Source organism: Furipterus horrens, unplaced genomic scaffold (assembly GCF_987537825.1).
Source record: "Furipterus horrens unplaced genomic scaffold, mFurHor1.1.pri manual_scaffold_12, whole genome shotgun sequence".
NCBI lineage: Eukaryota > Metazoa > Chordata > Mammalia > Chiroptera > Furipteridae > Furipterus > Furipterus horrens.
In genome coordinates this window covers 85187466-85259295 of record NW_028327182.1, presented here as the reverse complement: position 1 = coordinate 85259295, position 71830 = coordinate 85187466, and the positions used below count along the sequence as shown (strand labels likewise).

The window sequence follows — 71830 nt, the reverse complement described above, 5'->3', positions numbered from 1 at the left end:
CTTGGGGCAATATTTTAACAACAGGAATGTATCTACATGGATGGAAGGTGGAAATCAAGAGAAAGCCAGAGAGGGTGAGAGAGAGAGATAATGTGAGAAGAGAAAAGAAAGAAGAATCAATGTTTAGTGTAGAGAGACTCATTGTCAGGAAAAACTAATGTTAAAGTTCAGAAAGTCTGCTACAGTGAGCCATTCAGCTGTCTTGAGAAAGCCTTCATTTCTTGGAGAAATGCTTCAGCTGAACACAAAGACTAAGAGAGATGTTCCAGAGGGATGGTGGTGAGAAAGAGACCTGAATTGAGACCTGAATTGCTAATAGTGGCTGCAGAGGATCTTAATCATTCATATGTTTAAAGCACTCTAATCATAAGTTAAAAGACTGGTTGCATCTAGTCATTAAGAGCTTATCTGGGGACCTCCAGCCAAGATGGAGGCATAAGTAGACATGCTTTGTATCTTTCCACAACCACAAGAAAGATTACATCTACCTCAAAACAAAAAACAACCAGAGCTACCAGAAAATCAAACTGCATGGAAGTCCAACAAACAAAGACATACAAAAGTAATACTTACCCAGACAAGTAGGAGGGGTGGAGACAGGAAGCAAGTGCAGAGAGGATGCAGTGTGGTGGTGGTGGCAGTGGCAAGGCAGTGGTGGTGGCTGGCTGGTGGGAAGAGCAGTCACACATAATAAAACCTGGGAGGGACACCTAGGGAGCCATCCCAGCCTCAGGCCAGACCATGCAGCTCAGAATGTTGGGAAAATAAAGCCTCATTGCTTCTGGCTGTGAAATCCATTGGGGGTTGGGGCAATGGAGAAAACTGCTGGTCTCTAAGGAAAGTTTGTTTAGAGGGTCCCCACAGTCCTAGAACATATGCAAACCTACCCACTCTGGGAACCATCACCAGGACAACAACTAGAGGGGCGCCAGTCGCATATGGGAAGCAAGTGAAGTAACTAGAAAAGGGGCGAGTGCTGAGCAAGTGGCATTGTTCCTTCTCAGACCCCTCCCCCATGCACAGAGCCACAAGGTGTTGAAACGGATCACCCAGCACTGAGGAATACTTAAGGATCTGCCCCTTATGACATAATAAGAGTAACAACTCTACTTAAGACACAGAGGCAAATGCAGAAGGCTGTCAACTTGAAAAGAGAGAGAAGTATGGCCCAAAAGAGGGAGTATATCAAGGCTCCAGAGGGAGAACTAAGTGACAAGGAAATAGCCAACCTAACAGACACAGAGTTCAAAAACACTAGTGATAATGATGTTCACAGAAATGACTGAATACAGCAAATACATAAGGAAAGAAGTGAAGGCTATACTAAGTGAAATGAAAAAAAATCCACATGAAGCCAATGGTGAAGGGAAGGAAGTTGGTGTCCAAATCAATGAATTGGAACATAAGGAAGAAAAAAACAGTCAATCAGTACAGAATGAAGAAACAAGAATTGAAAAAAATGAGTAGAGGCTTAGGAACCTCTGGGACAAATTTAAATGAACCAACATCTGAATCGCAGTGGTGCAGAAGAAGAAGAGGAAGAGCAAGAAATTGAAAACTTATTTGAAAAAATAATGAAGGAAAACTTCCCTAATTTGGCAAAGGAAATAGACATACAAGTCCAGGAAGCACAGAGAGCCCTAAACAAGCTAGATTCAAAGAGGACCACACCAAGACACATCATAATTAAAATGCAAAAGGTTAAAGATAAAGAGAGCATCTTAAAAGCAGCAAGAGTAAAGAAGAGTTAACAACAAAGGAGTTCCCATAACACTGTCAGCTGATTTCTCAAAAAAAAATTTTTCATGCAAGAAGAGACTGGCAAGAAATATTCAAAGTGATGAAGAGCAAGGAACTACAACCAAGATTACTCAATCCAGCAAAGCTATCACTTAGAATGGAAGGGCAGATAAAGTGCTTCCCAGACAAGGTGAAGCTAAAAGAGTTCATCATCACCAAGCTCTTACTATATGAAATATTAAAGGGACACATTTAAGAAAGAGAAGAATATCAAAGCTATGAACAGTAAAATAACAACAAACTCACCAACTATCAACAAACAAATCTAAAAAAACAAAAACAAACTAAGCAAACAACTAGAACAGGAACAGAACCATGGATATGGAGACCATATGGAAGGTTATCGGTGAGGAGAGGGAAAGGGGAGAATGAGGGAAAAGGTGCAGGGATCAAGACGTATAACTGGTAGGTACAAAATAGACAGGGAGACATTAAGAATAGTAAAGTAAATGGAGAAGCCAAAGAACCTATATGCATGACCCATGGACATGAACTGAGGGAGGGAAGGAATTGTTAGAGGGGAGGTACCAGGCAGAGGAGGGCAAAGGGGAAAAAAATTGGGATAACTGTAATAGCATAATCAATAAAATATACTTTAAAAAAAGAGTTTATCTGGTGCCTCCAATTTGCCCCAGAGAAGGCCCTCAGAATACCCACAAAGTACAAAAAAGAGCCAACGTCGGATATACCCCAGGACCACCAACCACATGGAAAGCTCCGGTCAAAGCAAAGGGGCGGAAACCAAGTCTAACTCTAATCAGTTTCCCTCTGCTTAGAGTCCTCTCTGAGCCAGGAAGCCTGTCCTTTGTACAGAGTTTTCAGCTCTGTCTGGCCAGTGTTTAAAAAGAATTGTCCTATTCGGTCCCTTTTTAGGTTGGCGTGAGTCAGTTGCCTAAGGAGACAAATCCCAATATGCCTCCAGACTGTCCATATGAAGAATCGCAGTGGACTGAAACTTCACAGGAAAAATAAATGCCTGAATTGCCAAGTGAAAGGTCAAGGTAAGATGCTGGGGTTGCGTGAATGATAAAGTTCTCTAACATCTGTGAAAGGGCGGAAATCTTTGCTGCTAAAAAAGACAGAAGCAGTAGTGATTTGTTTTTCTAAAAGGAAATAGCCTCCGGAGAACCACAAAACTGGAAAAGGCATTACAGATTATCCTCTAATGTAACCCCTGTACTAAATTTTTCCAAAAACGATTTTCGATGGATGGATGATAAAAAATAAACATATTTATAAGTGATATAAATAGTGAAGTGGTATTGAGAGACAGAAAAATAAAGTTGTAGTTGTTTTCTTTTAAACATTTTACTTATTTTTAGAGAGAAGGTAAGGGAGGGAGAAAGAGAGGGAAAGAAACATAATGTGCAGTTACCTCTTATGTGCCACCAATGAGAGACCTGGCCTACAACCCAGGCATGTGCCCCAACTGGGAATCAAACCGGCGACCTTTTGGTTTGTAGGCTGGCATTCAATCCACCGAACCACACCAGCCAGTGCAAAAGTTGTAGTTAAAATCTAGTTCAAAGAAACTCCAAGTAAGTCCTTATATTTGAGCCAAAACAGGGTTCATGCTCTTGACACTCATAATAAGACCTTCCATACCTGCTCCAGTTTGCGCATCCTGGCTCTCTACTTCCCCAACACCTTCCTCCTTGTGCACTGGAGTCCTTACCTGAAAATGCAGGGGCCAAGGAAGGCCAACGATTAGAAAGCATACAAACAAACAAACAAACAAACAAACAAAAAACCCAAAGACCCTTCTCCACCCGTACTGCCCCACCAGAAGGGTGGTCCAGGGGGCCTTTCTGTGCAGAAATTCCAGGGGAAACGAATGAGAATTTTGAGAGATAAAGGTCAATAAGATAAAAATCTTTATTAAGAGGGTATATCAATAAATAATTTTATGGAAAACAGTTGGCAATATAAAACAAGAGATTTAAATGTTTATATCGCCTCAATGATTTTCTTCCAAGGAACCCAGAAGAAATGTGCCCTCCCACACATAAAATATGTATAATTAAAATGAAAAAAACAACACACAAACAAAAAACAGCCAGGCCAACTCATGTGGAGGGACTAGAACTCATACACTGCAGGTGACTACATATAATGATACAAAAAATATGGAAAACTATTTGGCAGGTCCTAAAAAGTTAACCTAGTATCTACCTTATGACTCAGTCCTAGGTACTTAGCCATGCCTAGGTATTTACCCAAGAGAAGAGAAGGTGGAAGTCCATACAAAGACATGGCCATGAATGGTCTTAGCAGCAATTTTGTAAAACTAGAAACAACTCAAATATATATAAAAGGTGATGCCTACCATGGGGTATATCCACACAGTGAAAATTGCTTAACAATAAAAAGGACTAAACTACTGGTATACATAACAACATAGATTAATCTCAAAATAATTAATGCTGAGTGAAAAAGATACATGTTCTACGATTCCATTTATATACAATTCTAGGAAAAGGCAAATTCATGTGGTAAGAAATCATTGCAGTGGTTACTTGGGTATGGGATGAGCATGCAATGGGGGAGGCAAGGTGGGTGGGGGAGGAATTACAGTGGGCCACAGGGAAACCTTAGGGGGTGATGCATATACACATTCATTATCCTGATTGCGGCATAATTTCAAGGGTGCATGCATATGTCAAAACTTACCAAACCTGAAATTTAAATGTGTGCAGCTTATTATATATCAATTATACCTCAAAATAGTTGTTAAAAATAAACTGTTCTTTCCACTCTAGTTTATCTTACATACTTCTAATTATTCTTTAAGACTTTCCTCTATACCACTTTCTCTGTGGTCTTTCCTGGTTTCTCTCTTCCTCTATTTCATAAGGAAAAAAGTCAGCTATTTCTTCCTCTGTACTCTCCTTGTACCTTAGCTCATATCTGCATTGAAGTTCACATATATGTTTATAGTTCATATTTTTGTCACACTAATAATTTCTTTGTTGCCTTTCTTCTTTACTTACACTGGAAACCATTCCTACTGATAATTTAGTCAATGTTCAGATGCTTAGAAATGTATAAAAATAATACCCTAAGGATTACATGACCAGTACTGTGAGCTCTTATGTGGAAAGGTACTATAGAAACGTAATAAATAAATCATAAAGAAATGCATAAATCTCTTGTTTAAAGGCAAGCAACTCACCATGACAAATTGTCAACGCCCGGCAAAAGCAGAGGGCACCACGCATTTTAATTAGCATTGCAAGTTTTAATAAGAAGTCTGCTGGAAAGAGAGAGCTTGTTTTGCACTTGGCTTTTGTGTAATTATCTTTAAAAATGTCTCCCTTTCACACTGCCTTGTATGAGGAAAACTTTGATTAGAAGGAAAGTTATAAAACACTCCATTTTAAAATTTGAGTCCAGTCTAAATGGTAGAGACACTGACTTAGGCCCTCAGTTACTATTAGGCCTTGGAGAAGGAATATTGTCGATCCAAGTTCACAACCTTCCTTCATTAAACTAAATCTTTTGGGTGAACTTGGAAAAACCAATTGACCTATTCTCTGTTAAATATACCATTTACCAATCTAAGCAACTTAAAGTCAAAAGACATTACTAAACAACTCTATGGGTCCACAGGAAGTCAATCTCTTGGACTTCAGTTTCCTCCTCTTTTAAATGGGGGTAGCAAACTCACTTTCTATGAAACTCATGAAAACACTTTAAAAGCGTAAAGTATAACCCAGCAATTCTACTCCTAGTCATATAACTCAAAGAGATGAAAACTTATGTCCACACAAACACTTGCACATGAATGTTCACAGAAGCTTTGTTCATGATAGCCAAAGACTAGAAATAACCCAAATGTCCATCAACCGATGAATGGACAAATAAAATGCATTGTTCACACGATGAAATATTATTTGGAAATAAAAAAAAAAATTGAAGTACTGATACATGCTATAGCATGAATAAACCTTGAAAATATTATGGGAAGAAGACAGTCACAAACAGCATATGATGTATGGTTTTGTTTATATGAAGTGTCCACAATAGGGAAAACTATAAAGACACAAAGTAAATTAGGATTTGTCGGGGTCTAGGGGAAATGGAGCGTTGGGAGGTGATGAATGCAAAATTCTGTGTCTATGCTAAAAGCCATTGGCTTATACATTGTAAGTGATTCGGTTGTACAGTGTGCAAACTATATCTCAATGGATTTAAAAATAAAGCATTTATATCATAATTGAGTATTCTATAATGGTGTACAAGATCCCCTGAGGATCTTGTTAAGGTGCAGACTCTGATTCATTCAGCAGGTCCTGGGCGAGGCCTGACATTCTGCATTTTCTGCAAGCGTCCAGTGTATGCAGATGCTGCTGGCTTGTGGATCGCCTTCTGAAGGATGTAAATAAAATATATTGGAATAAAGTCTTTTTCTTTAAAAAATGATACATGAATTGGTGAGACAAACCACCCGTAAAATACGATTAAAGAAGATACATTTGAGAAAGGTGTGTGTGCAAATATTAAATGTTACACAATTGTAGGAGGACTATGCCAGTTCCAGCACTTAGAACTCTCTAAGGAAATGACCATAATTTTTTGCAAGAACTGACTCAATACTCATTTATTCTGGCCACTGTTTCCTGACTATATCTTTAGCCAATAATCGCTGCTTCTATCACTGCCATGTATAAAAATTACAGGACATGCCTGTGACTTTGTTCTCTCATTTTTTTTCCCACCTGGCGAGTCCATTCTTTATTAAGGACACTGGACCAGTGGTTGACAACTTAGAGGGAGAGTCTTACCTGAATGTAAAAGCGACTTAGGGAAGCTTTCTCAGATTGTCACAGCTCTTAGTAGCTGAATGATGCTATGAATTTCACTCAATTAAAAAAGCAATGACTGGCGAAATGGTGTAGGGCTCAGGACACCAAACAGTGATCACATCACCACTCAGTGATTGACAGAGAGAAAACGTGGTTTCTCACCCCAGGATGCTGGTATGTCACTTGTTTCATTGATTTTTGAATGCAGACAACTTTCCTAAGATGTATGGATGCTAGAATAAGTTAAATAGGAAGATTTACATGTTTCTATCTATGTTAGTGATTTTACCAAGGCCTGGACATTATCAACTCAGAAGCTCAAGAAGAGCTTATACAACCTCGATGGTTTACGTAGCAGCCTCAACTGCAGACCTTCCGTTTTTGTACTGTTTAACCTTCCTCTGACCTTTCTGGATGATGGGAGCTGGGGAAGGCCTGGCACCCGCCAATCCGCCCTGCTACAGCCAGAAAGTGTCCATAGCAGTCAGCCCCTGGCTCCGGATGCAGAGAATACACTCGTGCTCAGCCAAAGCAAACACATCCCCATCTGGGAGGCCCACTGAGTGACAAGCAGCTTTTGATGTAGACATCACTCCCCCAGAGAGCCATTTGTTTGGAGGTGGAGGGGGAGTGAGAAGGAGCTTGTCTGCCAAGATGCCATGCTATCATATTTTTGCTTCCTGCAATGCGATCCTCAGGGGTTTGAGTAGAAGTGATTACCCTGGCCCTTTCAAAGGAAACTTGCTTCTGAAACCAGATTCTCCCTGGCAGAGCCCTGACATGCCTTTATTAGGGCTGATGAAATAATCTGCTGAAGATTTAGCTCACTCTCACAGACCTTTCTACTGGAAATGGAGAGAAACCATGCAAAGGTCTAATCTCTACCAACTGTTACTGTCAGGGACACTGGGAAGGTTCTTGAGGTTATGGATCCTATATCTCAGAAAGACAGAGAAGTTATTTTGAAAAACTGAATTACTGCTGTAAAAACATAACACTGAGAAGCAGCTCATAAGCAAGACACCCATGGGCTACTACCAAGACATAGAAATGTATCTTCAAGCCAACCCAAATTTGGGGAACCGCAGAAAGCAGAACCCTACAATATAAGGAAATTTTTTAATCAACTGTATTTCTTTGAAATCATGGACAAATATTTCAATGATTTATAAACTTAGTTATGTACACTTCTGGATTCAGGTGGTTCTCACTAAATTGCATCCTACATTTCACCTAAGCATTGAAGAAAAAACGTGCCTCCGGTGTGAGGAGTCACATGAGAGTCTTGTGTAAATGCACTGCCCATGGACCTGCTGAGTTAGCAGTGTGTCCAGGATGTCTTTCAGCACTGGCCCCGCTATGTGGAGCCCTGTTTCAAAGGTTCAGTTGCTGGGAATATTGGGACAGCGTCCTTATACACCTGAGGTGCCTCACCAAGCTGGCATCTTAAGCTCACAACACAGAGTGAAAAGCTTGGGAAGTTGAGGGTTCTTGCTCCCTTTCTGCCCTGGTAGCCGCGGTTGGGTGCAGAGAATGGAATTTGGTGTTTTACAGCACTCTGCCAGAGAAACTACACTCCTCTCTCTGTCCACCTAATGTGCTTGGGGCTGAGCACCAGGCTGACAAGTCTGAGGAGGGCGACACCTCAGGGAGGTGACCATGGACTCATGGCAGCTTTAATGCAGGTATGCTGCCTGGAGGGCCAGACGTAGAGCCTGGTACAGGGCCTGGCAGGGGCTGAACTGAGCAGACACCTTGGACATCTCCCACATGCCCATGTGATAGGTCTCTCGAGACCTCAGCATAGTGGGGGCCGACAGCTTGGAAGAGTGCTGGCCTGGGTTGACCAGATGATCCAAGAAAGAATGTTGTTTTTCTGGAGTACCCCGGGGTGCTCTGTCATTGTGGGAGTGTATTTAAGGTCGTTAAATTGAAAATGGTTCTAATAAAATTTCTGTGCATCTGTTACTACCCACCTCATCACTACGCATTTCAGAGAAACAGAGTATTTGCTTGACATGCCTAAGAAAAAATAAAATTTTCCTTCAATGTTAACTTTTGATATTCATAATGGAGCTCTATGTGGCCACTGTTCTAGTGGGAGCCGCTGAGTAGTATAGAAAATACACAGAGCAGCTCTGATATACAAAGCAGAGGCCTTGGGGGTCTCCGTGTGAAGACAAGGGCAGCATTCTTCAGAAACAAGCATGGTGGTTGTGCTGTGCGTTTGAATAGAGGCGACTTGTCTCCGGTCTGAGTCCTGTCACTACTCACCAGTCATAAGGACTGTCTGGCGAGGGTGAGTCTCTGACCCCCATTGTCATGCTCTGTACTTGGGGATGTTGTACGACCCTAGAGGGTTGGTGTGCGATAAGGCCTGTGACAGTGCTTTGCCAACTGAAAAACCCTGTATGGTTTGTATGGCATCATTTTTCCTAAGCAGTGGCCATTGTCACCAACTGTAAACCATGTGTCATCGTAAATGGCATCTACACTTTTGTTAAGCACTGACTGTATACAACACAAGGGGCTAGGGAATGGGGACAGAGGTGGATTTAACGGTGGGTGCACTGGACACGCACCCTGGGACCCAAATTCTGAAGAGCCCCGCAAAACCATGTATTTTTATTTTCCCTGTCTCTCTCTCTTTTTTTAAAGGGGCCCAATATTTTCTTCTGTGCCCGGGGCCTCAACCGACCTTAATCCACCTCTGAATGGGGAAACAATGTGGTTTCACACATGATCACTGACCTCAAGGGGCTCACTGTCTACTTAGTGAGAAAGAACATTCTACACCATCACTCCTAGTACACTAAAATAAAAACCAGTCCTTGCATTCTTAGCAGAGACCCAATAGTGAGTCAAGAGTACTGGGTCAAGAATGACCCAGGAGTGAGTGAGTGCATAGGAGAAAGGGACTCTAGCTTTTATGGGCAGGGTAGAACCTGAGCTGAATGTCGAAGGACAGCCAGGATGTTGCTGGGTCCCCGGTAAATCCTTGATCACACGTGGTACAAGAGCGCTTAGTGGAGATCAGAAGGCAGACTGCCCAGACACAAGTCTTGAGTTTACAGTTCACCTATCTATTCACCTCTCCCGACCTTATTTTCTCTTAAAATGTAGGTCACCCATTCTGGTTACTACATATGCCAGAAAAATATTGTAGAAAGGTAAAATGATATTTTAAATACTGGGACTTGAAGTCTTTTGGAACAGAGAAGTCAGGTAAACAAAGAGACTATTAATATGTCATTCATAGTTTTTCAATGTTTTCATTAGACACCAAACTAAAAACTTCTGTTAATGCAATCCAGGGAGCAGGGAGCATGAAAGGTTTGCTCATATTAAGGAATTCCTTTCATGGTGCTCAGCACACAGGGGTATGTGAGTGAAAACGAGACAAAGGACTTGGAGTATATGGCCAGTTTCTGTTTGCTCAGTGTCACACAGACAACCAAGGAGAGCCCAGCTGTAGCCATTCCCAGGGCTTGCGCCGTATGTTCTAACAACATCACTCCAGGAATACTGTATCTCTCTTACATCCTTTCTTTCCCTTCACGGAGATGTTAGAGGTGCCACAAAGGAGGAATTCCAGGCCTTCCAGGGCCTACACCCTGGAAAGTGATAAGCCCACCACCCCAGCCCACAGTTCTGAGAGCCACTCCCAGAGGCCTGTGTGCACCCTAACGAGAGCCCTTTTGTAGCAGCACTTGTGAGCTGGGTGCTGTTTAGCAATGGTTATCCTAGCCAAAGGACAGCAGATCCACAAGCCCCCTGTAACAATTCTCTTGGTTTTCTTCCTCCCGAAGCTTTCTCCAATGGGCTGTTGCCTTTTCAGAGTTGGAACAACGAGGATTGTCCAGTGATAAGCAAAGGCTGAGGAGCTGGAGCAGGCCTGGCCTGTCTGCAGGACGGGGGCTGCCATCAAGTGTGTGACTCATAGTTGGGAGGAGGCTGCCAACTCCAGCTGCCCCGCGCTTCATGTGCTTTCTGTGCTGGGAGCATAACTTCCACCGCCTCCTCTCTCCTTGACCCTTGTGTCTGCATGGAACTGTTCAACTGGGCACGACACCCAGCGAGACCCTTCGTTCCGTCCATATTCAGTCAGATACTTGAAACAGCAGATGACTCATGTTGGGCTCAGCCAAGACCAACAGCACCAGGCTTCTTTTGTTGAAGAGTTAACTGTAAGTTCCATAAACGACTCCAATAAGTGGAGTCCTTGTTACTTACAAGGCAGCTCTTTAAAGACCAGGAAAGAAATGACCATACTAGAACCACAGAGAAGCCAAGCCACAGAGTAGCACGATCTCTTTTTCCTTAAGCATGCTTTCTAGAAGATCATCCAGAAGTAGTTTCCTCAGAGGCCTGGCCGAAGTCACCAGGCTGAGTTTGCTGCAAGGGATCAATGCACAGTTTATTAAAGAAGTGCTGGAGTTCAAGTTCAAGAACTAGCAACATCACTCCAGAAATGAATAAGGGCATGAGGACGAATTTCCTTGTTTAACTCAGGGGTCTGCTTCCAATGCTAAGTACAATTTAGGGTCCAGTCTCACGGTTTCCATATGGGAGGAAAAACAGTCCATATCTCCCAATGGAAATAAAATACATTGTCCAAAGAAGCAAGGAACAATACCAGTGAGAGATCATTAAAAGCTGGATGAATTAATGAATTAATGGGTGGGAACATGGTGGAAAGGATGGAGGAATGGGTAGAGGGAATAGGGGAGTGATCCTTCTTCGAGTATTTTTTAATAGTTTTGGTATTTAGTGTCATGTTACATTTCACATACTCAATATAAAACCTATAAGACTGAAGGGTAAGGGAGAAGAAATCTCTGTTACTCCTTTGGGAAAACTGAAAATTGTCCTTATCATCATGATGATGGGGATGGTCAGTAAATAAAGGACATAAACAAAGAGCACAATTTTTAAAGACTTTCTGACTTTTAGGGAATCTGATATAAGCTCTGAAATTGAAATTTACCCTGTCTACAGTTCTATAGCTTCCTCATCTCTGGCAATCTTTGAGAATAGAATAGACATACAAGTATTTGTATGATTCCATTGAAGGGCCAACAAGTGTGACTATTGACTTAATGTTTGGGTCCCCTCCCCCCAAATTTTCATGTTGAAACATAATCCCCATTGTGATGGTATTAGGTGGTGGGGTCTTTGAGAGGTAACTAGGTCAGGAAGATGAAGCCCTCATGAATGGAATTAGTGCACCTATAAAAGAGACACTTGAGACATCTCTTGCTCCTTCTGCCAAGTGAGGAAACAGCAGGAATATGGCTGTCCATGAACAAGGAGGTGGTCTCTCACCAGAGCTGAATTGTTGGCACCTTGAACTTAGACTTCCCAGCTTCTAGAACTGCGAGAAATAAATTTCTGTTGTTTATAAGCCATCCAGTCTACAGTATTTTGTTATAGCAGCATCACTGGACTAAGACCTGTGAATAACCTTTTGGAGCTTGTGGGAAGTCATCAGGGCTGGATCTAGGCAAGTGGTCGTAAAGGGGGTTTGTCTCTGAATCTTCTTCCCTTCTCATTTCCTATCTTCTCTTCTCTCCCTAAACCTCCATGCTTAGTTCTCTTAACCTATCTCCATGCTTGATTATCCCCAATAATGCATTGTCTAGAGTCTGAAGAGTAAGCTTGAAGTCCTAATAACATACATAAAAGTTTTGGTAGTCCAAGCATACTTACTGTTCAGTACAGTGTTTTTGTAGAAAATAGATATTATCATAGCTGGTAAAAGATCCAGAAATATTTGAATCTAGAATTCAGAATATGTATTAAGTGTATATGTTCAAGTCCCCACTGAGATAGTCCAATACTGAGTTGGCTTGTTGCCATGCAGAAAAATTCTGAGTACACTTGGCTTTTCTTCCTCCACTTTAGAAACTGGGAATATAGTCAAGTCCTAGGAGAAAAGATGAAGATCAGAGATGACTGAGTATCAGGATCCAGTAAGAATCCAAATTGGTTACGGAAGTTCTGGTACAACCTTGGTTTTCCCTAAATCAATGAAACATGTTTGGGTTAATTTGGACTCCTTTCCTTGAACCTGTCAGGCCACCTCATAACCCTCTTCCCAGGCCACAGGTCCTTCTTAGACATCTCCTGCCAGGAACAGTTCCTCGACTGTCCTTGACCCTCACTAATTAGCATTAGAATAGAGAAGCAAAGAGTACCATATTTTTCACTCCATAAGATGCACTTTTTCCCCCCAAAAAGTGTAGGGGGAGGATGTCTGTGCATCTTATGGAGAGAATATTGAGCCACAGACCATGATGTGTATTACCTGACCTGTCAGCAATGGTGACAGCTGTTAGAAGAGGAAGCGGTGGGCCCACATGAAACCCCTGGGGATGCCTAAATGCTTCACTTTACTGCTGAATCTCAGGGCATCTGGTCAGTATGAAGATAGCAAAGAAAGTGATATCAGTGATTGTGAGCAACTAAGCTTCATAAATTCTGACACTAGTGATGATGAGTTCTTGGGGTTCCCAGAAAACTAGAAGAGTACTTGAACTTAAAGTCTCTCCTCATTTGTTAATGACAGTGATGATGGTTCTTAATAACACTGTTGACTGGTGTTCACTTTACATGGTTGAAATATTACTCTATTTTATTAAATATTCTAGTACACCATTTGGTTCAGAATATTTTTTTTCTTGTTTTCCTCCTCTACACCTAGGTTCGTCTTATGGTCAGGTGCGTCTTATAGTGCAAAAAATACGGTAATTTGTCAAGATATTCATCCCATGGAACTTCCCCCCAAACATTTTATTCTTGTCTTTTATTTTTAGCAATGACATCAGTTGGCCTTGATTTGGGTTTCTAATGAGTTGATTCCATTCACATCACCCTCTATTAAATATGCCAAGCAGATTTTACATTACAAAGCTACTTTTTAAATAAGATTTAATAAGCTTATCCTTAGATCTTCAAGGATTTATAGATATTCAACAGAGTGGGAAAGGGCTGCCTCATTTACTGGCTATATATTTAAAGAACAAACTTTGGAGAAGTCATTCGAGTAACATGTGTTTTCCCTCTTCAAAACCCTCCTGTTTGGCGTACGTGTGGACATCACAAAAGAGCTTTCTCCAGCCCCAAGTTCTTGAAAACCAGGAAGTGTTACACAGGGCAGTAACTACAGCTCCCCAGAGCCCTGTCTTTTTAGATCTGAGCCATGTGTTATGATAAATAAATAATCTGTGAAGTGCTTATCTTGCTTCTGGCAAGGACATAACAATTCAGATGTACAGCTTCATAACACCCACAGGAAAGAATTTAAAAGAAAAAAGAATCCATATCTTGGCATAAAAAGGAAAAGGCACGTTAGCAACAGAAATCACAAATGTGGAGAGAGTATGGGGGCAACTTGACTCAGAGAGGGAGAGGGGCAAAAAACTGGAGATTTCAATACCAGTAGTTGGGTCTAAAGCCAGGAAAAAGGGAGATGAACTCACAGATACCAGGAGTATTAAATAACCAGATGTTATGAGACCATCATCATCCAAAAGTCCCTGCTTATTTCTGAACCTCAATCCTGAGGAAGAAGCTGTGGTGTCTGGAGTTAATCTGTTTAGGGCTGAGCTTTCTGTGAGAGAAAGCAACGCATCCTGGGTGTATGTGGGGGTTACAAAAAAGTTATACTGAGCCCCTGAATTTAGTGTGACTGGCCTTGTTTGCTAAACCTACTATTTATAGCCACATGACCCACATGGCTTACCATTTATGGAAAAAGCCAACCCTTGGACAGGGATGGGTAGCGATTACCCTTTAGAACCTCTTTGATGGACCTGGTTTGGAGGCTACCCACTTGGATTTCACCACTGATGGGCATAAGAAAGTGCTCCATCTAGAAAAATGTCTTTAAACGAGAAAAACTCCTTGGCAAAGTCTCTTCAGAACCAAGCACTGGGAATAGGTTTCTTCCTCCTGATGAACTGAACTGTTGCCTAAAATTATACAAAGAATTCTGCAACCAGCAGTCTTCTACTTTTTCTAGGTTGGTGGAAAGCTCAAAAGTGCGTTTTATGTTTGGTTGCTACATTCTTCTCCATCAGAATTTATTGCTATAATTTTTTTCCCCCCACTTTTATTTTTTGGTTCATTTTGGTACTTAAAGTTTTTTTACAATCTTTTTTTTTTTTTTTCCTGAAGTGGGTGGCATATAAAAAAGATGCAATTAATTCAGAGATTTAAAATGTGCTTCTTGAGACATGTGTTTCCAAATGGCACCGCCTTTCCCTGGTAGCATATGTCTCCTCCCTCTCCATTGTTTGTTTACCCGACCTGAGAAAAGACAAGAATAGCAAGCCAGCAAATCCAAGGTGGATGGTTGAGTTGGCCTAGGAAATTCTCAGGAACAAACGACTGAGAATAATACCCTCTGAAACTAAGACGGATCTCAAGAAGAATTATGATTTCAATGTTCAAAGGCTCTTTGAATGCAACAACTGAAGAAATGTGCCCCCAGGGGCAGTCTTCACCCCAGATGCATGGACATGTGGTGTTTACCTATAGTGTGGGGCGGGAAGACGGAACTTGCAAAAACACAGACATGAACATGCGGAAGGAGACCTGGGCGAGTTCCCCACCCTGGGGGCTAGCCATCTTCCCATTAAAATCTTTGCATTTGTTTCAAATTGCCCATCATTATTAACAAGGTATTAGAAATTCATTCATTCACAAATTGGAAGACAATCCTTTAGATAGAAATACAAGGGTATTGGGGCTCTTTCCCTTCAAATGAGCAACTGCTGACCTTTTTGTGTTGTTTTGGAGGAAAGCTCTGGAGCTTCCTGATTCTCTCTGTGCACTTTAAAGGCCATGGTACCAAACACTGACTACAGCAGGTAGCAGGGGCCAGTAAGTGTGCTAAATGTATGGGTTTTTAAAACCAGAAACTTGAAGAAGCTTAGAACACCAGGGTGAGTACTGGTCTGGGAGAGGCAACACCCAATTTCTGCTTCCGTGCTGCCGCTATCCAGTACAGTGGGAACAGAGAGGTTCACCCACTGGCATCCCATCCATCCATCCCCTTTCCCTGTTGGGGAGGCCATTCTGCCCAGTGCACAACCCAAGCCCCTTCTGTCTGACCTCCCATTGGCTCTGGCCTGGAAGTGACAGCTGAGAAGCAGAGTAAATAGGTGATGCTCCCATGCCAGCCCTTGCTTTTGCCTCATCATCGTTTTTTCTCTTAACCCTGCCCACACCTTGCTAGGTAGTCCCCTGTTCAGGTTTTTACCTCTGAACCATCTGGGGTGGATTTTATTTTCAGCCGAGCCTCTGACTGATACAAATGGTAACCAGCGTTAGCAAACTGGAAATGGTTTGGCACAGGGGTACTGAACTCCCGACCTGTGGGATCACACCAGCCGTGTCTGGATTCTTTCTAAGACTGCCAGGTGGGGCAGACGCAGGGAAGATGAACTGGTATTGGTCCACCCAGGGCCCCTGGGACCTGCTGTTCCACCTCCTGAGAAGCATGAGGCCAAGGACCCTTCAAGTGGCCCAGCCACTTCCTCAGAGGCTTGTGTTCAGTTTTACCCACCAATGATGCTAATGTCCTTGGGCATTTGAGGACAAAAGAACTTGGCTCATGACTTAAATCAAATTTTTTTAATGACTTTTTTTTTTTTTGCTTTTGTTTCTGTTTTGTAAATAACCACTTGACAAGAAGGTGTAGAAGTCCCATGATGGGGCAAGGAGGCCAGATGGAGTCCAGGCTTCATGCTGCTGGCAGGTCTGTGCTTGGCACCTTGCACTGAGCTGGAACTGGGGGAGAAAACTGGGACAACTGGGGGAGCAGAGGAACCCTGAGTGGGTGATGACATCCTCAGTCTTTTATATTTATATATTACATATGTATATATATATATATTACATCAAAGTATGGCAGTCATTTGTACCATTCCCCAGGGAGACATCATGTTTCCCAGGCGGCGGGGCGTGGGGGTCCGGCAGGCACGGAAGGGGTCAGCCCAAGTGCAGGGCAGGGTCTGCGCTCACAGAAGCTGCAGGAGCCTCAGTGACTGTAAGAGGGCGCTGGGCTCTGCCGACACCAGGTACTGGCAGCAGAGCCAGTCCTCCAGCTCCACCCCGCGCTTGCGGTCCACGGCCTTCTCGGCAAACTTCATCATCATCAGGGCGCGCTTCATGTCGATCCAGTTGTGCAGCGCGCTGCCCAGCACCTCCTCCGAGGTGCCCCGCTGCTCCACCAGCTCCCGCCGCGGCCCCCACAGCAGGCACTGCAGCACCCGCCTGGCCTCGCCGATGCGGATGCGCTTGCTGGGGTCAGCCTCCAGCAGAAGGTGGGCAAGCTGCTGCAGGCCGCGCGAGTAGAGGGACAAGGGGGGCAGGGTCGGCAGGTCTTCCTGCCGGTAGCCCTGCTCCCGCAGCTGGGCCCGCACCTCGAATGGGTTGGGCTGGTGGAGCAGCTCATAGATGAGGATACCTGCTTGGAACTCATCGGACTTGCTGTACTGGGAGGCAGACACGATCTCGGGGGCCAGCCGGGCCTGGCTCTTCATCTGCTGCAGGTCGTTGGTGCCTCCTGGCTTCTGCTTGGCCTTCAGGAAGTTGCTGATAATGAGCCGGGGCAGGTGCTTCTCACTGGGCACCCCCTGACAGGTGGGGGCACTTGGGGAATTGGAGGTGACATTGGCTGAGAGGGTGGCAGAGGGGCAAGGGGAGTGCGTAGCATCAGGGGCCGGGGGTGTGATGGAGGGAGGGGTGCTGGAGGTGCCCGAGGAGGCAGGGGGCCCGGCGGTGGCAGGGGAAGGGCTGGGGGAGCCCTGGAGGCCGCAGTGCACAAACAGCAGGTTCTCCAGGCACAGGTCTCCATGGATGACCCCGTGCTCCTTCAGGTGCTCCAGCCCGTTGCAGAGCTGCAGAAGCAAGAAGCACACACGCCGCTCGTAGGGCTCAGGGTCCAACTGATGGCTGCTGGCTGAGTCCCGCACAAAGTCAGAGGCAGTCTGGTGGGGCACCTCCCGGGTGATGACCACCACGCAGTCCTGCTCCTGGGCAGGCAGAGGGTCTCTGCGCACGTCAGGAGACGTGAGCATGCTGGAGGGCACCGAGGCCACGAAGTGACCGCAGTCCTGCTGGACGTTGAAGTGCACGGGCACAGCAGGGCTGCAGTAGGAGGCCATTTTGGGCTCAGGGGTTTTGCAGATCTGTGGGGAAAAGGAGAAGTGAAGTCAAGAGTGGGAGCCACCATTCCACTCAACAAAAGGTGCAGGGACAGTTGGAAATCCCCATGTGAGAAGGTGCACTGAACCCTTACCTCACACCATACATACCAGTGAGTTCAATAGGAATCACTCAGACTTAGGTGTGAGAACCCAAACAAACCACTTTTAGAAGAAAACATAGGAGAGAATCTTTGAGGCCTTGGGTTAAGTAGAGATTTCTGATATCACACCAAAAGCATGGTCCATAAATGAAAGAATCGATGAACTTGACCCCATCAAAATGTAAAACTTCTGTGCTTCAAAATATGTTTTCATTAAGAAAACAGAAAGGCAAGTAACAGACTGGGAGAAAATATGGGAAAAACACATATCTGATAAATGATTTGTACCCAGAGTTTACAAACGAACAACAAAAAAAAACACCTCTTATAACTCAGTGGTAAGAAAAACTTCTCAATCAAAAACAGTGGGGCAGATATCAATAGGCATTTCACCAAAGAATTATGTAAATGACTGTAGGCACATGAAAAGATGTTTAACATCATCAGTCACTAGAGAAATGCAAATCAAACCCACAATGAGATACCAGCTGCCACCCACTAGAAGGGCCATAAAACAAATGACAGGCAATAATGAATGTCTATGAGGATGTGGAGAAATGGGAACACTTATGTATTGCAAATGACTTGTAAGATGATGCAGTCATTTTGGAACACAGTTTGGCAATTTCTTAACAGGTGAAACAAAATCATCCTACAACCCAGCAAGAGTGAGGTCCCTAACACCACCGCGCAGTGCAGCCTCCTGGTATCAGTAGAAAGACTGCCCTCTGCCCACGGTATGGGCTGGACAGATTCCCAGGAAGCCAGATCGGAGCTGCCACAGGCAGTTAGTCTTGCCGTCCACCCCTTGCACCCGAATCGGCAGCTACCTGAACGGATGTGCTTGACCACTGGGGTGCACCTTTCTCGGGGGACCTCAGGGGCAGATGCAGACCCTTAGCCTTTAGGGCTTGGCCACATTCTCTGAGGCGGCCCCAGTTTCTAGATCCAGGTAAATAAGCCTCCTAGCTGGTGTGACCAGCAGGGCTGCTTTTAATGAACCTGCTATGTGGAAACTACTAGGTGAGTCAGAGCAGCTGAAGAAAAACAAAAAGCTCTCCAGGGCCAGGGAGCCTCAGGGGTCAAAGGCACCCTCTGAGCTGAAAGGAGGAATAAACAAACAGGTGATCTCAAGCTGCCCTGGGGAATCCCCACAGCCATCTCTCCTGCCTCTTCTACATCTTCTTATACTGACAACAGTGCCAGCCACCCGGGATCCTTAGCACACTAATCCTCATTAGGCTGCCCACACCTGGAGCATCTTGATCCAGACACCATGGGCCTCGATTTCCCTGTAATTACACACTAAGGGAGGGAACACGGTCGGCGGTCTCTTCGCTCAAGGGCGATCGTGCAGCCTCTGCCGCGCTTTATAGAAAGGCAAGGATCAGTGTGTAATCCCGAGAAGAAAGGCATTTTACGTCTACCTGAAAAACATCATCCTGCAAATAGTCCCAAAATAAAATAACCCTTTGGGCTGCCGCGTTGCCGCACTCAGGTGACTATAGCAGTGGTCATGCTGTGCCACAGAGCTTCCAGGTGCTGTTTTTAGAAGTTGCATGACAAGCACCTTTTCACAGAGATTTATTTATATGGCTGCTATACAAACCTTCTCAGCTTGAAACCTGAGATAAAAGAGTGCGTGCAGCCTCTTAGGAAACTTTTATCGAGGAAGTTGGGAGGTGGGGGAGGTAACACACTAATCTCGTCATCTCTCTATTATGGAACTAGAATAGAAATAAAAGGGAAGGGCATTCATCCTAGATATTGGTTCCAATGACACCAGCAAACATGACTTTGGAATACGTATCTGAAGGGCATTGTTGCAGGCTCTTATTTTAGCCCGCCCACTGTCTTTAGCTTTTCCATGGCCAGCTTCTGGAACACTATGAAACAGAAGGAAAGTTGGGTGACGGGGCGGGGGGTCCTTACGAATAGTCTGGCATAGAAGTACCAACCACTGCACACGGACCAGTCTGCTGTGCCACCTGCGGGTCTGCTGGGGTCACTCCCCTCCAGCGAGGGCTTCTCTGCCACACAGATGCCTCCTGAACTCATGTGCGTGTGCGGCACTGTGCCTGCTCAGCATTTTACAGTGTCTCATCCAATCTCAAACCATCCGATGAGCTTGGTGGTATCACAGTGGAGGAAACTGAGGGTCCAAGAGATTAAATTATTTGTTCAAGATTATACAACCAAGAAGTATCTGAGAGGTCCAAGTGTTGGCTTTAGAGTGCAAAAGACCTTGCTTTAAATAGACACTGCAAATACCGACAAGTTGCAATGGAGTCTGGTTACCTGCAGTAGTTCTGTTCTAGAAAGTAGCCATGAACTACGAATTAGTGAATACTGAACCACTGCTCCCAGGGGAAACGCCATGGGAAGTTCCTGTAAGCCTCGGGTCGCAACCTTTTCATCAACTGGCCAATATATAACCTTGTTTTATGTGGGCTTTTGTTTAAGGAAGCCTCATTAATAGATATTGCTGATGCATTAACACTGAATTCATGGCCAACAGTGCTCTGCCTCGTGCCTGAACGAAGCTGACCTAATACTCTCCCCAAGGCACACCGCAGCCTTCTTGCACGTTAGGAACACTAGACCAGAAGTTAGGGCTCAGCTTGGCCATTTATACAGCGACGTCACCACCAAGAAGCAAGTACAAAAATGTGAAGGAGGAGGTACTAAAGAGACCATGGAAGGGACACTGTTGGCCATGTGAGGGCTTAAACGAGGCAGAGCACCCCCTTGTGCCACCTCACTGTCGGGTGATTCAAATTCCCTCACTGTATGCACGCCCAGAAATGACCACAAACATACTACAAGTAATGATTTGGGTTACAAATAAATTCTAGCAGTTAACTCGCAACACAGTCTGCCTTCTCCTCTGTGTATCAGGGGCAGTGACAGCTCCTTCCTCACAGGGCCACTGGCAGCATTAAATGACCCAGCACAGGTGTGGCTTTCAGCACAGCGTCTAGCCCGGGTGAGCAGACAGCAGCAAAGGTTGCTATGGTGACTACTCTGGCAGGTTTGGCTCAGCCACGCTCAGTACACAATCCAGAGCTGGCGGGTGGGTTATTTTACCAACCCGGAGGGTGCAGCTGCCCGGGGCCTAAGAAGTGTTTCCAAGGATCCCTGTTCTCAAAGGTATCAAAGGCCTGGGCCCAGCAAACACTCCCAGGGGAGCTGCAGACAGTTTGCACAGAGATGGAAATGAGGGAGCAGAGTGAATGGCAACCGGGCTGGAGGTAGTTCAAAATCAAGAGCTGGTCCTCTGGCTGCAAGGAGAGATGGGCGGAGATACTGGGACAGCAAGGGGGGCAGGAGGCTTCTTTTCCATCCCCGTCTTCTCCCAACCCCCTCATTTCATTTTCAAGGGGTATGCACTTGTGTTTTGGCCCAAGACCTTCGCGCAAACCTTTGATTCAGCTCACATTTCAAACGTTTTGTTGAGCCAAGACTCACTTTAAACTCTGCAGCCAGGGCCTCATTTCGTGGTTGAAAATCTGGGCTAAGTCACGTCTGTTAAAAAAAAAAAAAAGCCTCGCCGGCTAAATGCAGGTCCCTAAATTGCTCAGCTGGAGTTCTAGTTGACTGAGGAGTGAAGCGGCGGGCCTTGGAAAGCTCACAGGCACCTAATGATTTTTTCTGCCATACATACACCCACGGAGCAGGGCCACGGGGCCGGCGGCGAGGCGCTGAGCCCGAGAACTAAGGGCCGGCATTAGTGGGAGCAGGTGCGAGCCTTACCAGGCACAGATGAAATGAGCTCAGCGACAGACAGGCTTCGGAGAGGGACCCGGTCCCCCTCCCGTGGATTCCAGACGACTGCCCTCAGTCTAGACTGTGAAGGTAATGAAGTGGGGCAGCTGCGCGTGCGAAACCGGGCTCCACACCCCGACCCCCGCCCACCGCCCCCGCATCGCCAGGCCGGGCACCTGTGCGCATGGATACTGCTGTTCCCCAGGCTCTGACCATTTCCAGCTCTTCTCCGAATTTCCTTCTCAGTGGCACAGAGATAACCCTTGAGCTGCCAAGTCTCTGGCAAAATCAGACAGGAGACCTCTGAGCCCAAGGCTCTCCTTCCAGTTCCCTCATAGTTTCCATTTCTGCTGAAATGATAAGCAAGGCTTGCTTTTCACATCCTCTGCGAAAGCTGAATTCTCTGCGTGGCTCTTCAGAGAATTTAGCTGATTCCACATTATGACAGGAGGTTCTAGAATGCAAGCTGCGCATCACAATCCCCTCTGTGTATAAAAACCCAAACCCTGGCAGATCTTTCCAGGTGGCCCCTTGGTTCTTTGCAGCAGGGTCACGTCACTTCTACCCCATGGACAAGAGGGAGGAAGCTCCTTCCACCAGGCTCTCTCCCGCTCAGAATGGATGCGTCAGCTGTCTCCTGACAATGAATGAGCCCTGGAGATGAGGGAGAATGACCGAGGCACTTGGATACAGGAAGGCAGAGAGGCAGCTCCCTTTCCCAGGTTCACTGAGCCTGGCAAAAATGAAGTGCTTTCTAAAGGTGCCTCCATCTCCCTGGCTTTCAAGGATCTTAAATCCAGGTTCCTTTAATTGGATGGATACAGACCCCTGGCTCTGGGCTGAATGCGATAACCGGCCAATCACGTTCAGCTCACTGGAGGGTACACTCACTTTTTTCTCTACAGGATACAGCACCATCCTAGTAGGAAGGAAAATGCCTGGATTGTTTCTTTTCCTTTTTTAATCGTGGTTGGGGGAGTGGCAGGGAAGTGGCCTTACCAAGAAACTAGCTGCCTCGTTTAGATATAATAAGGCAATGAAGCTCAGGAAATCCATTGACTCCTAATCCAGACATTTGAGTTTTCTTCCATCTAGTGCCTGCCTCCCTGGCCATGCCCTCTAGTCTTTCAGGGGGCCTTGATTTCTGTACAATAACTGGATCCTCCTAGTAGCCACCCCTCCCTAGCTTTTTCATGGGAAGGGAGCACTGTTTATATACAGTTCCTTGAACATAGAAATCAGCAGTTCCCAATCTATATTTTATGGGGGTGTCACCAATTTCTTAAAAGAAAAGATCTTGTAAAATTCATTGCAATCTTCCTTGGCTATTATAATATTTTTAAAAATTGCCACCACTTGTAAGTAGGAAGCTGCCCCACCCACCAAGGCCATTTCACGTTAGTTCACTATTTATATTTTTTCTAACTGGAAATAAAACCTTGAGACAAGTGATGGCAGAAAAGAGCTCAGGGTTCCCCTCCTCTTTCCCAACAAAAGCCTGTATTTATAGAAGGGCCATAGACCCATCAGATGTTCAATGGATACTAAAAGAAGTTGAAGAAAGGAGTCCTAGAGAAAGACTTGAGTCAGTGGCCAAGATGAGAAGGGCCAGATGTGTGCAGACGGTCAACCAGCTGGCTCGGAACTGTACCCTGAGAGAATAGTAACGTGTGCTAGCGATACCCCTGATCAAGTGGCAAAGATTAAAGAGCTGTGTTACCTTGGACTAATCACTTAACTTCTCTGAACTTCATTTTTCTTAACCAACAGGATGGTAGCATAGACTTTGGAGACAATACAAAGAAGGGTTTGAATCCATCTCAGCCACCAACTAGCTATGAGCAAATTACTTAATCATTTTAAGGTTCAGATTCCTCATGTGTAGAACCTACTTACCCAGTGAGGATTCAAGGTCATGTAGTTAATACACTCAGACAAGAGTCTCATTGTACAGTAAATGCTCAATCAGTGCTCTTACTCTCATTGTTCAAGATGATGTCTAGGTCTAACTCTCCTTCTGGCTCTATTTGAAGAATAATACCCTAAGTGTCCATCTTCTGAACTAGAATATAAGCTCTGTATGTTCTCCTCTCTATCTATACTCAGATCTTGACAAAATACCTGGCATCTAGTAGGCACTCAGTAAAAACCCGCGGAATAAATAAATAAACTCTCTGTTGCATTAAAAGGCAACTGTTTTCTCAATCCAACTAGACCACCTGAGTTCCTGCCTGGAAGCACAGAATGAATCTGCTATTCATAGTACAAATCTTATTGCCCCATGCCCCATGCCAGGCAGAGAGAGATCACTGAGAGGGACCTTAGGACTCGACCCTCCTCCCGAAGCCTGGAGTTGGAGAGGTGAGAGGACTTGGTCAAGCCATAATTCTGCCAAGGCCAGGACCAGCTGGTTGTACTGCAGAACAGGAGGGATGGTACCTACTTTCACAGCGTAGGTGCTGCCGGGGTCCTCGGAGCAGGTGGCACAGTAGTAAATGGCATCCCCCGAGTCACAGCAGGGCTTGTTGCAAGTCAGCTTGAAGAGCGACCAGTTATTCTCATCGAAGTGAAGCTCCTTTTTCTGGCCACCCATGAAGAGGTCCTCGCACTTGGCCATGAGGCGGACCAGAGACTGGGCATAGAGCCCCACCAGCTTGGTGTAGGTGCCCTCCTTGCTGCTGATGCTGCTCAGGAGGCTGTGGAGCTGAAGCTGGGTACTGCTGGTGGAGGCCTGGCTGGCCACGCTCAGCTGGGAGGATGAGGCTGAGGGGACGCCTTTGCCCTGGAGGCTGGGGCTCCCGCTGCCACTTCTGCTGCCTGCCAGCCCTGGCACTGGGACCCAGTGGCCATTGCCTTTGAAAGGTTTCTCCAGAGGCTCCGAAGAAGCAAAGGGATGATGGTGGCGGTTGCCAGCTTTAGCAGAGAAGCCGAAGTGGGACTCCTCACGGGTGCAGACATTGCTTTCTGAGTGGCTGAGGTTCAGCTTGGGGCTCGCTGTTCTCGGCTTGGGGGAGCCCTGGGTCCAGAAAAAGCCATCTGGAGAAGAGGCCGCCCGACTCACTAACTTCTTCTGGGGGAGAGGTGGGGGCTGCAGGGGGCTGCTTGGCGACATATCCTCGGTGGAGCCCGAAGGGAACGGAACAGGAGCAAAGAGCTTCTTCCCACTGTTGGTGGGCGAGTGAGTGGGCTCAGATGATGGTCCTGGAGACAAGAAACAGAAACAATCAGGCTGGAGTCAATGCCATTCAGATTCATCCATCTATTTATTCTCTCTACCCCTCTTATCTCAAAGCAATCTATTTTATTTTATTTTTTAAAAATTATTTGTTTGTTTTTTTATTTATTTATTTTTAGAGAGAGAGGAAAGGAGAAAGAGAGGGAGGGAAACATCACTGTGTGGTTGCCTCTCACGCAACCCCAACTGGGGACCTGACGTGCAACCTAGTCATGTGCCCTGACTGGGAATCGAACCAGCGACACTTGGTTCGCAGGCCGACACTCAATCCCTTGAGCCACAGCAGCCAGGGCCTGCAATTTATTTTATTTTTATTCACCTCTTGCTCAGTGCTGACAAAGCCTTCCTCCTGCCCTGGCTGTCAGCACCCAGGCCCTCTCGGAAGCAGACACTGCCCCAGCAACTTCTCACGGGAGCAGACGCCATTCACACATTTACACAAAGGGGAGCTAACTTGCCCGCTGTGTGGAATGTTGCTTTGCTTCCCTGGGTGAGACACCTTGGACATTTCACCACAGGTGTACAGATGTAGATAGTTCCTCTGAACAGCTATCCCATTATATGTCATCATGTGCAAGTGTCATCACTTATTTACCCAGTGTCCTCCTGATGGTCACAGAGGCGGCTTCTGGTCTTTTGCAAACAATGCTGCAACAGCAGCCACAAACCTGGACGTGTGTGGTTTTTCAAAAGTCAGGTAAATAGAGGATACAGCTTACCTACAGTAAAATACCACCCTTGTAGGGTGTAGTTCTAAGAGTTTTTTTTTTTTTTTAACTTTTTTATTGGCTTTATTGGGGTGATTTTGGTTAATAAAATTATATAGGTTTCAGGGGTTCAATTCTATAACACATGATCTGTATACTGTATGGTGTGGTCACCACCCCAAGTCAAGTCTCCTTCCATCACCAGTTATTCCCCCTTGACCCTGTTCTACCTCCCCGCCAGGCAGTTCTTTGAGTTTTGACAAACACAGTAGTGGCTTGGGGGCAGAGCCGGCCCACAGACATTTTAGAAGGCACAGGAATGTGATTTTACTAAAGAAAAAACAGATCTCAAGGGCAAGCAAGTCTTTCCTGAGCCCTGCAGTCCCAGAGGGGTGCCCATGGACACTGATCCTGGGGGTTGTGGGGGGGAGCTCCACAGGTCTCCCCAGAGCACGGGGACCTCAGAAATGCCCCAGATGATGAGATCACCTAGACAGGGTGGAGACTGCACTTGACTATTTTTTTTAAACCCTCACTAGAGGACATTTTTTCATTGCTTTCAGAGATGGAGGAAGGGGGAGAGGGCGGAGGGAGAGAGAGAGAAAGAGAGAGAGAGAGAGAGACATTGATTGGTTGCCTCCCATATGCCCTGACCAGGAATCAGACCCAAACCTTTCGGTGCACCAAATGACGCTGCGACCAGCCGAGCCGAACCGGCCAGGGCTGCGCTTTCCTCTTTGTATCCATATATCAAATGGAGTTTTACAAAGAAACAAGAATTCAGGTAATGGAATATGTAAGAAAGAGCTACGGACACTGGAAACAGGAAAGGGCAAATTGAAATAACACTCATTGCTTTCATTCTAAGAACTGACGGGAAGAGGTACTCATTACTTTAATAACAGCTTTTAGGGGGATAAAAACAAACATTCACTGCATTCATAGGTTGGAAAATGCATCCTGTCCTCCTGAAGGTTAAAGTGTGCAAGAAATATGGGTCTCAGATTCACGGGAACAGGTACTTAGGCTGAAAACCCCTCATCTAGTTCACTGTGCCAGGTCACGTTCAAGGCAGGTCCACGCATCTACCGCCCCGACCTTAGCAGAACGGCCAGAGGGAAGGAGGCCCGCGGAGGCCAGTGGCCAAAGGCTCCAAAGGACACACACTGCCTGTCAGCTTTGTGCCCTCACTCAGATGCACAGGGCTGTTCCAGGGCTGCTCCGGAACTGTTAATAACCTTCTGTGCCCACACTGAGGCCCTCGCTGCTTTCTCCAACCCAGATGGGGACAGAATGGACCCGTAAGGACAGCACCGGCACCAAGCCCCTCAGATCATCACTGGGTCTCCCCACATGGGGTGCTCCATAGGGAGGAGGGACCCTCTCAGGAGCAGGTGAATGACCATGTGCTCAGGGCTCCCCTTGCCCCAGACAGGGTGGGCACTACGTCCATGCCCTGGCCTCACTGCCACCAGACACACAACCGTGGGTGACAGCAGGGGGCCTCCTGCCCAATACAACCGCGAACGCAAAGCTCTTAGGAGGACAGAGCTGGTGAACACAGCTTGTTGAAGATAGGAGTCAGGAACTAACACGTTCATGTGGAGAAGCCCAGAGCAGCAGCGAGGCTGCCAGGACCCCCACACCTGACCCCTTTTCTGGCTCCACCATCTGTCACCAGACCCAGGCAGGAGGGCAACACTTCTTCGCCTGCTCCCACGTCTGCAGTAGGCTGCCACTCTTGCTTCCCAGTGGTTTATAGAGACCAGAGCAAGTTTCCCTACTCACCTTACCCCGCTGGCTAATGACAGGCGGGGCACCTGCCAGCAAGCCCCTGATTGAGTGGTTTCCATCCCTCCCAAGAAGCCCAGGTTAATTATAAACCAAGCAGCAGTGCCACAGTGGGGACAGTCACTTCCCATGCCTATGTATCTTCTCCCCTTGACCATCAGAATCGGGGCACATGAGGAAAAGCCAGCATCGCAGAGGAGGGGAGATCCTATCACAGCTGATCCCTGGAGGCCGCAACCCTGAGGTCCGTGAGGTCCTCCACCCCATGCTCTGGGGTAGGAGCGTTTCTCCTCCAAAGTCTCAGTCAGCAGTGCGGAAAGATGAGGAATGGGGCGGTGAGTCATTGCCGCCCCTCCTTCCTCCAGCAGCACAGGCTGAGAGAGCGGGAGGGTCGCTTACTAGCTCCTGGGCCACCAAAGGGAGGAGCAAGACCCCTTATGTGTGGGGCTCTCCAAGGACACTCAGTCTCAGCCACCAAGCACCTGATGATGAGCAGGAGGGCGGCCGGGCCGAACCATGGCCATTCCCTGGCCTTTCTGCATTCTGGACAGCAGTAGCCCACCCCGTGGGGTTGTTGGGTTCTCAGTTTATTTATTATCAAAGCACAGAACGTGGGGGCTGAGGAGACAAAGTGGGGTGTGATGAGGATCCCTAGTAAATGCATTAATCACGCCCCCAGTGTCAGGGACAGTCCATCTCTGGTCAGGACCTCTGCTCTCCAGTCCAGTGGCTGGGGAGGTTCTGACAAATCAGTTCCTTCGTTTCCCCTGTAGGCCCTGTGCTCGTTTTATTTCCCAATCCTTGTGGGTTTTTCCTCTTTGCCTTCCTTGTAAGGTTCTCCTTGATACCTACTACACGTCCCTTCCTGCCTCTGCTCTGTTCAGAGGGATGAACCCATCACCAGCTGGCGACTTCCCCCAGCTGAGGTTCCGCATTTAAACACCGGCCGGACTGGATGGCATCCCCATAAAGGCCCCTTCCAGCACTAATAGTCTATAATTTCAGCTACTCCCTCGACTTTTGACCTCTCCTAACATGCATTTTGTCTCAAAGCTGCCCCTGAAATAAAATACCTCCAGGCAGATGTTTATGTTGCTCCCACCTTTCCGCTCCCTAGCTCTTCCCACAGCTGCCCAGGGGAGCTTCCCAGTCTGTTAGGGTAGCAGGGATCTTAAAAAAAAAAAATTCTGTACACTCTTATTCTGTAGATTATCAAAGAGAATCAAGAGGTGCTGTTTTAGTATAAAAAAAGTAAATAAGTAACTCGTGTGTTCAGGCAGTGGGAAGGAAAGGACTTTCCCTGGCTTTTCTGGGGGCTGTGCTAGTCCATGGCTTTGATCAGACCCACGTCCCATAACCACCGAGGCCAGGAGTCTGGGTGTTAGGAGGAGGCGTGGTTCAAGGATCAGCTTGTGGGCCGGTTCGTTTCTCTGCATTTCTTAGATGCTGTGTGCTTGTCCCACAATCCCCGCTAAGCACGTACTAATCAGAGGACAGCTCTGCAGAAGGACGCTCCCCAAGCGCGCACGTCCCCAGTGGCTGCCAAGGACTGTACTGACAGGGACCTCGCCAGGTGAAGGGCTCATCTAAAGTGTGCATGATGACAGGGCACTGTGCAGACATCTTGTGCTTTCTGTAGTTGGAAATGCAAAATACTGCCTGGTTCTGTAACGGGCACAGCACCTTCTGACCCACGGCGTCCTTCTGAAAGTACGGGTCCTGAAAGCTGTTCTCCAGATGTGGAACCACAGCTGGTGAAAAGACCATAATTCCCTCTGGTGGCCCCCAGTCACCTCAGGACCATATGACATCCCGGCTGTTAATATTCTTCCGGCTTCTCTGAAACAGAGGCCAACTGTGGCGCTTCTTGATGAAACTGATTTCTCCACCACAAGTCAAGCAGGTCCGCCCCTGAAGACCCTCTCTGGCTCTGTCATTTTCTTGACTCTTACTTGGAGAACCTCCTCCTAAAGACAGCGGCTAGGGCCTTCGTATTTGCAGCAGCTGCCACATTCTGCATTTAGAACAGCAACCCCCTCCCAAAAGAGGGAACCCATATGTCTTGACACCTAAAATAGTTTCAGAATTCACAGGCAAACCACCGGTTCAGAAGGTTGTGCCTAAAAAATCCTGAAAAACTCTGGCCAACCACCCTTACTCTTGGGACTCGGCTCCAACGGCACACGAAACAAATTCAGATACAGACAGACCTCGAGAGACTGCAGGGTCAAGTCCCAGACTGTTGCAATAAAGCGAGTTGCCATCTTTTTGCTGGGGAGGGTCTGGTCTTCGATTTTTAAAAGACACGCAATAAAGCAAAGCACAGTAAAATGAGGTATGTCTGCATATTCTGGTTATATGCTGGCATTAGATCACTCCCTTTCCAAATTCTGGCTTACAATTAGGATATAAAAGTGGTGAGAATGGAAAATACTTTTAGACCTCCCAGAAGCCTACCTACATACTAGTTACATCACTGTCTTTTTTTTTTTAAATGATTTTGTATGTTAATTGGGCCAGGGGGCTCCAAATCCCAGCTCCTAAATTTTCCTCCCAATATCCAATTCTGCACATAAAGCCAGTAGCTGACCACAGAGAACACCTTCGCTTTAGTGGACCTGCTTCCGGGACGAGAGGGTGTCCCTAGTGGGAAGCTACACATCACCTAGGGTGCACTGGGTAGGATCTTAAAAGAACCTAGGGGAAGGTATACCAGTTAGGGCCATTATATTTAGAGAGAAGAGAAGCCAGGACTTCAATGGCCAGGAAAAACAGCTCAATCCCTGCACAGAAATGCAGGCCAAAGTTCAAACCCAGTGGTGCCCTGAGGTTTTTCTTATTATAGAGTCCTTTCCTCGCTGGTTTTTAATAGGCACGGTCATTGTTCTCTGCAGACAAAATGAGAGCTGAGCTTAAGGAGGAAGTGGTCAGTCCAGTTTCGAGCTGTATGAATGAACACAGTTGGGCTCCTTGGGTGCACAGCTCTGCCTTCTGGCAGCAGCTCGGCCAGAGCAAGTGTGAAGGCCAAGGGCAGAGTCCCAGCGTGGAGTCCCCAAGTGCCAAACTTTAGCTCTTGCGGCTGACTATCCTCCAACCGCCTGTAAGGTAGAGCAAATGGAATTTTCGTCGGGTCCCAAAACTTAAGACTATCTTTTAAAAAATGAGGATAATAGTAGATTGTGGAGCTGCAAGGGGCTGCAGAGATTGACCCATTCATTCTGCCAGTATTTCTTGGGCATCTACTGAATGAAAGGCACAGGGAACAAAGCAGAGGCAGAAAACCTCGCCCAGGCCCTGCGGCTTCGTCAGTTCCCCTCCTGTTCAAGGTGAGAAAACTAAAGCCATCTGTGGGGGCACCTTGCCAAATTCACACAGGAAGTAGCAGTCTGGCAGGTTTCTGCCAGCCCCCTTCCCCACCCCCAGAAGAGGTGAAGGGCTGGGCAAGGGAATGTTCTAGCCTCACATGTAACTTTTTCCTCCGAAGGAAAATTGTGCAACCTCCTGTTTAGTCCCACAGTCTTAAGAGCCTCAACTCTGAACATTAAAAAAAAGAAAAGCAACAAAACATTCCTTCAGAAGGAATTCTTGCTTTTTCAAGAAGGCAAATGTGGTCTGAAAAGGGAAGCAAGTTATTAGCATTTTATAACTGGATGGAAAATGTGGCGTTTGTGAGGAGTCTCTCCGGACCACTTAACCATCCCAGGAAACAATAATCTAGACATGAATGCGATTTACATGCAAAAGAGACTCACCATTTCGGTCTGGGAAAAAGGCTCATGGAAAACAGTCCATGCCTACAGCCCGAGTGGGCTTCAGGCATCATGATCTTTCACCTCCCTGATACAACATGACCAGTAAGGGGTTTCTTCCAAATTAACAGTAAAAGTAGAAGTTAGCTCAGAGCATGGTTACACGCTGTTGATGGAAGTGCAAGCTGACATTTTTAGAGGATAATTTGGTAACATCTACTTAAAATGTATATACTTTTGACACATCAATCCTCACAAAATTATTTCACTGTATGACACAGGATTTTACTGTAGGCTTGTAATAAAAATAACCTAAACATGCACGCATAAGAAGAGTGTAGCCAATTGATACAATGAAAGACTATGCAGCCTTATAAAAAATGTGATTTAAAAGGCTTCAAGATATATTAAGAACAAAAATGCACAGAAATAAAGTTTACAGTATTTAAAATATGGATGGAAATTCCTGAGATGATACAAAAAAAAAAAAAAGGTTCAAAGCGGTGGTGGGAATCGCGATGGGGTTGTGTGGAGACTGACTTTCCATTTCATACCTTTCTCCATTGTTTTAATTTTTACTATATACACGTATTGACTTTATTGAAGTAATTATATATATTTAAAATTTGATTTGAATGGAAATCATTTTAACAAAGATGAAGCTTCACTTCAGTGATATTGTAAGAGCTCAGGTCACAAATAATCTTAAAAATAATGAGTTTTTTTTTTTTCCTTTGGGATACCTTCTTTTTAAAAAAAAAATTATTTTACTTTATTTTAAAGATGTTATTTATTTATTTTTAGAGAGAGGCGAAGAGAGAGAGAGAGGGAGAGAAATATCAATGTGTGGTTGCCTCTTGTGCGCCCCCAAATGGGGACCTGGCCTGCAACCCTGGCATATGCCCTCACTGGGAATTGAACTAGAGACCCTTTGGTTCACAGGTCGGTGCTCAATCCACTGAGCCACATCAGCCAGGGCTGTGATATCGTCTTTATCCTCGTAATAGATCTCCCAGAACAAAACCTATGATTCAATACACTATTTTTGACCAAGTCCATCAGTTTAGGATCAAGCTCTTTAACAAGCCTGTTTAATAGTCAGAGGATACACTATTTTTAGCTAGAGCTTTAGATGCCTTTTTCAAGACCCCCTTTCAAAAGAATACTATTTCTTCTTAAAGAGTCTCAGGTAACAGCCTGAGAAGGGAGCAAAGGCTCGGTGAAGGTTGGGCTGCCACTTATTCTGACTGATGTCTAATCTTTGTGGACTTACTGTCTCTCCCCTTGACAGGTCCTCCCACCTCCCTGCCACCTTCCCGGCTAGATTTGCCCTGTAGCACCTATTGCCATGGGACAGACAGCTCCTTCACTCCCCCTCTCCTCACTAGAATGTAGCTCCATGAAAGAAGGGACTGGGCACTTTTTTGTCGCTTCTGTATTTTCAATATCTGAAATGGTACCCAGCACACAGTTTACAATCAACAAATACCTATCAAATCAATGAATTAACATATATTTTAAAAACCTACCTGGCATCATTATTGAGAAAAACAAGCTGAGTACTGTCAATATATTTAATTAACTTTCTGTAACTCTGGTTTGCTAGCCACAGAAGCTGCCCTGGTACATATCTTCATGTGATCTATAATCATGCTCCCTGTATAGTCAGACCTTTTATCTAGTGTGTGAGCCAACAGGATCAGTTCAATGAAGTGCTCTCTAATCTGCACTATGGGAACCTGGTAGCCATAGATGCCGGTTAAATGGCTGAACTGAATTTTGTTATCCTAATGGGATGTGAGGTTTGCAATTTAAAAGTAACCATTTAAAGCACAAGGGTCTTCTGATGGCCATTTCATTCAGCCGATCACTTTCCTCTGCACCCATCCATCCATTCACTACAGAGAAGCTTCCCCTTGGCAGCATTCAGAGATCCGTCCCAACACATGCGCACGGTTCCTCCCACACAAAGCTTCAACAACTGCTTAGACGGATTTTTCCTTCCCCTGAGTTGACTCACTCACTGTGCAACTGAACTGCCCACATGGACAAATGGGATAACAGATGTGCTTTGAGGAGCATGAAATGCGATGCAAGCCTAAAGACATAAAATTAATATTGATACAAAAAGGATATTTTGTAAAGATAAAATTTAGAAAACTTGTTTTTAAAATGTGAGTTATAGATTATAATTGTTTGTCTTTCTTATAAAGTTTAAACTTTTTTTTTTTTTTTTTGCCACAAAACCTGACTAGGAGAAATCTAGCTTTCACTATGAATCCTGATGAGCTTCCAAGAAGTTTACACAAGCTCCTATTATGATATGCCCTAGAATGACTTTGTCCCGACCTCACTCTGGCCAGCCTACACTCCGGGTGCAAAAATTCTCTGCATCGTTTTCATTAGTGAATTCCAACTGGTATAATAAATATATAGTCTAAAGGAATATTATGTCAACATATAATATGAGGGGTAGACACTACATTCTGGTTCCAGGGAACTTCAGTTTGAACTAATTCTATTACCTCCCCTACTCCGAGCCACTCTCTCAGCTTCAGCACGAGATGGCAGACAGCAGTAGGAATCACACAGGATAATATTTTGGCTCTGTGGTAGAAGTGAGTAAAGACTCATGAGACTGAAAGACGGTTACTCAATAACAGATCTTGAGCAAGGGGCCTTGGTTAATGATGAGAAGCAAAATGGAGGACTTCTCACATTTCATGGCCGGTGGTTCTAGATATTCTTTGGATTAATGTTTAAGAGATGTTAGAGAGAGAAAGAGAGAATGCGCCCTTTTTGGTTTCTTGCTAATTTCAAAGCACAGTTCTGGGTACAGAGCCATACACAGAGCAGTAGTTAGAAATAGTTGGCTCTAAGGATCCAGAGTCTGAAACAAGGTATATACCTTCTTGTGGATCTGGGGGTCTAAATTCTGGAGTGTATTTCCACTGAATAACTGGATCATGATAAAGCAATAACCATAAAAATGTAATCATTTTAATATTTTAAAAAAAGTCTAGGTTAGGTGTGACCATTATACTCATCAACCCCCAAAGGCTCCCTTTTTCCTACCTCCACAGATTGGTTTCCAGACTCCGCTTCCCACCTGACCCATGTCTCGGGTGGCAGGCTGCTCTTAGCCTCTTCCCACTTCTTGGAGCCTTTGTTCCTCATCCTCAGCCTGCCAAGCCTGTTCCTCCTCAATTCTGACCACACTCCACACAGGGGCTGAAGTCCTATCTTCTCAAAAAGCCTTCCCTGAACCCTCCAGCAGCTCCAGTGGATTTCTCCTTCTTCCAGGAGCCTTTATAAGCACCCATGTCCTGGGCAGCCTAATTTCCATGTGTTTTAACTGTATTTTTCTAGGTAAGAAGAGCTCTGAGGGCAAACGTCATGATCTGCTGGTTTGGAGAAGCAAAGGACTGAGGCGATGACGGCCAGTTCTCCTCAACACCAGCTGGCAGGTGGCCCATGGAGGGCTCCATGGTAGACTGGCCCCTCAGAGGTGGGCACAGTTCCAAGAGGGCAGGCCAGGGCTGACCAGCACAGGGACGCACGGTTCCTGGGCCGAGCCCAGTCCTCTGTGGAATAATCTGCCTTGCAGAATGTTTGCACAGTGAGATGGGAAAAGGAAAGTGATAGAAGCCCAGGAAAGTCTGCAGAAAAAGAAAATCCTATTTGGTCACATCCCACCCGAATCAAGGCTAAGACATTTCCTGTTTTTAAGTTCGAGCTATCAGAAGTTTCCCATCAGAATATACCACAGACTGACTTATAACATATGTTTTTGTCTTCGCAGTGCTCATCTTTTAGATAGAAAAATGTTGGTGACAGTAAATTTCCAGTGGAACTCTCTACTCTGAAATTGCCTACTGAGAAGAAATACTTCCACAGGAGCGAGAGAGGAAGTCATGTTAGCACATGTCGAGACCTAACGTGCTATAGCCAAGTCCAAGAGAAATGCAGGAGGGCACGCGCGTGCACTCACACACACACACACACACACACACAAATGTTAAAAGGATGAAAACAGAAAAACAAGAGTTCCTTTTCAGAACTATACCCAGTCAGGACATACCCACATATTACACCTCAGAGCTTCATCCAGAAAGTGGAATGGCTGGTAGCCTAATGAAGCCTGCATGCATTGAATTCAACAAACATTTATGTAAACACCTGCTGTGTCCAAGTGTGTGCGTGTGTACACATGTATGTATGCATACACCCACATGAGAGAGTATGAGGTGGGGGAGGGGCTTAGGGCAGGGACGGAGAAAGAGAGAGAGAAACACAGAGGGTTGGCAAGACAGAGAACACCTGTGGTGAGCATGTATCCAGTCCTCTGAGAACTCATCCTCTGGACAGAAATGGAGAGCAGACCTACACACAGATGGCTTATAACTCAAGGAGTCTGGAGTCTTTCAACATGTTTTCAACTTCTGCCCCCTCTGCCTCGTTGCCGTGTGGATGCACCGTGCATAACTGGAGAACACAGTACGGGATGAGGCACCCTGCCACATATTCACTAGGGAATTAACGTCAACTACTCCTTGGTAGAGCCTGCTCCCTGGGGAAAGCGGGGCCCAGAAAAGTCGGGCTTGCCCAGCCCTTCCAAATCCTGGCAGTTAACCCAGGCCCAGCCTTACAGACTTCGGAGAAGCTAAGCCTTCCCGTCAAGGTCGAGTCTGTTACCTCCATCGCTGCAGGTCCTGGAGTCCGAGGCCAGGCTGTCGGTGGAGCCCGTGGTGAAGCTGACGTGGACGCTCCTGAAGGGCGGGCTGAGGCTCTCCGTGGAACCCTGGCTCACTTTTTCCAAATCAGAGCTGCTCTTGTTCATTTTTAAAAGGTGCCTGAAAAATTTGGAACAAACAATGAAAGTGATTAATTTGGTTTCTAGTCAAAACCCAGGCCTATTGATCATGAACCTACCATGCTCTTGAAACCTGACCAATGCCAGCAAGTTTTGAGAGAAATGATTTTGGGAAGAGAGAACAGGGGCTCTTTTGAAACCTTATGAACATAAATGGTAGGAGATTTCTTGGGTGAGATTAGGAGTCTATTAAATTTAGACAAATGCCAAAATCATGATTTGGGAGCAACTGCCTTCATATCCTGACACTGCCTGCTAAAACATTTACGTCATCTATTATGTCCCGTGTAGCATCTCTACAAAGAAAACGAATATTTTCACACAAACCAATATAGAGAGATAAACAGAGACTTGAGTAGCTTTTGCAAGATCACAAAACAAGTGAACTGCAAATCAAGACTAAAAACGTCAGATTTCTTTTTTGCCTGATACTCTTCTTGACATAGCTTCAAAGAGTCTAGGTTGTTTCTTGGAATTAAGTGAAACTTTAAATAAGTTTTAACCAGACTGCTAGTGTAATGCTCAGATAGAACCATGTTAACATAACTCTTATTCCAGAACCATGGAATAAATCTGCCCTTAGGCTTTTTAAGAAATTTTTTTGTTGCGTCTGTAAGATAGCATTACCAACAGATCAGGGACAAGGAATACCAAGTTCAAGAACAAAGCACTTTGCCTTGGAGAACACAGTTCCATTATTAGTAGAGCATTTAGCTTATTGATTTCTCTTCCCCCACTTCCAAGAACTACGTGAATATTCACGCTGACCTGACATTTTTACCACCAAGTGAGACACACCACAATCAATCCAGTTCTTTCCCTGTTGGTGGTAACCCAGATTTGTCTGAACTGATATTTCCTGATGACATTCTTGTTCCCCTGACTACAGATCTATATCTCAATACCTGCTGCAGGAAATAGACAATACAGTATTGATTTGGCAACAGAACTGCCTTATTTAATGCATATGACCTTACAGCCAAGAGTGTATTGATTGTTCTTTGTGCTCAGCATGGCCAGGCCCTATGTTGGTCTTCGCAGTCATTGGCATCCTTTGTTCATTAACAAAATTTAGAGAAAGTTTGTTTGCTACCATAAAAAGCGCTTTCTAGACACATCTCTCTCTCTCTGTCTCCAACCCTCGGAACCATCATAAAAAAATGTTTTAAAGCTGTTAAATGAAAATATGACAGTGATGACAATATCACATTTAACAGTATTTTTATATTTCAGGGTCACTGTAGGGATCTTGGAAATATCAGATCCTTAGGAAGGACTATGGCAAAATACAATCATAGATATTTCATAAAATATTCTTATCCTCATCAGATACATCAGTAACGGCTTCTCAGATGAAGCCAAAATCTCAAGTTGTGAATAATGACAACTCCTCCGTCTGGGAGAGAAACCAGCTCTATGACAATCCAGCTACTCTGCCCCTCCACAGTGCTCTCTGCTGTCTCTTTGGTCTTTGGGCCCAGAAAAAGGCCAAGGGAGAAATTTCAGGACCACCTCCACATTCCACAAACTTATAAAAATACTCAATGATACATATATATAAATAGACAAAACTAAAAAACACACAAATGTGTTTATGAGTATACACACACACAATTATTTAAAGTAACAGCAAAGCATTGAAAGAAAGAAAAGTTCTCAGGTGCCCGATGCGAAGAGGGAACTCAACATATAAGATATGCTTCAACACCAAGTGCGCGCATGCTTGCTGCAGGTTCTGGTAGATGCTCTTTATTAGGTTAAGGAAGTGTTTCTATTCCAAGTTTTCTAAGTGTTTTCTATTCTTAAGTCATTTACAGTTATTGAATTTGATCAAGTTATTTTTCTACATCTACACAAAAATAATTGTTTTCCTCCTTTATTCTGTTAATGTGATAAGTTATATTAATAACTTGTACACTTTGCATAAACTGAATTCACTACACATGGCTGGTTTCAGTTTCACTAATATTTAACTTAGGACTGTTACATTTACATTCAAATGTGAGGTTAGCCCAGTTTTCCTTTCTTGTACTGTTCTTGTCTAGTTTTGGTATAAAGGTTAAATTAGACTCATAAAATAAATTGGGTAACTTTTTCTCTTTTTCAGTGATCTTATGTAGTTTGTATAAGATAGGGATTATGTGTTCCTTGGAAGATTACTAAAATTAGTCCATAAACCATCTCGACCTGACTGCAATATAAGTGAGACCAGTAGACATTTGTTTCTGGTATATCAGGGATCATTATTTTGTGAACAGAGATCCAAGAAAGAGATCTCTGCCTATAGGAACTTGCTATGTGACAAATGCAGTGTTGCCTCAGTGACAGGAGGATGGACAAGTCAGTTCATGGTAGTCATATACCAGCTATTAATAAATAATAGGACAAATATGAATTTTTCACAGGAAAAAAAAACCCAAGTTTTAAAATCAGTTAGAAGACAATATCAGAGAAAATCTTGATGATCTATGGGTAAAGAAGGATCTCTTAAATGAGATTTAAAAAAAAATAGAACCACAGGAAAAAAATAGATAAATATGATTGCTTTAAAATTTAGAACTTCAGTCTGATAAAGTAAGATGCTATAAAGAAAGTAAAAAAAACTAAACCTGGGAGTAGGCAGCCCACATATTTGCAATCTATACAACTGACAAAGTATTGATATCCAGAATATAAAAAGAATACAACACACGGACAAATGACCCATTAAAAGGGGGGGAGCAATGGATATGAAAAGACAATTTACAAAAAAAAAAAAAATACGAAAAGTCAGTTGACACATGAAAAGATGGTCAACTTACTAGCAATCTGATCATAAATAAAAGAAGATTTCATTTCACACCTATCAGATCAGTCTGGCAATATCAATATCAGATGTTGTTAAGGATGAGGGAAAATGGGACCCCCTTCTTGCACTGTTTGTGGGAGTTAAGATTGGTTTGCACACACATATACTCTAATACTTTAATGAATCTTATACCGTTGAATATGAATATTCCTATAATGAAATTACTTCATTTTTAGGTATATACCTTTGAGCAATGATATTCAAGTGACTAGTAGGAAATGAATATCTAAATGAATTTAGTGAGTTATGGCAGTTTATTGACAAGCAGTTTACCAAAAAAGAACAAAACAGAAAATATATAGTAAGAATTTACAAAACTTTGTTTTGTAAAACTTTTAATAAGTGTGTGAGATGGATCATGATATTAAATATCAATATATTTCTTTTGTGGGTCCTGATTTTAAAAAAAGGTTAAAAACCTGTTCTAGAATAAGGGTCAACAAACTTTTCCTTAATGGGCCGGCTGGTAAATATCTCCAGTTAATGGACCACACAATCTCAGTTTGCAACTACTCAACCCTGCTGTTGTAAAAGGAAAGCAGCCATGGGTAATATGTAAATGACTGGGCATGTTTTCTAATAAAACTTTACTTATAAGCACAGATGGTTGGCCTGTGGTTGGTACATGTAAATAAAATGCAAATGATATATATATAATTTAAAATTTTTTTGGTAGCCAAATTATAGGTGAAATTATTTTGATAATATATTTTATTTAACAAAATATATAAAAATATCATTTCAACATGAAATAAATATAAAAATTATTAATAAGATATTTTTTTTTTTTTTTAATTCTAAGTCTTTGAAATCTGCTGTGTATTTCACATTTATAGCACATGGCAATTTAGACTAGACACATTTTACACTCATGGCTACTACACAGTGCAGACCTCAAGAAACTCAGACATGGACGAGGCTGTCCAGTGTTACTAACAGCAAAAACCAAATCATAAGCAGTCCAATGTCCGTCATAAAGAAATAGATACTTTATGGTATAATCTTATAATGGAACATTATATAGCATTCAAAAGTAAATGCATTTGATTTATATGTACCAATATGAATATGATCCTTAAAATGAGTATTACAAGTAGCTTTCAAAAGACTCAAGTACAGTATACAAGAGGTATTAAGTACATATACCCTTCATATACATCTTTAAAATAAGAATGTTATATATTTTTTGTATAGAATATATGTAATAAAGTGGAAATAATACTCATCAACTTCAAGGTAGTGATTACTCTGGGTAGCAATGGGAAATTAAAATGGAAATTAGATAAGGAGGGATCTTCCATTGTACTTGTAATATTTTATATTAAAAATCTAAAAGTATGGCAAAACGTCAACACTTGAAAAATCTTAGGGAGATAAATGAATGTCAGTTAAATTATTTTTGAACTTTACTGATGCTTGAAATATTGGAAAAACTGAAGATGAACATTTCTAGAAGGAATAAAAATCACTAGGGCGTGCATGAGCCCAAGGATGGCCTTGCTGCTGACCTATTAAGCCTACGAAAGGATGGAGCATGAGGGATGGCCCCGTGGGATTTCCATGAAACCCCACCGCAGGACAGGCAGGCTCAGGGAGGGCTGATTCTGCCACAGAATAGCCTTGTCAATGAAAAAAGTTATTTCTCAGACCTGACCACTCTTCAGAGACTCTGGGGTTTATGTCTTCTGCATCTAGTCACTATGAGGGAAAAGTCAGTTCTGAGGACTCACCAAGTGAATGCAGACAAAATCAGAGGATTCCTATGACCATAAAATAAATTCTTAGCAGCAAAATCTTGGGAGTGATGACTCTTGTGTGAGATGCAGCAGAAATCTCCCACCCTGGGAACCTGTGTCATAGGCACTCTTAAGGACTTGCCACTTTAATTAGAGAATGAGCAAAGCGACATCAGATTTAAAAGTGAAAGGGGACGCCACCACAGTCATGACTGTTTTTGCGTCTTCAGTCTTAAAAATCCCCGGAAAGGGCTTAATATTCCAAAGGTGACTCTTCTGGTTCCTAATAAATTCTCCTGACAGAACTAATCCAAATATATGCAACAGCATATAATAAGACTATACTTTTAGGGCATCTTTCCCTCTTTAACAACAGTTGGTATTTCATAAAACTGGCGCAAACCATTTATAAGATGAAATTTGATGTCACAACATTGAAGGAAGTGGTTTCAATGGGCTAAAACCACACGCTCTAGTCTTTCCTCTTTGGGTGGTGAATAACAGTCTTATCAGGGCAGTGAGAACATAACCCCACACAGATGTCTCTGCTCACGCAGTGTGATAAATGACTCGTTCGTGCTCAGACTTCCTTTCCTGCCTCCCCCTACTGATTAGACACAGTCACAGGAGAGTAAGGTGACATCCACGGCCAGTGGCACGGCGTCCTTAGAGACTCTGAGCCCTACAGCTGTGGCCCGTGTTTTCAGAATGGCTTTTCCCCCCATTGTCCTCAGAGAAAAAAGGCTTGCCAGAGTTCTCTCCATACTGTATTGGTAGAAAGCTAGAAAAAATAAACCAGGCGGAAGAGCCATCTGCCAGACTTCCTCATTTGTAGGAACAAGCCTCTTCTAAAAATACCTCTGAGCTTTCAGAACCTCCGAAATTCTTAATGGATGCCGGGTCCCAGAGTGTGGCAGAAACCGTGCGTCAAAACCTCACATGGCTGGCTGCTGGCATCCGCATCCCAGAGCACAATTTCAAGTGTGACTGCAGCAAATTTTCATTTTCACTGCTCTCACTTTGGTTTAGTTCATGGACATTGCGTGGAGCGCATTTTGCCTCTGGAGCGAAATACAGGAAAATTCAAATAATGCTGACATGCCGTTGTAGGTTAGCCTTTGAGACCCAGGACACATTCACACCACCAAGCCTTAGCATTGGTCAGTCACTGCCAAGTTCAGCGATGACTCGGAGAACACCGAGGTTACTCTGACAGCATAAACCAGTTAGAAAACTCTTATCTACAGTTTAAAAATTACCAAGAAGAAAACAGAACGGGTTTAGCTGTAAAGAGATCAAGTTATGCCTACATCAAAGAATGAGAACTTCTTACCATCCTAGACTCAGCCCGAGGTGCCGTGTTCATCAGCGGGACCACCCAGAGCCCGGTGACAGGCTGGGCCAGTGGCCGCAGGGTCCTGTGCAGCAGCCCTGAGGATCCGGCCAGCTTCAGAGGTGGCCGTGGTGCCTTGTCAGCCTGCTGTGAATCATCAGAGCTCAGTTCCTCTCTGACTTTTCTACAAAATGCACTTCCTGCAACAGCACAGGAAAGTAAGGACGGCTCTGCCTCTCGGACCTGCTGCCTTCAATCTCCAATTGTCTCACGGGGCTCCATCATTAGAAGCCATTCAAATGCCCTCAAAAATACACTAAGTTTCACCCCACTTATTCTCTATTACTTAGCTATATCCTACAGTCAAAACCTTAAATGATTCCAGCTGAAACACTGGGTTTCCTTGGTAAATAAGAGCATCCTGTTTTAGACTTATGCCTGCAAGCCTGTAGTGTGCCCCACTGTCCTGGATGTCCTGAGTGCCATTTCTAGGTTTTTCAACAGGTGAATGTTATGAATATTGTGTGCCGAGCATGCATGTTAAGTGTTGGGATATAAGAGCGGGCAGAGCTGACACCATCCCCCCTTATTCGTCAAGCTCCTCAAAAAACGTTGACCGAGAGTGCAAGCCACATCTTCAGAAAAGATTTGCAGCCCTGAAATAGAACATCCTGACTCAAAACCTTTCTAAACTACTGCTCTTCCGATGCTGGCTGACTCAGACGAGCCCTCTACGTACAGAGCTCCTGGAAGGATTCTTGACGGTGGCCATCACATTGGGTCAACTCAAGTCCCCCGCGGTGACAAAAACACACATTCCAGATTTCCTTTGGCCATCTCGCTTTCAAATACTCCTCCCTCCACCATTTATGCATGACAATATATGCCTATATTTGTTGTTTAGGAAAAAAAAAACATCACCAGTTTGGTTAACGTACTACTACTCCCCCTCATAATATCCTTCGCTCCACTTTAGCTAGTCTCTCATCGTCCCTAAAGCAACCTGTGTTCCTCTCCTTTCCCCACGTAGACTCAGAGGAAACAATTCTCTGTCCCCTTCACACCATTTCCATCCTCAAGATCAGCCTCGATATCACTTGCCTACAAAGCTCTCCCAAACCATTTCAGCCTTCTGACGCGTCTGTCCCCTCTGGAACTCACACTGAATGGGGCCTGCTGCCCACCTCTGAGCATTGGGTTATAATCCTGGTTAGATTATTCTACTTGTCTCATGTGAAACAGGCTTGTAACTACCCCCAAATTATTAACTGTTTGAGCTCTGTCCTCCTAGTCAGGACGTACTGGCACACAGAGTAATTATTAAATGCTTCTTGATTAAGCTTACCTGCCCCTGTTTCAATAACTCGATGGCACCTGGGAGGATAAATGTTTCCTTTAAGAAAAAAACTACACGTGCCCAGCAAAACTTGCCAAAGGCAGGGACAGTGAGCGAACAACCATCAAGAAAGCTGGACTCGATAGCTGGATCCTTGTCATATCTACAAAATACAACAGTCCCAGAGTATCCTGAACTTGCACAAAGCTTGTGGTTTTTGTATCGCTGTTGCTGTTTACTGGGACAGGAGATGAGAAAGGCAGATAACTGAGCTGGAAAGGTTTTTATTGCTTTTATCTTTGGTGTTCTTAGATGAAAACGCTGAGGGAATTATTTAGCAAGTGTCTAAGTGCCACCTGAAAGGACTAATGAGTCCAGTCTGCTCTGGGGGCATGTACCTCTCCCACCCCAATTTATCAGCATGTACAAAGGTAGGAAGTCAGTTTCATTGTTGGTCATATGACTTGTACGGTGCTGGCCTACTAATTTGCATTTTGCTGTTAATGCACTAGTGGCTGCAGGGCTGTGCAAGCTGAAAACTTCTTTGGTTCAACCTGAGGATGAACACACTTTGCATTCAGTGGAAGCCATTTAAAAACAGCACTAAAGTCATACTTATTTTTAAAGATAGAAACACACACACACACATTTAGGCTACTAGTTGGTTTGGGTCAAATAAAAATGCTTAAATCGGTCAAATGGAAATACGCAGGCATCTGCCTGGCTATATATACAGATACACTTTCGCATTGAGAGATACCAATATTTTTTTTAAATGAGCTTTCTGGCCTCAGAAAGTCTAAGTTCTTTATTTGTGGCCCGAGGCGCTCTGGGCGACTGGGGCAGGAGGGGACAGCAAGGTTTGGGGTTACCTAGAAGGAGAGGCTTCAGCTAAGGCTGAGGACAGTGACAGGCCCCTGTGAAGAGCAGGTAAGAGAGTGCAGAGAACCAGCAGCTGACCCCTCCCCCCGTCCACGGCACTTTCATCTCTAATACAATGAGTCCTCAACTGCTGGCCTGGAAACTCAAGGAGGAAGCTCTTACATCTGTTCACACAGCGGCAGATGGGAAGAGAAGATGAAAGGAAAGGACACATAACAAATGGAGGTAAAGACTGAGCAGCCGCAACCAACAGAGGGGAACCCCCACCAGCTACCAGCCCCCAGGCCAGTACCCTCAGGAGTCTTGGGGAAGTGCCACCCTGCAAGTGCTTGAATAACGTCCCAGATGGATTTCAGAGTCACCCAGGAAGCCCATGGATGTGGTGGCTAAGAGTGTGAACATGAGCTCCACTGCCCGGGTTTAGGTCCTGGCTCCACTGGTTTTACCAGCTGTGTGCCTTGGAAAACGCTCTTAATCTTGCTCTGCTTCAGCTTCCCATCTATAAAATGGGGATAACAATAATACCGCCCTAGCTGGAGTGGCTCAGTAGACTGAGTGCTGATCTGTGAACTGGAAGGTTGTGGGTTCAATTCCTAGTCAGGGCACATGCCTGGGTTGCAGGCCAAGTCCTCAGTTGGGGGATGTGTAAGAGGCAACTGGTGTTTCTCTCCCTCTTTCTCCTTCTCATCCCCTCTCTCTAAAAATAAATAAATAAATTCTTCTAAAAAAAACCACAATAATACTTATCTCATGGGGCTGATAGGCAGGTTCCTTGAGTTAATGTTTAACGAGTGCTACAAATATTGCACCAGATACACAGAAAGTGTTAAGTTGTATAGAAAGATGAATGTGGATGGGCGGACAGACAGACAGACAGCTGGGCAAATGGATAGACAGTTGTGCAAATGGATATACAGTTGTGCAAATGGAGAGAGAGAGGGGAACACGAACAGGGACGCAGAAAGGCAGATACAGAGAGAGGACTTCAGCAGCCTCCAGTAAACCCACAATTTTTTTTTTAAGATTTTATTTATTTATTTATTTTTAGAGAGAGGGGAAGGGAGGGAGAAAGGAGAAAAGAGAGGGAAACATCAATGTGTGGTTGCCTCTCGCGTCCCCCCAACTGGGGACCTGGCCCACAACCCAGACATGTGCCCTGACTGGGAATTGAACCGGTGACTTTGGTTCACAGGTCAGCACTCAGTCCACTGAGCCACACCACCCAGGGCCAAACCCACAATTCTTTTTGCTATCTAGATAGAAGCAGAAAACAGCAGATGAGCTAGAGATTTCACTTTCCTGATACCTCTACTTTTATTATGTCTTTAAGGAGACTCAACGAAGAAAGTCAATCAAGGCGATGCTTTGATCATGCACATTATTCTAAAATAACTAGGAAGAGTTGATTTGTCCGTTAACCAGACCTCGCTTTGAATCCACATATTCAAGAGCTTTATCATTTTCAGCGCAGCCCCAGGTTCAGCGGCTGACGTACTCCATTATGCTTACTTAGCTTCATTATACAAAAATTTAGAAACAGAACCACCTCTTTTATTATATTAGCCTGCCTCCCCCTACAAAAAAAAAAAGAACCTCCCACAATTCCTTCCCCCTTCACACTCCTCCCCACCCTCTCCGCCAACACAGAGGACTCCGCTAATGGACTCAACAGGAACAGTGTGGAGTGGTTGGTTATTCACCAACTTACCACTTGCTGCTGTTCAAGGCTCTGACCTATTCCTGTTGGAATCCATCTGCCAAGATGATCTGTGCCTGACCAAAATCTTTTTGTTTCTAGACTCCTGGTTTTGGCAACTGTGCTTTCAGAATTCTCTCTCTCCTTCTCTCTGATTCAGCAAATGCTGTAAGTCCACTTTGTGGGCCCAGATGTTGAGCCCAACTATGCGGCTTAAGAAATATGAGTTTACTTCTATTAGATTTCATTTCTACCCTCCGAGCTCGGGAGAATCCAGCTACTTGCAACAGAGCTACTAGGATGACCTACTTCTCTACTCCCATTCTGGTCCAGCATGTTGCCCAACAGGGATGAGGTTCCTTCCCACTCCCAGGTCAGTTCTTCAGCCCTCTCTTATCTGCCCCTCAACAGCTCCCCCTCCCCCTCCTCAGCCTTGGCTGAAAGTCCTCGATGCTAGGTAAGGGCTCTAGCCACCCAAACCCAATGTGTGGTGGGGATTCCCCACACCACCAATCCTTGAACACCAGCTGGGTGTCTTACCATTCAACTCAATTCTGACATTATCTATGTGGAGACAGCGTCAGATCCCACAGGTTCAGGGCTCTGTCCCACCAGAGTCCCCTCCACTGCAGATGCCAAATTGAAGTGCAGGTTGTCACGTGCGCTTCTGACTGACTGGCTACAGATTGGAGGTTCCGTGAGTCCAACTGATAATGCAAAGCAGCACTCAGAACTCAGAGAAAAAATTACTGAGAAGGACAGAACTCAGGAAGAGCCAGACGGAAGATACACACAGGGCAAGGCACATGGACAGGGTGTCACTCACCCCACGTCACCATGTCCTCACCAACCTGGCAACTCTCCAAACCACGTCCTTTTGAGATTTCATGGAGGCTTCCTCACACAGGCATGATTGATTAAATCACTGACCATTGGAAACTGATTCAATCTCTAGTCCTTCAACCCCCCAGGAGGGTCTTGGGGTGGGCTGGAAGTTCCAACCCTCTAATCACAATGGTTGCCTTTTCCCAGCATCCAGTTCCACTTTTAGGTGGGTTCCAGAAATCACCTCATTAACATAATAAAAAACACCTTTATGGCTCTTAGGAAATTCCAAGGGTTTTAGGGGATCTATGGAAGAACCCGGGAGGAAAATCAAGTATGTATTTCCTATTATAAATCACAGATACACATGAGGTAACTCCAAACATTTCCCATCTTCTCTCTTGCACTGGGCAGTCCCGTGTTTCTCTGGGAAAATACACCACCATGCAGCCTGGGCTGCAATTAATTCATGCTTGCTGTCTTCAGGGAGCTCTGGGGGCTTCCTGGCACTCCTTGCCCTTGACCTCCTGTTTTCCAAAGCAGCTATTCCAAATACTCATCACCTTTCTGGATATTCTTGATTCTTGCCTCTTTAAAGTAAATCCTCTCTCCCTCCATGATTCATGGTCTCTCTTCATGTTCGCACTTCATTTTAGTGCAGAGACAGGAGATAATCACATGCCTCAATTAACTACACACTTTCAAGTTAACCTGCATTATTTTAATTTTCCTCTTCATCCCCATCTCTTAAGTCTCGACTTTCCCAATTTCCTACTCTGAGGTATTCATCCTATATTTCCTTAGGTACATACCCTTGGATTTATGTTTATACATATATAAACATAATAATATATATACAATCTAATATATAATAAATATAATATATAATTAATATGATTATATTAATTATACTGTGTTACAGATCTTGTTCTGTTTCTTAGTCATTTCACTCAATACCAGTATAAGGTCCATCATGTTTGTGTATATACACCTGGTCCATATGACTGCTATTAAGTATCTCATTTTATATTCACTACCTTTTACTGTTCTGTTTCCCTAGAGATGAATACCTGGGTTTGCTCCAGTTACCTGCTATAAACAGTGTTGTAATAATCTTCATTGTATATGTCCCCTTATCAACCTGTGTGTGAGTTTCTCTGAGTCATACATTCAGGAATAAAGATTGTGGGGGCATAATGTAGTCTTATTCTTAATTTTACTGAGTAATTCATATTAGCTCTACCTACGCTAAGTCCTCAGTCTTTAGTGATTAAATGACTGTCAAGAAGTAGAAAGTCTCAGACTCTGAACTGTAAGAAGAAGGGATCTCATTGCCTTTCTCTGCATTTACAGGGAACATGGACAAGCACTGTAAGCAGGATAAGCAGCAGGATCCAGAAGCTGGATTTAGAAATCACTACACAGACAATTTCTCTGTTCCAGGTGTTGAAGAGGACATGAATACAGAGAAGGCATTTTGAGAGATGGGGAGGGAGGTCACCAAGTCCATGTAATCCATCAGGAATATTCCTGTCCTGGTTTCTTCTACTTTCTCCTCGGGAGACTTGCTGTGTCCCCAAGGTGAACATCTCCATAAAAATGACGCCTAACTTGTCACCAGTCTAGAAGACTCAAAAAAATTATGTGTACTAGGTATTATGAAAACAGTTGTTTTGCTTTTACTTCTCACATTTAAATGTATATTATAATATTTAATTTCCATTTTCAAACCATTTCTCCAAAAGACTACCTCCTGTCCTTCCCTCCCCGCCTTCCCAATCCGGGGCATAGAAAGTGAGTGGTACAAGCCAAAGAGCGTAAGGCTAAGTGGACGTACACCATTTAACAAGATTTAAGAGCTGAGAAAGTAAATGTAAGGTCCATATAGAAAAAGAAGACTTTAAATAATGGATAATAGATTTAATGGTAACTATCATTTACTAAAATGCTGAGTTCCAAGAATCCACGGACTAGTCATAATCACTCATTAAAATTTATGAAATACTCGTAATTACTCATTAAGCGGAAAGAAAACATTTTGGCGTTACAGTCTGAAATCTAAAGCTGTGATCAAACAGGATAACCACTTTTTGCCAAACACTTTGCTTAGGGCCACCTGGGCTGGACAGAGCACGGGTCCTCTCCCAGGTATGGAACTGTTAAATTAGTATAGGGAGCCATTATCGACCACCAATGAGTTTGCATTACAGACCGTGAACTTTCGATGCTAAAGCTAGGCTGGCAAATAGCCACCCATGTCTGTATGCCCCTCTCCCATAACCTGCAGGCTGAGGGCAGCAAGCTGTCCTGCAGGCTGGGCCCACGGCCTCCCTGTCTCCCACGTGGAGCTCCAGACTGTCACTCCAACGGACCAAAACTGGTGTGCAGGATCCAACCTCATTGCCCTCGTGGTTCAAAAAGGTGCAATCACAAAATCTTCCTTCTCATCTGCGCATATTAGTGAGAATTATTTCAGTGGAAACCCACTACGATTGACTTTAAAATTCCAACAACTCTTCTTACATTTCTTCCTGGTCTTTAAAGTCATGTTACTTATTAGCATGTCAATTAATCTCAACTGTTCTTGTATTCATCCAAGGGAGTTGTGTTTTTATTCTTATTCATTTGACTGTGGTGTGGAGCTTCTGCAGAGCTTTCTACAGCTCAGAACCACACAGTGGGAACACCACCAATTATCTGCCTGGGTTTCAGACTTTAGTTTTTATAGCACGCACATTTGTGGGCATGCAATGGCTAAAAACAAACTACCAGTGAAGTCAGGGGCATTACTTAATAGTGATGGATACTAAAATTAACTGGAGATTAAAATATCTGAGTAAAAAGGGACACTTTTTTTTTTTTAAAGTTATCTTTGATCTGAAAGTTCCCCTTGTTCCCCAAAGAAGAACAGTTGTTTACTCAAGTCAGGCTGTTAGAGAAGCACAGAGAATAAGCTGTCCAGGGCATTAGACAGAAGCTAACTGAAGCAGAGAATTTTACGGAGCTGTATGGAAACAGCATGAGCACCCTGAATGCCCAACATTTTGAGGGGTCTGCCCAAAAGAGAAATAATGAGCAATGTCAGCACAGAGGATAAAGACTCTGATATTAAACTCTGAAAGTCTGCCCTGGCTGGTGTGGCTTGGTGGATTAAGTGCCAGCCTGCAAACCAAAAGGTCTTTGGTTCAATTCCCAGGCAGAGCACATGCCTGGGTTGCAGGCCAGGTCCCTGTTTGGGGGTGTGTGAGAGGCAACCAATTGATGTATCTCACACACATCAATGTTTCTCTCCCTCTTTCTCCCTCCCTTCCCCTTCTCTAAAAATAAATAAACAAAATCTTTAAAAAAGGGAAAAAAAAAAAAAAAGAAACCTCTGCAAGTCACTAGCTGCAGAAGTTTATCAACCCTGACAGAAGGAAATGCAAATCCTTTCACACTTACTCACCAGTTGGTGAGTTCCACACCCAAAACGTAGGCTGGCCAATCCCAGAACAAAGTCCCTCCGATCATGATTACTTGAGGAAAAAAGGAGCCTGATCACATGGCCCACGTGTGTGTTCTCCAACCTGCCTCAGAAAACATGAAAACTCTATCTTCAGAGAAGCAAAACCACACCCTAGAATTCCTTGCAACTCATTGGTGGGGGGAAAAAAAAGTCCTTAGGTGATTACTACCTGAAAGGAACATTCTGTGGCAAGAAAGAGCCAGCTCCACACACCTGCTCAGCTTTAAAAAAAGAGAGCCAAGTAAGAGAGACCAGCAGCAAAAGTGAAATGTACCACCAGTGGGGACTAAATCCGTGAAAGGATGCATTGTGCCCGCATGGTGTTTACCCACCATGAAGCATTAATAATTATTAACCTCAGCTTTTTAACTGAAGGTGACAATGTTCTATTGAGCAAGTCTAGCAACAGAATTATAAGGGGGTATCCAGTGAAAAATCTGTAGTTCACGCTGACCTCTTTTTTCTAATTCAGTAATCCTTTGGTGGATACCTACTATATCCCAGGCACTGTGCTAGGGTATCCTATAGGAAAGTTAAAGAAAAAAATAAGAAACATGGTTCCTGCGTAGTATACCAAGGAGTTTACTAATGGATACAAAGATGGTTCCAACTTCATACAGCAGAGGACACCAAGACATACCGTGTTAACTACCAGAACAGATGCTCATGAACAGAGCACTGGGACAATCAGGAGACCTGGTTTCAGAAAGAAACTTAGATACAAGTATTTAAAGCTACTGCTCCTTTCTTCAACATTTCCAAGCACATGGTTAGGTGTTTTTGGAGAAACTGAAATAAATGGGAGTATTCCATACCTATAACTATTTAACAAATATTTCTTGAGCACCTATTTTGTGACAGGTACCAAACAGGAGATTATGAAATTACAGATGGCTAGGCATGCTCTTTATCTTTAAGAAGCATCTGTTTTTGTTTTTGTTTTTCTTTTTCTTTAATAAATGGTTATCTATATGCCTGTACTAAACTTGATCTTGATCTTGGATCAGGTCAATGACTGTTAAAGGAAGGACTGTTCCTAGGCACAAGCCGAGCTTACCTTTGCATTACTGAATGCAATTGTTATGATAACCAGTTTCTTCACAGGGAATCAAAGCAGGGGTGAGCCTTTGGTGGTCACGTTGTACATCTGCTGATTTAATTATATCAACTCAACCCTCAGGGGCCGTAAGGAGGTGTCAGTGGCTTTTTTAGCACCTTGCACAACGTGTAACAGGAAGTGGGCAATTAGTGAATATTGATAAATTAAAGAATCACTAACCCTAGCGTTAGCTAGACACATGCTTAAAAATTGAAAGACTGTCATATTTTATATATACTAATATTCAACTCAATGATTTTTTTTTTTTTAATTATGGAGTAGAAAGATAGGAATCAAGTTTAATCCTCAGCGCTACGGCCTCGTTAGATGCCCAGAGTTTTCAGGCTCTATCCACAAGCTCATGGGAAGAGGCCAAATAGTAATTTGCCCCTGGCATGGAACAGAACATAAACTTGCGTTGTTGATACACGTGCTTTGTTATGTTTGCCAAGTTCCGTGTACGGGCTGAGGGGGAGAATTCTCCCCCTGAAGTATGTCCAGATTCATTCTCTCCTGGACCAATTCGACCTCCTCCGACTTATTTCGGTTTTGTCAAAAAGGCAAAACACAGTTAGAGCAGGTTCTCTAAGTACATATAGTGCTTTCTAAGACAAAGTGTGACCTTCTAAATGCCACACGGAAAATCTCATTAGGCATCAAGACTATGGGATTTCCTCGTAAACAGCTGCCACCCACCCTGTAACCCACTACACTAGAAAGTGTCACCAGAGTGAAAAAGCATTTGGAGCTTTAATCACATTGGATATGGGGTCTGGAGGCCAATATGGATCTCACTCTCTCTGCTCCCATTCCCCGCGGCTCATGCTGAGACCGCAGGAGGAAGTCGTCCGATTGCTCAGGTTAGCAAGTGGCCACGTCCATGGACAGAAAAGAGCTGCATCTGTGGCTCTGCCACCACCTACCCGCCAAGAAGCCATGTGGGAGGGAGGGAGGAAAATTAAGGCTGACCGAAAGCCCAAGGACAGCCTCGGTCTCTGCTCGCAGAATCCCTGAAGAGGGGGACAATGTACTACATGGTGGGTGAAAATTACAATTAACATGAGTGACAACTGCAAAACAAAGTCCTCCCTCCTTGTCTCAGTGAAACTTTCCTTTCTTTTGATCAGTCTCACAGGGGCCAAAGACTAGAAACTAAAACCCTATAGACTTGTCTTATTTCTCATTCACCTGCTGTCCTCTAATTCCACCTGAGTTCCGGCCCACCTTCCTAATTTGGGGTTTCTTTGTGAGATATTTGCCTGCGCTTATCAGATGATTCTCCTGCAACTGACCTTGTCACTCAAAAGCCACAAGCCATTTAGAAACACGTTTGCATCTATTAAGAAAATAAAAGGCAGAAATAAATTTGATTCTTTTGCATTTCAATGACTTCCCCAGGCATTTCTGCTCTCGTTAAATTGCCTTCGCCTTGACCCTGGCATTTAAACTAAGAAGTCCACACTTCTCTCCGGCAGGTTTTAGATTCCTAATCAGCAATACTGGTTGCTCCTCACCTTCTAACTCTGCCCTAAATTGGAGCAGGGGTGACCCAAAGACTCAGGGGCCGGGGGGGGGGGGGGGGGGGGGCAATCCGTCAGTCTAAGCAGGTGTGAGCTCCTGTCTGCAGGAGGTTGCCTTGGCAGCAGCAGGTAAGGAAGGACCCAGACTCTGCCTCACCTGGCCAGCAGGAGGGCTGGGTACACCCTTAAACACCTCTAAAGCGAAAGCACTGTCAGCCATCAAATGAGCCTTGAGAACCTTTGTCCTACATGGCATTACAGCAAGAGGTTTCTCGGGAACCCTAATGGGAGTTTACAGAGGACAATATCTCAAACAGACAGATAAGCGACTGCCAAACATTCAATACAAGACCACAGGAAAGCCAAGTCATTCTCAACAGCCTTTTTTTTTTTCTTCCACGTCAGACTCAGTTTTATAAAACAGGACCACAGGCAAACTAAAGCTCATTCACAACAGCCCTAGAAAGCAGGTGGATCTAAGGAAGTGGAAGTACAACAACCCTGTCCTGAAACTCTCCAGAGCTCTGAGTGAACGAAATGTAATAACACACAGCATGAGATCTGCTGTCTCTGTTCACGGGGGAGAGCCCATTTCACAGATGGCCCAAGGGAAGAAATTAAGTGAAACTTGTAAGTTGCTCAAAGACCTTCCAACATTTTTCTATCTTGGAAAACTTTCCTAAGCAATCTAAACACAATTGTTAGGGACAAGTAGATAAATGTAAGTAGGATAAAAAAAATTTAGGTGAACTTTTAAAACAGTTACTCCAAATCTTTTTGGTAACTTGAAACTTTAGTTTTGCTAGGATAAAGCTAAATAATGAAAATCTATTAAATATCTAGACCTTTTCCAATGAAAATAAAATACTAAAACTAATTACTGAACATAGAGGGTTTTTGTTTTTTTGTTCTTTTCTCCACTTTTGGCTTCCTTTTACAGAGGCACTAAAGATATTTGGGTCTATTAGTAGACATATTTTGTGCTATACTGAGAAATTTTGTGGGACTGCACGTTTCTAGAAATCATAGCAAGTATTTATAAGTCTGCCAATCCACAAAATGCTAATGTTAAAGTTCAGAACTGCTTATTTTTTAGTTTTCACTTAGAAATGAAAGGTTTTTAAAGGTTAAGAATTTCAATATATGTAATTAAAGCTATTCGAAAACATAAGAGAGCAACTCTGTATATAAGGAAAGCGGGATAAGTGTCTTTGGTCCACCTAGTCTTCTTGATATTAAAGGAGCTAAATTTTGCTCAGAACTGTTACCTTCTGTATTTGCCTACGAAACCCTTAATTGTCACTTTGGTGGAATGGATAACTAAGTATGGTTTCACAGTAAACTATGATCCTATTTGACTAAATGTTTTAAAACCTTTTGCTATTTTTAACAAAATTCCCCAAATCAAATTTCAAATGCAGTCTTTTTGAACTCAAACTAACTTGGGATTTTCTAGACTGCTCCTAGAACATTAAAAAAATGTTTTTCTCTCAGCTCAGAAAAAGAGATGTTAAACTAATGAGGCTTATCTGATATGTTGAAATACATGGGAAGTATTGTCAAATAACAAGTAATACTAAGTTTTATGTTGTATTCGTGTAAGTCTATGTTAAAAGTGTTCTAAAAATTGTATGAAACTCCTAAAGTAGCATGTTCTGGTATAATGTTATAAAGTGTTGCATGTTTCAGGAATGACCAAATTTCCTTGCCAATTTCATTATAAAAAATTCTCATCAGATCTTTAACAATGGACATTTTCAAGTCATCTGTCATTTACAGCTACTGTTCTACTCCGATGGCTTACTAAAGTGTTCCTAAAAAGGGATTTCTCTTCAAGGAAATTCATGGAAGGGACTTTTGACAAGTGCAGATTGCAGGTGACTTTGAGATCGTGGAGCAGAGCTGGATAGAAATTTCCACAACTAATAAAAAAAAAAAACTAGATTCAAAAAGAGTAATTAATTACATAGGACTGAACGAACTAAGGAGGACGGCTATAATTTTTATCCAAGACTGGACTAAAAACAGAAGTCCCTGACATTGACATAGACTGCTTCTGCCCAAGATGCCAAATCAAGACTTCCTGCTTTACCTTAACTCTGGCACTGGCCAAAGTAAAAAGTAAGGCCATCACCTGTATCTCCCAGACCACTGCTAAGGTGGATAACCACTGGAATTTAGAAAAACATTTCTTTCAGGCTAGGAGGAAACCAAACTGACCCCTGGCTTGAATGGGCAAATGCAACAATTCCTGAGAACAAGTTCATTAACAATGCCAGCTTAGTGGAAGTGGTTTGTGCCTGACAGGATTTACCCTAAAAAAAAATTGTGAGCCTAAAGTTGCACCCAGAGAGATTCAGCGAACAAAACAAAAACAAAACAAGAACAGATCAATGCGAAGTTTTGAGAACTACTATAAGGGGGTAACAGAGAGTGGCGCTGACATCTCTCACATTTTGATCGCATCTCTCAGACTGTTAATGGAGTCACTTTTGCTAAGTTCCACCAAGGCTTAATACCTAATCAAATTGCAATTTTAGCCTCTCCCACGTATAGAATTTTAAACCAATCAGTCTGGAATGTATGGTCAACCCTGGTGAGGAAATCTGCCTACTATAGGACTCCCGTCTTCCTCCCGGGGAAGGTTTCCTTGCCTGAAATAATGTGCTTTTTCAACTTTCTTGTGTCACTGTTTCTGCCTATAAAAGCCATTCATTTCACACAGTTCCTTGGAGCCCCTTTCTATTTACTAGATGAGATGCTACCTGATTCAGAATTTGTTTAATAGAGCCAATTAGATCTTTAACTTTACTTGGTGTATTTTTGTTCTTCAACACATTGCTATGGTACCTGGGGTTTTTTTTCAAGCCTTACTGTACTTAAATGAGAAAACTGTGGTTCCTTCTGCAAAGCTCAGGTGGCGTATCTGGGATGCAGCCCGGCTCATTCCCAGAGGGTGTGGGTCAGCAGCTTCTGCCTACATAGTAACTAACCTCTGCATTGGATCCTCTGCCCCTCATGGGAGCCTTTCAATGAATGGTGTTATTATTGTTATTGTTATCCTGTTCTAGAGGAGCTTGTTCAAGATCATTCAGCCTGTAGGTGAGAAAGATGCAACATGAACTTGATTGCTCGTGCTAAAACCTGTGCTTCTCGCTCACCTACCCAGGCCTGAGGCAGACAGATACAATGCCCACGCTTTCCTCTCCTGCCTTGCTCACTTCCTCCGACTGTTGATGTGCCCTCTGTGTTCAAGAACATAGACTTTGGAGCCAGATTGCCAGGTACGGCTGTGTAACCTCAGCAGGTTACTTTAGCTTCATCTCTGTTTTGACATCTGTACATTGGAGGTGGTAACTGCTACCTCTTAAGGCTGTTCTGAGGATCAAATGAGTTCATACGTCTAACTCCCAGCCCGTAGTAAGTGCCATACACATGGGACTCCTCTTTGCTGCTGAACCCCTCATTTATTTGGGGAGTTGAAACTGTAACCAAAGAGAGTAAGCAATCCATCCCCTGGAGAACCTGGAGGATGTCTCCCTTGCACGGCAGGTGGCCAATGCAATACCAGAACAAAGAAGGGGTCATGTAAAGAGCCCATGTTAGAGCGCCTCACAGCCTCAGATACCTTGATGTTCAAGGTCAGGTGTCACAGCTGCTTCTCTGTGGTCAAGTCCTTGCTTCTGACATCATCAACCTGGAGGCACATAAGCTGCAATAGGACCACTGGAAATGACGTGACTATAGAAACTGTGCAGAAAAACACTTTAAAAAAAAAATAGCAGGTTTCTCCTTTTCCTAATAGGAATCAGTTTTGCTTTAATAGAGGGAAATTTTTCCTCTAGAATTTAAATTCCATGAACAACTGGATACCTTAGAAAAGGCATTCATTTTCCTTGGGCCTTTGAAAGGTACCTTGAACTGGCAGGAGAGAGCAGTAGAGAAAGCTGTGAGTGTCAGCACGCTAAAATGAAACTACTTTTTTTTTTCTTTAAAAACCCACATCTGAGGGTTACTAACCCTGCGCAGAGCCTCCTACTATTCTGCTTTTGGCCCCAAGGCCTCCTGGCCACCCCATAGCAGTTCCTACAGCTCACGTTTGGTACCGCCCCTTTGCCTCCCCAAACTCTGAAGCACAGCCTCCTTCTTTCACATGTTTAAATGAATGGAGAGTTTCAGGGTTGCCTTGAAAAGGAAAGACACTTCAGAGATAAGAGAGAAAAAGAGCACCAAAGTATCAAATTACGGGCACCAGGGAAGAGCGACAGTTTGGCAGGGCTTCTCAGAAAAATTCATTCCAAATAGCCAATCCCAAGCAGGGCATGGCTTGTAGGTTCGTTTGCTGCCCGCAAAAAGGAGCAGCAGCTCTAAGAAATTCACGTAAAGGTGCAAGGGCCGGGCAGACGCTGGTCCTGGGGGCAGGGTGCAGAGCCCGGGCTGAAGGCCGCTGGTGTGGGCGGGACAGGGTTCTGGAAGGGCTGTGTGGCCTGCCAGGTGAGTCCTGAGTCACACACACACTCGTACTCACCTTGACTTTGGAGGCGGTGGAGGAGGTGAGAAGGCCTCAATCCCATTTCTGTCCTTGGGGAACTCAAAGGCAAAAGAGGCCGACTTGCTCATCCCAGTCCCAGCTTTGTCGTTCTGCCCAGAGGAGCTGTCTGGGGGGCCGAGACGGTGCCAGGTAGAGGAGCTGGAGGTGCCATTTTCGGTCTCTCCTCCCCAGCTTTGACTCAACAAGTCCTGCTCCACCTCCTCCTCTTCCTCGATCCGGCACTGACGACTCCAGGCCCCGGTCTGGTACCGGGGCCGCCTCTGGTCCACGGCTGAGGGGGTGGTGGCTGGCGGTGGGGAGCACTTGACAGAGTCACGGCTGGCGACACCGTTGGCCTGGCAAGAAGAAGTGGGGTTGGCGGGGCACCTGGAGGAAGGCTGAGGCCCAGGGCCACCCTCTGAGCTCCCTTCGCTGAGGTCTGACAAAGGGGAGGCTGACGGTGACACAGGGGACCCTCCGGGGCTACTCCTGGACAGCTTGGGGGGAATGGCAGGCCTCCCCTTGGCGATGTTCTCCCTCGCGTCATGGCGGCGGCCTTCCCTGGGACTCACCCCATGCCCAGCTGAAGTCTCCTCGTCACCGGCCTCCAAGTCCCGGCTCACAGGTTGGCGTGGCCACTGCACGCCCACTGCGGAGTCCGGGCTGCTCAGGTAGATGGTCCGGTGGTCCTCTTTGGGGTAGGCCGCCATGACTGTGATGGTCGCTGCCACCTGGGGGGCCGCCTCTAAGCCTTTCCTGTCCTGGCCCCAGCTAGATGCCATTTTCTGAGCCCAGGTGTTCGCCGTCGTCCGTACCTGGCCGTGGCCATGGCTGTGGCCCTGGCCAAGGGCCCCTGCTGCCTGTGGAGCCTTGGCCTGTGGCCTGGAAGGCACCGGAACGGCCTTCTTCCTCTTGGTGCTCTCCGCATAGATGGGCTCGGGCTGCACAGCCTCCTTGGGGTGGGCTGGGGGCTGGGGCTCCCCTGCCAGCCCAAGGCACCGGCTAGAGGTGACCACGTGGCTGCCAGAGTCCTGCTGCTTCCCCTGCACAGGTTCCTTCACAAGAGAGCAGTAATCGTTCTCAAGAGGCGGGGGGAAGGGGCTGCTGGTGCCACTGCTGGTGCTCCCGCAGGAGAGGCCATCAGAGGAGCTGGCCGCCTCTGAGGGAGGGGACAGCTGCTTGGGGCCCAGGCGGGGCGGCTTCTCAGTGGGGCCCCGGCTACAGCACTCCCTTGGGAAGCTCAAAACCTGCTTCATATCCTCAGCTGGCCCCGCGCACATCCCCTGCCCCCAGCACGCTGGAGAATAGTCCCCGCCGCCAGGTCTGCACTGAGGTCCCTGGGCCTCTGAGGTGTCCTGGGCAGCAGCACTTGGGGGGCAACAGTCCATGATGGAGCAATATTCTCCCCCTTCACTGTCCCCAGAGGGGGAGCACCTTTGATCGCTGTCATCCTCCGAGGGCGGGGACGCCCGCAGGGGCTGTGGAGAGGGGTACAGCCCAGGGTCCTTGTGACAGCCAGATGTCACCCCACCAAAGGCAGCCTGTTTCTGTTCCTGAGTGGAAGGCAGCTCTTGGTAGGGAAACGTGCGTTTTTCTTCTCGCCCAGCCTTCTGTTCGGGTAAACTCTGAGGGTGGAAGGCAGGGTTCCGCTCCCCGCTGGCCTCTGGGCTGTGCAGGCTGACCATGGCGAATGCAGGTGGGCAGCGAGGGTTGCCATCTGCGGGGCCACAGGACCCGGCGGGCTTCTGAAGGCCGGGGAAGCTGCCCAGGTAGACCATCGGCCCGTCTTCCTGCTTCGGGAAGGGGAGCTTGGCAGGGGGCCGTCTCCAGATGACCTACACAGCCCCGAGGTGAAAAGACTTACATTAGACCTTGTCAGAGAAAAAAGGGAGGGAGAGAAGGTGAGGAGGAAGTGCTGTGGCTTTCCGAACTGTCGTCTGGGCTGCAATGCAGACACGGGGCCCCACGTCTGCCTGCCCCCACCTCCCCGGCACCCCCTCATCACTGCTGGGCCTCCCGAGCCTCTGGTCTGCCCAGCCGTGGAGTGGCCCTGCCCACCTGGCCTCTCCATCTTTTGGCTTAGGTCTGTGCAGTCGGGGGGAAAAGAACATTTTGCCTTCTCCCTCAAAACTGCTGGATAAGTTCTCCTATGGGTTTTGAAAATCGATTTTGAGGTCTTGTTTAATTTTTGGTTTGTGTTTGTTAGTCTTTTGATAACCATGTCATGCTACATTCCTGAAGGAACCAGTCATGAGGATTTTTAAAACATCTTGGATGAGGGGGGGGTCGCGCAGGCAGGAGGTGAGGGGCGGTTTCTCAGCTGGACTGTGCCAAAGAGCTGCTCTCTCTTTCTCCCAGGGACGGGCAGCGACCTCAGCCTGGGCCTGCGCAAGGGCTGGAGTAGTTGAGATGGAGAGAGGTGAACTGGCCGTCCTCATCACTGAAGTCACTGTCCCTTCCTTCCCCGCTTCTGAGGCTCCCCTGACACCACTCCTAGCAGCAGCCTCAGAGCAGGCCCTGCATCTGGCTCCTTTCCAAGATGATTCTGAACAGAAAGAGTCCCTGGCTCACGTCCGTGAAGGTTGACCCGGTGAATGGATGTTACCTGCGTACCAAATATGGAGCAGCCCTGAGCAGATACAGAGCTCAGTGCAACCACAGGAGATGCCTCTCTTCGTGGAAGCCTCCCCTGACCTAACACTGACCTGATTTCACATAACCTCACCCACCCTTCCTGATTCATTCACTAGGATGGTTTGGGACAACTAAAACAGGCTAAGAGGTCAAAGAGGTCACAAGTAGTTCTTAGAATATGTCCCAGCCCTGGCCGGTGTGGCTCAGTGCGCTGAGTGCCAGCCTGGGAACTGAAAGGTCACTGGTTTGATTCCCAGTCAGGGCACATGCCTGGGTTGCCGGCCAGGTCCCTGCTTGGGGGCATGCCAGAGGCAACCAATCAATGATATTTCTCTCACACGTCGCTATTTCTCTCTCTCTCTTTCTCCCTCCCTTTCCCTCTCTCTAAAAAATAAATGAAACTCAAAAAAAAAAAAAAAAAAGACTATGTCTCAGATGTCCAGCTCCATCAGCACGTCAGGAGGCAGCACGCTCTGCATGCCCTCTAAATAATGTGCCTTTGCAAGCGTTACCTGTGGGATGAACTGAACGGGTCACTCTCTAGGGATGTAACTGTTTTTAGTGATCCTAAGTCAAAGCTGGTAAAAGCCAAGCTCCACAATGGAAAACACGAACATGACCTGGAAATGGGATATTATTAAGGAATTACTGCTAAGATTTTTAAGTGTTATAATGGTATCGATGTTATATTTTTCAAAAGACTTTAGTTTTTTAAAAGACGTACCAAAATGATGCGATGACTGACTTTGCTTTAAAATCATGGGAAAGGGAGGGTAGGGGGAGAGAGATGAAATGAGATTGGTCATGAGTTGAAGGCTGTCAACAGAGGCTAAATCATGGTGGGTGCATGGAGTTTGCCATGCAATGTTGTTACTTGTGCCCACATTTAAAATTATTGATTAAAAAATCTTAAGAAGCTTCACTGTGTGTGCCCTGATATTTATCTAAATAAATAATGAATACAGTCTCCAGATAACCTTCGAGGGAGTGAATTAACGGCAGACAGACATGAGGGCAGCTGTCAGGAAGGAGCGGTCTTGGCACCAGCTGATGGACAGCCAACCTGTGGGGGTCTTGCTCTAGCAGCCCTTCCTGGCTGCCAGCCCAGCACCAAGTTCTGCAATGGGAAGAGTCCCTGTAAAAACCCCACCGGTCAGCCAGGCTCACCTGCGAGATGTTGCCACTCATGTTTGCCTCTGTCCATGTGTCAGTGGCATCAGAGCTCAGCATGGTGGGCTTCACGGCGATGGTGGGCTTGGAGTAGGGTGAGTTGTTCACACCCTCATCTTCCAGGCGGCAGTCCTCGGGCCTAGGGGGCAGGCGGGGAGGAGGGGGCAGGCTGCCCGCTCTGGGCTGGGGACAGCCGGGCAGCAGCTGGTGATCGCTCCGAAGGCAAAAGCAGTTTTTACAGGACCCAGGCTTCCAGATGTGCTCCACAAAGTCACTGCACGCAGACATTTTCGGGCTCCCGGGGTTCAGTTGGAGGGTCCGGTGCATCTTGGGCGGACAGTGTGCTGGTTCATCCTGCACCTGGCTCTCTGGTATGGTCTTGTGGGAGGCAGACGTGGGTCACAGAGCCACTTCCTGGAAAGGAAGAACACCGACCTGATCAGAAATCTCCCACCAGAGGACAAGTGCATTGTGGCTTTAGGGTATGATTGATTGGCTGGGGAGAAGAGTGGGAAGAAGGAGGAAACGGAGAGAAAAAAGCTAAGGATTCCCATTCCATTTATGCCCAGGCCCTCACCCATTTCTCAGAAGGCCCTTAGTCACTCTCTCGTGGTGTGGCCTTATCAGAAGCTGTAAACCTGAACACAGCTCTGTTACGTGAATAGAGAGCATAAAAGCCATTTCAGCCCCTGGAATTCCTAAGAACCTGGAGGACTGGGGGCAGTTAAATGAGAAGGAATCACACAGATGAAAAGCCTGTTATCTCATCCATGCAATCCCTGCCACCAGGGTTCTAGAGCCTGCAACTCCCCCCAGAGAAATAAGAACTAAGAACTAATACAGTGAATACAAATGGTGGCTTCTGAAAGATAAGTCACAATTTTAAACCAAGAACCATATGAGTGGTGAGGCAAGCCTGGGCCCTAAAATCAGGGCAGTAATCCATACTTGAAACCAGGCGGAGATGGTGGGGCTGAGAAAGCAGATCGGTGTGGTGCCAGCCTGCCCCTCCAGGGACCTTGTCAGGAGGTCTGGCATCCTGGGAGTTTACCTGCTTTATATATATCATTTGACCCAGAGCTCAGAGTGCTCAGCAAAGTGGAAGCTGCAGGCCAAGGGGAAAACAGACAGAAATGCATATGCACCACAGCGCTGTGGTCTAGGGCGGGCAGGATAGGATACAGGAGAGGGAGGAGAGGATCGCACAGTAATTTTCCCAATGATAACCCTGGAGGAAAGCAGTCAGCGGGGCTGAAGGGCAGTTAGCTGTCCCTGAGAGCAAAACTGAAAGCAGGGCGTTTCCATCACAGCAGCTAGTCAATTCGCCATCGAGGAGGAGCTCCAGGGACTGCAGAGATTAGTTAGTTAACCTGAATAACACCCCGGTAGCTTTATGTCCTTTCTACAGATGGGAAAACAATGGCAACCACATAAACCAAGACCAGTCCATAGACAGAGAATTTGGTGGTTGTGGAAGGAGAAGCCAACCTTGCGGGCAGCTCCTCACCTCACCAGGTCATTGGTTAGGCCAGAAATTTTCAACCGGTGTGCCACAAGCATTTTTAAAACATGCCACACCTGACTATCTAGTCAGGGGCACAGCCAACCCAACAATAGCTGTCCAGTGTGAATGAGTCAAAACTACCTATCTTTTTGTCAGATCGGCAAAAAAAAAAAAATTTTTTTTGGTGTGCTGCAGAATTTTAGTAATTAGTTTATGTGTGCCATGGGATGAAAAAGGTTTAAAACCACTGGGTTAGACGGAAAGCTTTTTGTCCTCACTTAAATAAACCGAGTTCCTCCTAAGGAGACTGTTCACAAGAAAACAGTCCTTAAGAACCTAATGTGAACAGGTCCTCATTAAACAGGGAGGGTTTTGCCCGAGTTTGCTCTCCACTTTCTTCCCGTGAGAATTTGCTTTGAGGCTGGCGCTCTCTAAACTATCAACAGGGCTAACCAGGTGCAATGAGCCAGGTGTCCCAAAGATCATTCCAGAATCTCTGTGGGAAGTGCTATCTTTCTGATCTCCCACACTCACAGACAGGAGTGCTCATTCAACAAGGGCTGAAGCTAAAGGTGCCTCCTTTCCCTCCAAAGTTAACCTCAAAGCACTGCATCTGAGAGCTAAGCGAACACTCTGAAATAAAAGACAACATCTGTCTTTCAGCAACCTTGTTAGGATCGCACGCATCCCTCCCTTGAAGATGACTGCAGGTTCGGCTCTTCTCCCTATGCCCAAGTAGCAGGTTCATCCCTTGCCAACTTGCCCAGAAGAGGTCACTAAGCTTCAACAAGCAGAGGAGGACAGCAAGGATTTTTCTTTCTCCTACAATCTCAGGCCGCAGACGGCCTGAGCTCCGCTGCTCATTTCTGGAAGAGGGAAAAAGCAGAGGAAGCATTCTGGTGTTCAGGAGTGCAAGTCTCCATACTTCTCCCCCAAGATGGGGAGCAGGTCCTTTTCTTTGCCGGGAGCAGATGAAGGCCACCTTCCCAGCCACAGACAAGGCAGCCCCCTTTGCAGTGCAGGCAGAGGCTCCGGGGCCCCTCGGTGGGCTGGAGGAAGGGTACCTGGAAACCAGTTCTGTATGGGCTCCCCACGTTCCTGCAGCCCCTCATGAGGCTGGGCTAGCTGAGGGGTTGGGCATCCAGTACCACCTCAGAGCTACCACAGACCCATGTCTCATTTCCTCAACGGGCAACTGAGAGACCAAACTTGTCATGGTTGCGTGGTGCCAGAGGTCCCCCTCCTTTGTAGACCGAGGCTCCCAACAGCTCTGGGACTTCTGGCAGGCTCTGGATTACCCACATGGGGGCGGCGGGGGGGTGGGGCCTTCCCTCAGAACCACTCAATTTATGAGCACTGTCTTGGCTCCTGTCGAAGCTCTGAAATTCCCTGACAGTGGGCACAACTTTCATCACCACGATGGCTTGGTAACGCAAAGGTTAACAAAGCCCTGGGCTTCTCACCAGCACGGACTCACGGCATCTTCTTAAAACTGGGTTCTCTGTCACAGCAAACAACTTACCACCATGGCAAGCTAGCAAGGATTATTTTCCAGTTCTGTTTGTTTAGAGAGGGCCTGAAAGGATCTCTATTTGTTTTAAGTAAAAGATGGTGAAAAACTCAAGTGGCATTCACAAATCGGGAGCAGCACACCTCGCCTACTAGCTAGCTCTCCACAGCCTGGGAATGGCACCCTCCCAGCCCACATTCCTTACCTCTGAGGGGAAGCAGCCCCCAGAATTATGCAAATTCCCCTATTTCTGTGGGAGGCAGCAGTGTGAGACTAGAAAAAGATTTCAGCATTCTTTCTGATCCAAGTCATGATAAAATACCTTTGCCTCTGCAAACTCGTGCACTAGACTTTTGGCTACAATGTGCAAGACTGAAGCTGTCAGATAGATTCCCACCTCCTTTTAAAAAGAATATGAAGAATGCTGGCCAGATCCACAAAATTAAATATTTTGGCTCAAAATATTGCCTCTAATACTTGCATCAAACATTGTTTATGCCTTACCCTGAAATGACAGAACACCAGAAAACATTCCTGTACAAAATATACATCTATTACAATTAAATTAATGCAATATCAGAACAAGAATGTATGGAAAGGGTCTGGATTTCAACAACCCATTGGCAGGGGTTGAAAGGAGAGTGATAACCTTAAAACACACACACACACACATACACACACCTGCCAACAGACACAAAGGGCAAGTCATGATATTCACCCAACTTTTTCTTTTCTTTTTTTTCTTCTCCAACGCTACGTAATCTAATCTCAGGAGTAGGAATGCATTCTTCTGGGTTAGACCCACTACAGTCTAAACCAGCAAGGATACTGAGTTCCACAAGACCCCACAAGAAGAAAATAACTGCAGAATTCCCCAGGGTTTCATGTCCAATCTCAGTTTCAAAGAGGGAAGGGGTTGTTAACATCAGTTCAGGGCAGTGGTCAATAAAGCCTCTCGAAGCTGACTCTGGACGGGAGGCATTGCAAAACTCCTGGCCCCTAGACCTTTGGGCTTTGCTATCCCATCGGCTCTGCAAAGCCATGTGCTTGCTGGCTGGGCTTTACCTGAGAGAAATATAGTTACTTAGCCGGCCCTGTCTCTATTCCCATTCGCAGCACCTGAAAGTGAGGAGGTCCTATTTTGTATGTAGGGGGGTCCCGGAGAGCAGGAGCAAGCGTTATGAACATGCCCACGGCATGGCTTACAGAAGGCTCAGCCATGGCTCAGGAAAAAGGCATCATCTCAAGTACCTCTGGAGACTCTGAAGCTGGCAACAACCCGGTGCCGCAAAAGGGGCAGCTACGGCCCGGGGGTCCCAAACCATCATCCCCTCTCCACTCCTTTGACAATACTGGTGCGGCGGAAAACAAGTCTGCACACTAGCAATCCCAAAACTCTTCAGTCTGGCTCCAAACGGAGCAGCGGGGCCAGCAAGACCATCAGAAGGGACTGCTTCCCTTTCCAGAACTCCAAGGAAAGTTTCCCCGTTTTCAGGAGCGCAATTCTCGAATGAATCGAAAAGAACCCCTCCGGCTCCCGGTGCCCTCCGGGCTCGGCGCCTCCACCTCGGGTACAACCCCGGGCGCACGCGGGCCCGACGCTCCACCAGCCCCCAGCGGCCGCCTGTCACCCCAGGGGACGCCGGCAGGCGATCGCCCGCCCGGTGATCGCAGCGCTCCTCTAAAGCTCCCCTCTGCGGCCACGTTTGCTAGACAAAAAGAGGCCGAATTTGGAGAAAGCGTCGCGGGCTCACCTTGCGGCCGCGCTCTCCCGGCCTCGCCGTCGGTCGCCGAACCGCCAGCCGCCCGGCCGGGCGCCTCGGAGCATTGTTAGGAGGCTGCGCTCGCGGTGCGCGCCCGGCCGCAGGCGAGTGTCGTCTGCCGAGCCCGGCGGCGGGGTGGCAGCTGCGAGCTCAGCTCCGCCCCCTCCGCCTCCGGTGACGCCGCGCGCCGGGCTCCCGCCGCACCTCGGCGCTCCGCGCTGCCCGGAATCCCTGAGTCCCGCACGCCTCCAGCTGCCTCCCGGGCGGGCTCCGGCTCAGCAGCCGGAGTCCCCCAAACTCTCCACGCCCGGCCCCTCCCCCGCCCCCCTCCTGTTCCCCACCGCGAGGCTCCGCCCCAGCCCGAGACTTGGCGCAGTCTGACCCCGAGCCAAGCCCCCATGGGCACCCCTCCCCAACAAAGGCTCTGCGCGGTTCGGCCGGGTCGAGTTTCGGTCCTTGCAGCCTTCCACGACGTCTGCTTAGGTGTCCCTTCATCCAGCCGGCTCTGCGGGGGAGAGGGGAGAGCGGGGGGTGGGGGTGGGGGGCAGGAAGGGTAAAGCAGCAGCTCTGGGTTGGGGGAACCAGGAAACGAGGGGTCGCGGGTGGAATGATGAGGTCAAGATCCAAGACGGGATCCGAAAGCTGCGTGGGCACCGTGATCATCAATGACTGTTGTCCTTGGGAGGAAGGTAGCGCCAGACCAAGCCGGGCTGGGAATCCTGACGGCCGGTTCCAGGTCCTGCCCAGACCCCGGAATGATTCGAGGCCTCAGGCAAATTGCTTAATCTCTTTGAATCTTACCTGTTTAGATGTGGAATGCAAGGGTTGAACTGGAGATTGCTGCTCTTCCAGGACCCTGGGACTGTCAGGTCTTCTACAGGCCAATACTGCACCTGTGTTTACACCTTTACCATCAAGTGATTCATTCACAGAGATGGAATGAGTTAGAGACAGTCCTCCGGCTAAAAATCTTTTCACCAAAAGGATGGCAGCCTAAGGCCCAGTCAGACCCCTCCCTTCCTCTAGCTGCCTAGGACGGACGGGGCACACCTTGACCTGAGTTTGTCCTCAGGCAGCCAGCGCCAAGGTGGCTCAAACCTTCAGCTAGCCTGGGTTAAGAAATGAGGTGAAATGGAACAGGAAGAAGACCCCAGAAAAACACCTGCTGGCCTCCTCGCAGCTCCGGGCCTCCCCAGGGAGTCAGCGTATTGTAATTCCAATTAGGATCTTGAGACCATCAGCCTATCAGGATGAACCTTTCCAAAGGCACCTCGCTGAGGAAAGGCAGGCTGGCTCCTGTGCTCTCCTTGGGATCTGGCTTGACTAACTAGTACTTATAGGGTGAGAAGGTAGGTGGACTAGAAAAAGGAGAAGGCGTGTTTTTGAGGCGTGGCTTCTGTAACAAAGGAGAAAGGCAGAAGGAACAGGGAGAGTACTTCCTCCTGCTCCAATGTCTCCCATAGCTGTGGAATTTGGAGGAAGGTGTAGAGGGATGGACGTAGAACTAACATTCCTTAAGCACCTACCCTGTGCCAAGCAACCCCCAAAAGGGGACATCCTCCCCATTTTATAGAAGTAAACTGAGCTGCAAAGGGACCATAATTTGCCAGAGCCCATCAGCTGGAAAGTGGTAGTACTGGGATTGGAACCTGGAGCAGTCTGGCTCCACTGATAGGCAATTCCACTCTGCCACGCTGCACCCTCCAAGTACTGGAGTCCAGCCTTATTTTTCTTTCTTTCCAAAGTGAGGGAAGACCATTTGACCAGACTGGTTGGATGCTCCATCAGTAACCAACAAAGCTGAAGGGTCCAGCCCATTCATTTACCAACACCCAGGAGGCAAGTACGGACAAAGTGATCCGTGCGGGAGAAATAAATGACATCAGCAGGTGCATGCAATTCAGCTACCATCTGAGAGGCCAAATGTGAGTGTTTGAGAAGCTTCAGGTTCCCATGATTCAGGACAGGTTCTCCCTCTTTGAGGCCCCGGGGGGGATACTCACCTGACAGGATTGATCACATAGGAAGCACTGGCCTTCCCACTTTATTTCCTTCCCTTTACCTAATTTATCCTTAATATACGAGCAGGCTGAAGAACATATTTGTAAGAAGAAAAGGCTTGCTAGTGTGACAAGATTGGTGGTTCTGTGGTATGGAACAGCAGTTGAAGTGTTAATTCAGTCTTTCTGCCAAATAAACTATTCTCAAGTGTTTTTCTGTGCTCACACAAAAAAGTGCATTATCCTGTAGTTGCTGACGTATAATGTGATTCTTTTTTTATGCTAGCAGTGTGGCCTTAAGGTAGCTTCATCTTGCCCAATGAAAAGAATTAAAAAAAAAAACTTCAAAAGGCTCCCTTAGATCCACATAAAATGTCTATTTTCTTATGCAGTGCTCCACCAGTGACCGTTAAGTACATTATCTCCTCAGTAAAGCTACTGTGTAGGCTCATGCATTTTAATAAACAATTCTTGCTTGAACTTCCAGATCGCACCCTGCAATGCAGTACAATTTGTGTATACACAGCATTCTGCTTCTACCTGCTTATCAGTCCACTTTCAGGACACTTTGCACTGTAGGACTTGGCCTCCCTGATATAGATCAGATCTTGAAGAAGAGGGATTCCCTGCAGGGTTTAAGTCCATGAATACCATACTCTACAAGAGAGTAGTTAAATTTCAGAAACTAAGGACACAAGCTGGGACAGGTGGGGCTTGGGGGCAGGGAAGGTAAAGCAGTTCATAATGAGATAGGCAAAAACAGGCAGAATGAGGAAGTGCCCAGCATTAACTTATAGTCCTGCACCGCAGAACGATCACATTTCGGTCAATGATGGACCGCTTTACGACAGTGGTCCCATAAGAGCTAAAAAGTTCCTATAGCCTAGTGGTGTAGCCATCATAACATTGTAGGGCAACACATTACTCATGTGTTTTTGGTGCTGCTGACAGAAACAAACGTACTGCGTTGCCAGTTGGGTAAAAGTATAGCAATACTATTATGTACATAATACTTGAGGATAACTGACTGTTACTGATTTACGTATTTATGATACATCCTATTTATCATTATTTTAGAGTGTATTCTTTCTACTGACAAAAAAACAAGTTTGCTGTAAAACAGTAAGCCGTGTTATGTTGGCAGCCGCCTCGTACACCCAGTGTTTCCCTCGTCTCTGGATCGCATCATTTTCTCTTGTTCTTGATTTAATCTCGTGTTGCTTTGTACAGTAACCTGCTGTACAGGCTTGTAGCCTAGAAGCAACAGGCTATGCCATGGTGCCCAGGTGTGTAGGCTGGAGCATCTAAGTCTGTGTAAGTGCACTCTGTGGTGTTCACACAATGATGAAATCGCCTAACCACGCATTTCTCAGAATACAGCAGCATTGCTCAGTGGCACATGACTGTCCTGAGAAATGCTAGCTGGGGTCTTTGAAGGGTTAGACTGTGAGAATTAGACCAAAGTTATCCCACGCATAATATGTCCCCAGTTGGAGAATAGACCTCAAAAAGTAGAGAAGGGTCTCTCACCTTAAACCCACAAAGGTGGTCAGTTGTCATCAACAGACATTTATTGAGTGCCTTCTACTTACAAAGCCAGTGACAAATACTAAGAGAGAAAATAAAACGTAAGACACCCAACTTAAGTGCTGTGAGAGGGAGTTAGAAGACAGAAACACAAACAGTGATTTCATGAAGGAAGGGGACCCAGATGCGTAGGATTTTAATTTGTGGACCACGGGGACTTTCCAGACTGAGAGAATGGTATCCACCAAGAAATGGACGTGGGAGAGGCAGAGATTCACTAAGCAATCTGGCTGGGGCACGGGAATCAGACACAAGGCTGGGAATGCAGTGGGACACTAGACGAAAAGGCTTGGTTCCAAGTGAGCCAACAGGGGCGAAGTGACGCTTCTGAGTGGCCAAATGACGTTATCCAAGTCGGCTTTTCATTAGCTCTATCTAGACCTTATATCTCAGATGGGTTAGGAAGTGGGAGGGAAACTTGCAGATAAGGAAACTGGCTTAGAGTTTCTATCTCCAGTCCAGATGGGAGGTAAGGGGACCCAGTAAAGGAGGTCACAAGGGGAATGGAAGGAGAAATGTTGGATGCCTGGTTTTGAAAGAGGCAGAGGAAGAAGATAGGGGACTGGTTACTACTGATTCATTCTGAGCAATAAGAGAGTCATTAATCATCGTTTGCATTCCAGATTGCTTACTCTGCCTCGGGCCCTGTATGCCAAATGATTTATGTGCCTAGGGCCTCTTCCCTCATTGAAACCTCACAGAAACTCCAAGGTAGGGGCTGTTACTGAGGCAGAGAAAGGAATCAAAGATGAACTTTAGACTGACAGCGTTAATAATGGTGTCACAAGTACAAACAGGGAAGTCAGAGGGTTTAGTCTGTGGTCTCCTGAGTCTGAAGTGTGTGGTAGCCGTTCAGTGGATGAAGTGATCTTGCCACGTGTGGTATCTGGAGCCAGAGGAAAAACAAAAGAGGTTGGAGGAGTATGGTGAAGAAGAAGCAAAGATGATTTGAGGAACTGAAACACGGGGACAGAGGAATCTAGCAGAAGCCACGAGGAAAAGGAGTGTGGACCTTCTCTCCCAGACTTTTTAAATCCAGAACAGTATGAAGAGAAGTGTCTGGGAGAGAAATAGATAGCCAGGGAGGAGGTGACCTCAAGGCAAGTCCACATTTCAGTTAATTGCCTGAGGTGGGGAGTGTCTGAGACAAGCTTAAGCTCTTAGCGACTTTGTTTATAACAGCAGGGGGTTCCAAAGGACCCCTTGAAAGAACTAAGAGCGATGCCAAATGTAATGGGAAAGGTGTTCTTGAGAGGACTGCAGGTAGGGACAAGAAGCATTTAACAAGGGGAGGAAGGTGATCCCAGCTGAGAGAGGACGGAACGCCTGGAAGCCATGGGCACATGCTGGACCTGCGCTGGTGGCATTGGGGTCCCAAAACTACCATGGAGCAAATTTGGTGGGGAGGAAGGGGAGGGAAACGACTTTTGAAAATGAGCTGTGACGATCCCTCTGGGTTCCTTTTAGAAGGCTCATCTAGCAAGTATTCTCAGCCCACTGCCCCCTCCACCTCCACTACTTCTTTCCTCCCCAGTGACAATCAGCTCTTTGAGTTGCCAGCCCAGGGTTATCTTTTCCTTCTCCAAGGTGTGGAAATTTAAGCAATCTTATCATGAATCCCTGTCCTGTGTCCTGACCTCTTAAAAAGCATTTCAACATCCCATTCTCCCTGACTTTAGTCCTAGGAAGCGCTCCATGGGGTGTATTACACTAAATAATTTATAGTATCACATTCCAAACACTAAATAGATTTCTTTCCCCCAAAACTGAAAGCTATTATTTAAATAACTGCAGGATATCAGAATCTCAAAAAACCACATGGGACTGAGGGCCAAGGATTCAAGACTGTTATGATCTTTCTTTGAGATCAAGAGCTCAGATGTCAGGCGTTGAAGAAGGAAAACAGTTTTTTCCCCTTTTATAATATACTTACAGTTAGATGTGCATTCAGTGACAGAAACCTTAGTGTAAACCTCATTTTTCCTTCAAAATGTTACTGTTACGGGTTGAATTGTGTTCCTCCACCTCCCCAAAAGGTGTATTGAAGTCCTAACCCACAATACCTCAGAATGTGGCCTTATTTGGAAGTAGGATCTTTACAGAGGTAAAGTTAAAATAAGGTCAGTAAGGTGGTCCTTAACTCAGTATGACTGGTCATTATAAAAGGGGGGAAGTTTTGGACCCAGAGACAGACACATACCTGGGAAACACAGTGTGAAGATGCAATGGAGCAGAGGCCATGTGACTGAAGAGACACATATTTCCATATTCCAAGGAAAGCCAAGAATTGCCAGAATGCACCAGAAGCA

At 45.6% G+C, this 71830-nt stretch overlaps 1 protein-coding gene across 3 annotated transcripts; it reads right to left on the bottom strand.

Moving 5' to 3' along the window:
- Nucleotides 1-16229: 16229 nt before the first annotated feature.
- Nucleotides 16230-66053, bottom strand: PRAG1 (PEAK1 related, kinase-activating pseudokinase 1). Of its 3 annotated transcripts, none has more exons than XM_090258520.1 (7): nucleotides 65926-66053; nucleotides 61155-61571; nucleotides 57926-59188; nucleotides 57351-57709; nucleotides 35865-36022; nucleotides 24131-24888; nucleotides 16230-17803 (listed from the first exon to the last, which is right to left on the bottom strand). In XM_090258520.1, the coding sequence occupies exons 2-7, from the start codon at nucleotides 61482-61484 to the stop codon at nucleotides 16631-16633; spliced, it is 4041 nt and encodes a 1346-aa protein (XP_090114646.1). In that variant the 5' UTR covers nucleotides 61485-61571; nucleotides 65926-66053; the 3' UTR covers nucleotides 16230-16630. The 3 variants fall into 3 exon arrangements, with proteins under 3 accessions (XP_090114646.1, XP_090114647.1, XP_090114645.1); XM_090258521.1 differs by having other exon boundaries at nucleotides 58169-59188; XM_090258519.1 differs by having other exon boundaries at nucleotides 57351-59188.
- Between the last annotated feature and the right edge of the window lie 5777 nt (nucleotides 66054-71830).

What these genes read in the sequence shown, in the direction of transcription:
- PRAG1 (XM_090258519.1), bottom strand. Translation starts at nt 61,484, where the DNA reads ATGCACCGGACCCTCCAACTGAACCCCGGGAGCCCGAAAATGTCTGCG. An exon ending in CCACCGCCTCCAAAGTCAAG is followed by an intron (nt 36,023 to 57,350) that starts GTGAGTACGAGT and finishes CAAATTTTTCAG; the next exon opens with GCACCTTTTAAAAATGAACA. An exon ending in CAGGACCTGCAGCGATGGAG is followed by an intron (nt 24,889 to 35,864) that starts GTAACAGACTCG and finishes TCTTGTCTCCAG; the next exon opens with GACCATCATCTGAGCCCACT.